The sequence below is a fragment of the Phoenix dactylifera genome, chromosome 12 (assembly GCF_051530095.1).
Source record: "Phoenix dactylifera cultivar Ajwa chromosome 12, Ajwa_hap1_PhDact_Kaust_v1.1, whole genome shotgun sequence".
Lineage (NCBI taxonomy): Eukaryota > Viridiplantae > Streptophyta > Magnoliopsida > Arecales > Arecaceae > Phoenix > Phoenix dactylifera.
The window spans coordinates 15941269-16012977 of record NC_143201.1 but is presented as its reverse complement, the minus strand read 5'-3'; the positions used below and the strand labels follow the sequence as shown (position 1 = coordinate 16012977).

The following is a 71709-nucleotide window of genomic DNA, read 5'->3' as shown; positions in this document are numbered from 1 at the left end:
GGACTCGGAATTTATATTTTATCAAATTCAGTAGACCGGTGCAGCGAACTTGACCAGACATGATGGCCCGGATTTCGTCAGCCTACTTATCACGTGTTGACATATCGGGCGTGCGGGTCGGGTGATTGAACGCCTCCCCTTTTCACCCTCAACCAAGCCTCCCCCCTGGTCCCCCACTCCCACTCCACTCACGCTGTGGTCGACGTCTTCTCGGGCTGAGTTCCCGCCAAAAGGGAGTGAGCGTCTCTCGGATCTCCTAAAGCCATACCATAGATCGAAGCCTTCGATGGAGACCGAAGAGAAGACTACACCAAGGAAACGAGATGAGGCGGCGACGGCGGCGCTCGGCTCTTCCGTTACTCCCATGGGGAGGTCGTCTTCGTCCACCACCCCCGGCCCCGGCGGTTCCAATCCCACTCCCGGCACCCCCTTTACCCGCTTTTCTTCTTCCTCCTCCTCCGACAAGAACTCGGTTCGATTTCGTTTCAACCCTATTTTTTCTTTCATTCTTGGATGATTCTGTTGTTATCCGAATCATCAAAATTTGATTTTTTGGGTTTAAAACCCTAGGTTTTGTTGTCCGATTGGTGGTTGGTTAAAGCGGAAAGTGGAGCCGGTGGGAAAAGATTGGCCGTCAGTGGGTTTACCAGCAGGTAAGCGCTTAATTCCAAGATGGATATATTGGATCCAAGTGCAATATAGCTGTAGAATGATGAGATTTTTGGGGGAAACAAATGGTTAGAGGAGAAAAAAGTACTGGGAGTCGGGTTGCTTTTAAGGTTCTTTAGCAAATCTAGTTTCTACACTAACCATGTAAAGTTCTTCTGTCATTTCTTGCCTGTATATCATTTCTGTTGGTCCGTAAATCTTTTTGGTGCTTGATGTTTTTCTGCTTTATTGGAACCTCTTGGGAAATAATCGATGTTATGATAATGTTTTACCTTGCCAACTCGTTTCTACTGCTTGATTTGCTGTTCCCGACTAGAATAAGAAGGCAAGGAACCACAAAGGTTTGACACCTAGTTTCTAGGTTAGGAAGCAGCCTTCCAAGCACAGATGCTTCAACTTGCAGGACGTGTCCATGCCCTGTACGTATCAGACATGATACTTGTCGGATGCGACGAGGAGGTGCTTTTTCTGAGTATCTTCGTTACAAAAGAATTAAAAGGGTTCTAGATACTGCTCAGATACACATGTTTCTTTTGTTGTTTTGTTTTTTAAAATTAATCTCCTGTTTTTTTAGATTTTTTTTTGGCATCTTCTTCATCTCAATAGGAAGGATCACATATGTGTTGTGAGCTACTAAAACTAGTTGTGATAGGAAAGATGGTCATGGTCTTGTAGTGGCTTGGAATACAAAAGTGCAGGTAAACCCTGTCAATATAGTTCAGAACCTGGAAATCTGAACTTTTATATTCTTAGTGTTTTCAGTCTATGCCAGACAATGTCAAATTGTTGTGTTATATTATTTTTAACAACTTTATTGTTCTTTCACACCAAATGCAGGCAACAAGCAGTGAGAATCTTCAGTTCTGCACCTGTTGTAAAAAGATATGATGCCTACACTCTTGAGACTGAAGATGGGATCACTGTGATAATTCAGGGCATGATAAACAAAATACGCACACGTGATAACGGGTTTCCTCCTGAGGTTCGCGATGTTCTTCTCCCCTTTTTATTTTGATATATTAGTCAGTAAGAACTCAAAAAAAGCAATTGTTCATCCTTTACTTGACTTCCCATTGCCCGATAGTTTTTCTTGTAAAAGGCATTGCACCTCAAAGTTAATTGTATAAGCAACAGTTTCAATATGTACAAGCAAGAAAATATTTAGGTTAAAATGGCTAAAATATTTTCCTGCTTGTTGCTTGTTGACTGTTGAGATATGCAGATATGGATGTTCAGTTCTCACAATATCTTGTCATATGTTTTTTCACCTTTCTTGCTTATTACATTTGCAGGTTTGCAATCGTTTCCTAGTTGGATTTCCTTATAATTGGGATTACTATGCTGATGAGTATCTTAGAAAGAGTTCCACATGTTCAAGTAATTCTTCAAGTTCTGCTGGTTCTGGTGAGCAATCCAAAGATTCAGCTGTTGGTGCAGGTGGTACATCTCCAGTATGTGTAAAGGAGTTTCCAGTTCGCAGGATCTGTGACATCCTGATATCGTCTGGTGACACTCTGTCAAGAAACTTCACTGAAAATCTGAAAAAGTTCTTCAGAGATCCTTCATTGAATCAGATTCTCCAAAAACCATTTTTTGCTGGGGAAAAGTGTAGTGAGCATGAGATGGATAAAAGTGATCAAAAGTATGAAAATGACAAGGGATTTGCTACTGCCATTATCCATGATGCTGAAGGACATGTAACTAGCCATGCTGAAGAAGGGGGTCGTAGAAATGACTTACATGCAGGTAATGTCCTGGAAGAAAATTCTGACTTCAATCATGACATCTCATATGATTCTTTAATGCATGAGAGCAGAGAAACTGATAGCCAGCCAGCGGTAGAGACCACTTGCCAGACAGAAACAGGAACAGCCATGCAGAGGGAAATGCTGTTGACAAAAACAAGAGAAGTGGAGAAGGATAATGATTTGGCAAGCTCTGTTCCAATGGATTGTGACAATGTTGATCACGTGCCAGATTGTATAGAAGGAAAGGAAAGTGTTGAGAGTAGATTAGACTCATGCAATGTGGGGATGAACTGCTTATTAAAAGGTTCACTGCCAAAAGAATCAATTCTTTCAAAACATGAACATGAGGAGGAACCTGGAGATGATGCAGTAAGAAGACAACATCATGTTGAAATTTTAAGAATACCAAATGTAGGTGTTTCAGATGATTTGCTGGTGCCAAAAGACTGTGACCCAAAAAATGCAAATTCATTGAATGTCAAAATGAGCGTGGGTTCAGAAAATTATCTTGTTTCTGATGTCACAAAATCATTGAAGGCTCCAATGACACAGGATGATAGAACAAGCTCTAAGATTTCATCACAGAATGAAGTAATGGTGCATTCTACCGTTTTAGTATTTCAAGGTGATGCAGATTCTCATCATGTTGAAGGGAGAGGGAGGGACCTTAACAACTTGAAGTCACCTAATGTTGGCATTACAAGGATTTCTAAAGATTCTTCATCAAATGAGATAGATAATATGTGCCATAGCATTTTTGAGAAAATTGAGAGGTGTAAATTTCCTGCTGCAAGGGATCCCACTTCTCCGATAGGCTCTGCTGCTGATATGAAAAGCACTAGAGCATCAGAAGTGAAGAAATCTCCAATAAATAAACATTTAACTAAAGTAGTGAAAAAAGCAGGAAGAAAGAAGGAAAGCATTCAGAAAAAAGATCAAAAATGTGCTGAATGCATCAATAGTAAAGTTTGTTTGCATGGAACTGAAGAACTCTCATCAACTGGAAATGTTCAGGATGATGTGCCTTTAATTACTCTTCGCACACGTAATGTACACAGAAATAGTTCTGCTTCATCCGAGGGGAAACCTGTAGAAAGCTCAACTAATGTCAAGGCTAATGCATTAAGTACGAGGATGAAGTCATCAAAGAAAAAAGGGTATGATAACCAGATGGCTGGATGTAGTCCTGAGGTTGAAAAAATTGGGGTCGGTTCTGCACTGATGGACCATAACATTGTAAATGCAGCAAATGATACTAAGCACGCATCTAGGCACAAACATACTCAGGGTGTAATGCACAGACAAGGTGATAGACATACTTATGACTGCATTGGCTTGAATGATGACAATGAAAATGTAACCTTGAAGTTTCCTCTTGAAACTACAGGTCATTTAGATAATTCAGCAAAGGAGCAATCCAGCAGTAATAAAACATTAGCTATGTCTGGAGAAAATATTCTGAAAATAACGAATGATCAAAATGTAAGTCAATGTTATTATGTTATACACTACAATTTTATTTCCCTTCTTTGGTTTCATTTGATTAGGATTACAATATAATTGGCATCTTAACAATCAGAGAAATGCAAAAGCTATCAATCAAAACAGAAATTTTAGATCTTCTGTTGGATGTTGATGTTAAACAGGCAAAAATATCTGAAGTTTTAATAATGGAGCAACCTTCTGGGGAGAAAACATTGCACACTACCAGAAGGAAAACAGCTTGGAGGCCGATTTCATCTGTAAAAGATCTTCACTTTGTTCTCTCTGTAATTTGAATCTATCTGAATATGATTGATGCAAACTCTTTCTGTGACATAAACTCTAAAAATTACTGTTCAATCAGTAGGTTTTTTTTATTCATATTATGATTTTCTAAATGTAAATATTTGTCAGATGGCCCAAACCTTGGAGTTTGCTAAACTTTGATGCAAATCAAATGTCTGGTTCATTTTGTCTAAAATGAAATGTTTTCGGCAAGACATTTCAAGCAGGACTTTATTTTGGATTAATTGATTTGGTCTTGGCACTAATAGTTTAAAATGAAACTCTTGGGTTTCACCTGTAACTTTTGAAACTAAACCTATTTGAAAGAGAGCTTCTGATTTACATAGTATCATGTTCAAATCATTATTGCGGCCCAAATCAGAAGTTCAGGATATTAAAATTATCCGGCTAAGGGTAAATATAAGAAATCTACAAAAGAATAGCAGGATATTTAATATTAGAGAAAAGAACTGAAAACAGACTTCTGCACGAATCTATTTAGTAGTGCACATGGAAACAAACATGAGGTAACCACTTAAAATAATGGCAACACTGCCACCACTTACACCAAAAAATAACACTTTTAATATTTAATACATCAGTTTATCATAAATAACTCATGAATAGTTCACGACCAATTTATTACTTTCATGGACTATTGGATAATCTTAGAGTAATTCTACTATTTGAGAATATTTTGGGGAATCAATTGTTAAATAGAAAATTTTGCATATTCTCATTGCTTGTGCATGTTGAGTTTTGGTATTCGTTATTTTTTCAAGAAAAACTAAGAAAGATATTTCACTCATACAGGATTATGGGGGTGAAGCATAAAAAGTACCAAGACCATAATTTCTTGAAAAACATGATTGAATCATATAAAAATAAATCCACCTCAAAATTGATACTAAATTTTATGTAATTTAAGCAATAATATGGGGGTGCAATAATATTGGGGCCATTGTTTGGCGTAGTGGTAAAGGCTTGGGTGACAAGTGCAATAGCATGGGCTTGAATCTTGAGGCAGCCACTTTATGTAAAAAGTGCCAAAGGTTAAGTTTGTCCCTAGTTCACCCCTCCCAAGACCACAAACATAATTGGTTAATGTGTTTTCTTCCTTTTCAAAGCAATGATTTAATGTGCATATAGACTATTAAAGCCCTAGATGGTGCTTCATAATTTATAAAAAGTTTAAGGTTCGCCATCTCAGTACTAGACCATGTACCGGTATAATTCTATTACAGTGTCGGTACATAGTACGGTATGAGTTGGCGTGACTTATTGAATATCAATACGGTATGATATTGCATACCGGTTCGGTACCAGTATGGTATAGTACTGACTGGTATGGCAAACTTTGGTTTAACTTAATATATGAATATGACATCTTAAGTGTATTGCTCCCACCATTGGACTCTTAAGTAATTCGAGAATTTTGGCGATTGTGGATTTCTTAGAGATGATAATTGGCTCAAGATTTTTCTTAGGGTCATTTTTGGGGAACACTTATTCAGGTTCAAAATAACTGACCTCCTTTGAACTATCAAATAAACATTTTAAGGTATAAACTGGCTTCAATTTGATATGCTTGACAAAGTTATGACCTCGAAACAAAGACAGGTAAATACATTACTCCGGGAATAGCTTTCCCTTGTAAGACAATATAATTTATTAGAAAAATGGCATCAGAATCTTTAGGAATATCTAATTTGGGTGTTGGAAATCAGATGCTCACTGGGTTTCTGTTCCTTGTAGTCTTGTTTGTGTTTTGCATGTTTTTGATATATGTTTTTGAACTTTTACTTGATTATTTTACTATGTCAATATTTTAGTATGTCAAGATTTAAACACTCTTTTTGCATTTTCAGGCATATCAAACTCCAAATACTCGGGGTAAGGCTCGTCAATTATCTATGGCCTCACCTGAATCTCTTAACCTAAAAAGATCTAGATCAGGTGAATGCTTCATTTACTAAAGCTACAACTATTTAAATACTTATTGTCATTAGTTGCGGGCTGTCTCAGCTAACAACTCCAGCCTCTGCTGCTTAACTTAGTGTGAACTATTGCAGGTCGATTGATTGTTCCTCCTCTGGCTAACTGGTGCCAACAGATAATTTATAATGCGGTTTGTGACAATTTTACTAATCCTGATATGTGCATGGCTGCATGCCATCCTTTTCATCAAACTATGCATTTACACACACAGACTTGAATATGCATATAAGTGAAAATTGCTTGCTAGCATCAACAATATGTAATTAAATTTTATTCCCACAGATCTCACTTTATCCACAAATCTTATTCCTTGACTTTATAATCTGTCATCACCATTCACTAGTATGGAAGGTTCATCCTGTTTAAATGCAGCATTTTGTATTGTTCCTGCAACGGTCATCCTTGTTTCTTAGGTCTTTACTCCTCTTTTCGTTGACTTTTGGATCCACATTTGAGTTCCTCCCCAAAAGGCTTCTCATGTTGGTGGATATGTCACCTGTATGATATGTTTTATGGTCTAACCCTTTTGATTCATCTGGTATAGTCATTTCTTCCCTTTAAGTATAACCACACATGCACCTCAACATTCTCCTCTATCCAACTTCCATTTTACGGCTTACATGCTTGGACTTTATTTCTTTCTCATAATTGTTATCTGTAGGAGGCATATAATGATCAAGCACTTCATTTTGACACCTGAACATTGGTAGTCTGCTGAGGGCCAACCGTGTAGTTTCACAATCTGGACACCACTTTCTCATGCATGTCTTTAATGTTCGAATTTATTTTCAACATATCGTTCTTTTTGTTTATTTACACCAACTTATCTATGTTTGGTATTTTATCATCTGATTTCTTTCACTCAACATCAACCACATCATATTCTACTTCTCTCTTGTAATGTATATGCAGTGAAACTGAAGCTGCTGTAGTTCAGAAAGAACATAATATAATTTAGGAAACATCTCTTACTAGATCAGAATGTAGTATTTAAAAAACTTAGAATTTTCCATAAAACCAAAACAATAGATTCAAAAATGAAAATTTAGGAAAAAAGAAGTGAAGGGATGGCTGTTGGTTCTTTTAGTTTCTCTCATTCTGCTTCTTTAGGGAAAATTTAGGGGAAAACAAGGTGGAGATTTCTTTCTATACAATGAACTAAAAGCATATAAACAAGAGGTAAAAAAATTGACATCCTTTACTTTTTAGATTTTCTTCCTTCCTTCCCATTGAATCGTGGTTACATGGTAGACATCAGGCTTGATGATTAAATAACGAAAATCCATCTGGTTTTCAATTTATATTTTCAATTTGGCATCAGTGTTTTGAGTTTTGAACATTCACCTCTGTAAAGTCTCAATTATTCTTATCATTTCAGCAGTCATCTTGACTAAAGAAATATGTTCCTACAAAGTAACTATGCCAGTAAATTAATATAAAAGCCACTTTCTGATGGTCTACACTGGTTAAATAATGATGCTTACCACAATAAGCTCCACAATCCTGCACCTGATTTGCTGAACTGGCAGTTGAGTGCCAGTATTGCCAGCTTAAGTTTGTGCCAGAATCGAGTCTGTATTGGTGATCGGTGACATAGAAAAAGGTTCTGGGATGCAAGACAATTTTAGAGATTGTCTATACTAGGTGTTAGGGCTCCAAAATATGGTTGAATTAGGACTGCAAGGACTTCTGTTACGTGCTCGCTGGAATCTGTAAACAGGACAACCAAACAATAGAATCTGAAATCAGAGGAGGATGTTCAAGAGGAATCTTCTTTAGGCTTCCTTACATATCGGAGGATAATCAAAACCTAAGGTTTCTAGGTCTTAATTGAATAATCCGCTATAAACCGACAACCAGATTTGATCAAATAATGTACACAGATCTCTATAGGTAGCGATCTGATCTGTTGCACAGCACAGAAGTAGAAATAAACAATAGAAGAAGAAGAAGATTAAGATAGATAAGAGAGGAATTAGTAGTAGGAAATAAAGAAAAGAAAGAAGTTTCATCACTTTACATACGAAAATACAATAAAATATTTTTGTCCTCCATCAATCACTTCTGCTACGCAAAATTGCATCCACGTGATCTCTTGAATGGTGCAGGCCGGTTCCGTGCCGGAGACGAAGAAGACGAAGCGAAAAAGAGAGAACACGGGGAAGAGAGGGAGGGAGACCACCTGTGGCCGCCATCAGAGAGCCGCGGAGGGGCGTTGGAGGCCGGTGGGGGGCGGTGGAGCCCACAGCAGACCTTGGATTGAATTATTTCTTTTTTTTTTTTTTATCTTCGCATGGCAAATCCTCAGTTTTAGGCTCTTCTTGCAATTTGACATGGGCTTGCGTCGAAGAAATCTGCTTTGGAATCTCTAAATGATTAGAAGCTGGAGAAGATGAAATTACATCAATGTGATGCATGCCTCGGGATTCCTCAACTGCTTGCAACAAAGCCTTTATTGTGGGAAGATCATTTTTGATGGATGTTATATTGTAATGCACCTGCCTACATGCCTTTCATATTTGATATGTTGATGAAAGGCATCAATCCTGAAACCTAATTGATAACAAGATGAAAGGGTGGGAAGGAAGAAGGGGATACAAAGGAAAGCAAGGGGGAAAATTGTAGGACCCTTTAGCTCTTATAACAAACTGGTGCAGGAAAATTTTAGGGATTGTCTACAATAGATGTGGGACCCAAAACTAGGGTTCAGGACACTTTTGTTACTTGTTGTCCAGAATCTAGAAATAGGACAACCAACAAAATTTGAGATTAAGGGGGCGATGGATATTTAATATGAAGCTTTTTAGGGTTCCTTAGGCATGGATGGGTTAAGCTGAATCGAAACATAAGGTTTCTTAGGTCTTAATTATATAATCCAGTATAAACCTACAACTAGATTTGATAAAATAATGTGTACAGATTTCTATAGTTGAATAGAAATCTACACAAAAATAAATCCCTAATATTCATAAATTTGTAACTTTAAATAGACCCATATTTATAGACTCAGACGGTGAAAAAAAATTGCTTGCTACCCAATAAAGGACTCCTTGACTTTTATTATGACCCTAGGACTTTTGTTATGACCCTAATAAATCTAAAATTCTGCTATATGGAAACTTTCCAAATATAAGTAAAGATTAGATCCTAACGACTTCCTATCCATCCAACCCAATATATAACTAAACTAGGCTCTTGCACATCAATCTTACTCAAAACAGAACCCTAAAACTAACTCTAAAAAATGCTTAAGGAACACATCCGAAAGTACAATAAAATATTCTTTCTCCTCCATTAGGGGCATTTTAGTGTAACATTTCTTATCTTAATTTGAATATGCATTAATTTTTTGACATGTTGATTTAAAATTAAATTTTTGTTGACTACCTTTAAAATATTTCTTATTAAAAGTTTTTTTTCCTTGTAGGATGGTTCAATCGCAGGCATTAGAGGTGCGCATGTGTTGAATTCTCCCAAGATAGGTTTGTTCATGTCAACCAATAGAAAGTTGTTTTATTCCTTGTCTAGATGCTAGTGCAGTGTATTTTATGAATAAACTTGAATAGTGCATTTTTGTTTGGTGAAAGTTTTTTTTCTCATTTATCTATTTTACAGGATTTTCATTAAGTTCTTGTATCAGATAGTTAGCTCTTTATGACTGTATATGTTGGAATTCTGCATAAATCTTTTCTCGTGTGATCTCTGTTCTTTAACACCAAATATCTATCAAAGTTTTCTCTAGACCCTCTTTGGATGCTTGGAGAGATTGTCCATGGAAGCAAATTATATTATGGCTACAAAATCTTTTGAGAAGAAATTATGTGATGGGAGAAAGAATCTTTTTGGAAATAGAAAATGAGATTATCGTGAACTTGTACAATGTAAATCATCTTGCAGAGCGAATGGAGTATCCCAGTTTGTTAGGATTGGATGATCTGGGGAACTTCCCACTGGACTAAAATTCTTCTCTTCCAATTCCCTCTCCTCTTCTCACCTTTCAGTATATACAAGATTATCCTGTGGATGACTTGCCTGAGCTTCCAAACAGGCCCTTAGTCTTTTGTTTTGTGATAAGAAATTTCCAGCTCATATTCTTGGATGATACAAGTTTTATGTCATGATGGTCTTGGTGGCTTATGATATACTGGAATCTACTCTTGTTCAGATAGCTCTAGTTTATTTAAGGGATTTTAAGTTCCTTTTTTATGTAATTATGTTCATGTTGCAGCATAAACTAAAACTACTAAGAAAAGTGTTAAGGTTTCAAATTGAAAATTCACTTGAATCAAATAATATTAGGGTTACAAAAGCTCATTGTATCTTGCGCTTACTAGTTAGGGGCTGATTTGTGTACATGTGCCATATAATGTCAATGCTTGGTACAATATCATAGCAAGATATGCTGGTCATTCTAAAACACACCACTTTATCTTTCTTCTTTTTAACATAGACCAACTGTAATTGTTTCATACTAGTCGACATATATATTATTAGAAATAAATATTCTTAACTAATAAAAGAGATCTATGTTGCTAATTATCTTATATGTCTACGTTAATTGCTATTTAACATGTATACTGCATAGTTATAAATTCTACTTAGGGTACAACACAATTACAGACCAAGTTTAACATTAATAGTTGAAAAACTTTTTGGCTGGTTGCACTACTTTAGCCAATAGACCAATTTTAACTATTTTATACTAGTTCCTAGACATGCTTTAAAGAAATAAAAATATCTTTTTGCAATTCTTTAGAAATTTATAATCATAAGTCATTTTAAAACTTTGTACTATTTTTTTTTAACATGTACGCTACATAAACTTAGGTATCTTGTCATATGAAATAATCTTCATCATGTTGTCCATGCAGCAATAAACGAAATAAGCTCAAAATTTATGTTAATGGCCACCTAGGTTGTAATAACCCAGGACTTCATCCAAAATGACTGGCTAGAAGTTATATTTTGGGTTCCTTGGCATTGTATAAGTATCCAAGGTCTTTCTAGTGCATTGTAAAAGGCTAGTTAGAAGTTATAATTGGGTTCCTTGGCCCTGTATAACCCTAAAATCACTATTTGGACCCTGAATAAGTAATTAGGACCTCAGTTAATGTGCATATAGTCCCATATTAGTTCTGCACCAAGAAGATGGAGGACTTGTACAGGCCAAGGAAACTCTAAATTTAAGTTCTGGCTATGCTTTCTAGGTGAGGACTTAGGCTGTTACAGATGAAATTAGAGTGGACACAGCCCATGGAACATGTGGCCAGCTGACACTGCAGCATGGGCCCCAAAATATGCTTTTTAGATGCTAAGATTGTTTCCAATCATAAGACCTTATAAACTCTGTGATGTCAAAATGTTACAAAAACTCAAAATTCTGGTAAAAACAAGTTATCTTATTCTCACATATGCATCAATAAAATGATTCATTTTCAGGTTTTATTCACACATTACATATTTGTTTGTGTGTAGGTTTGATTGTTCAGTGCATCTCATACATTTTCTACAAAAAGCGTTTGGACCTCCTCCCTCAAAAACTCTGAAAACTGTGATGGAACCTAATCTGGATGCATTGGGTTTTTTTGATGCATAAGCTACTAAAAAATATGTTGAACATGAATATTTGGATTTTTCTCAGGAGGCCATTGACTATCGATGTATTATGAGCTTTTTGATAGGATTAACATATGGATTTTGCTAGAATTATGAACAGGCGAAGTTTGGATATTGTCAATTGTTGCACTAATCAAAGTTCTTAGTCTGTTCTCACAGGAAGTCAGTCAGAGCCTGTGAAGAAGAGAAAGAAGTTTACCTGAGCACTTAATGTTGGAGCTTTTCATCCTTGTGACCTGAAGTGCTGAAGATAATCAATGGTGCAAGTGATCGGCTTACATTTCATGGATTCTAGAAAATACCATGACAAGTTACCTTAAAGTATTTTGCTCTTTTACTGTGTATGCAAAAGATTTCTCTGCTTGAAAGTACTTCGGTGTCTCAGGACTCCTTGCTAGTGGTCACTGGTCCCTGAGATGCATATTGGCTTAAGCCAGAGAGCCTGGAAGTTATTACTTGGTCAAGGGACCCAATGCTAGTACTGAAGCATCTATATGTATATAATAGAAAATTATTCTTTTTTCTTTTTGACTTTTTAGTACCTCAAATCACTGCTAGTGGTCACTTCTTGGACTAATGACATCATCTTTTGAGAGAACCTCTCTCAGGTGACCCCGCTGTTGTGCCCGGCATCCACTCGAGAACCGATGGGGGTGTCGCCGGTGGTCAGCCCTAGTGAATTCGTGCTGCAATATCTTTTAATTCACATATGGGTCAGGTTCGTTCTGATACCTTTTGTAATAATTCAGGATCAATGGCTAACTGAAAGTTATTATTTGGATTATTTGATTCTATATAAGTACTCAAAATCTATCCAGCGAATAAGCGATGTGAGACTAAACATATGTTCATACGAATTCTCATGAGAATCTAAATCAACATGTATATGAGAACTCTTCTTTTTGAATGTTGCATCAGTTGTGGTTCCATGGCTTAGCTTGGATCATGAATAGGTTGGCTCAAGCAACAAAACTCTTGATACTAGTTCCTGCAGTAGAAAATTTTGAAGGCATCTACTTACTTGGGAGATTTAGATTGCTTTTTTTTTTAGTACATAATGATTCATGAAGATCAAACTCAACCTTTGGCGCCTCACAACTATTCTCCTTTTTGGGTGGATATTATATCACTTAAGACTACTCTGGTCGTTTTTTAAATTTTTTTGATGCGATACTTAGGTCCATCTAAGTTAACGATTTAACTAACGTTTTGTTAAGTTATGAATTAAAGCGTTGGATAAAAATAAACCATAGGAGGATAAGTGTATGTTTTTCAAACTATTGGATATAAGTATATTTTATCCTTAATTTCAAAAAATTTTTTGTAATTTATTCATCACTCATGAGTAATTCTAAATTTTTACATGAGGCAAATGGATTCACTAACATTGTAAATATAACTAGATGTAAGTGTATGATTTATAAACTATTGAGTATAAGTATAATAAATGTAAATATCAAGAGAGTTTTTATAATTTACTCTATGAATTTTGTCCCAATCGCTATGGGGCTAGCATCCTATGTACGATCTCAGTTGTTGGTTAAATAAAGAAATGTGAAGTCCAAGAAGTTAATTCTAAAATACATGGTATCAATATCTAGGAATATCATATACAAGATTAAAATATTTTTTTGTCGTAAATTAGAACTCACAAAAGAGCAACATTCCCATGGGAGTTTCAAAATCACCTCTTATTTGGTTAAGATTTTCAAAAGAGAGAGAAAAAAAAGTAACATTTCCATGAGAATAAAATTTTTACGTTTCATGAAAAAAAAAAAAATCTATGGAGCACATGAGAAAGCTATTTTCTCACCGATTGGAAATTAGGATTCCTTTTTTTTCAAAAGCACTCTTAAGCCATCAAAATTCATGGGTAAAGTTTTTTCCTTTATTAAGAGTATAATAGGTATTCCATACAATTTTTTCAGAAAAATAGGTGCTCAACCGAATATAAACAACTTTGAAATGTGCCACTTTTCAATGATCAACCAAACATGCTAAAACTATTTTTTCAGGCACCATATTTTCAAGAATTATTTTTTTCAAAAAAAATATTCTAGTAAGAAAAAGAATCCTGCGTACCAAACGAGTCCTCAAATAAATGTGATTTATTTACAGAAACAAAGACCATAATGCTTCCACGTTATCTTGGTTATTCCCCTCCTCCACCCCGTTGTTCTCCGGTTCTTTCCCATATTTGGAGCGTGTCTGCTAGTAAACCACATCCGCACTTAGACGGTGGCAATTTTGGTTCCAAAACAGAGAGAAGGAACGGCATGGGGACCAAATTCCACACCAGAATGGAGGAGAAGGTGGAGTCAGCTTTGAGGTGTAGAGAGAGATGAGGAGGGAATTGGCAAGTGTCCGGCTGAACGAGAGAGAGAGAGAGGGGCATGAGACGAAAGGAACCGGAAAAAAGACACTCAACCGGCTTAACCGGTGAAGAGACTAAATACCAGCTCCACCCGGGACCGTTGGATCACCCGCCACACAGCTCTCAAAGCAATCCGACTTCCGTCATTCAATTAACCGCACATCTCTCAACGCAGGCAGCTGATGATCCAATGGTAATTTCATATGAAGGAAAGTTAATCATTCAACACCCTTATCCCGCTCTACCTATTTCTTCGAGGCTAAAAAATTAAAAATTGATATTCATAATAACTATTGTTAGAAAAGCAAGGCTTGGTCCCCAGTCCGAAAACTCATCTCCAGTTCTTGTTATTGCTGTGCTACATTGGTCCTCCTTGTTTCTCTTTACCTCTCTTTCTGTAGGATAATTAGAGGAGAAGCATGGAATAGTATAAGGTATATAACTAGGTTGGAAATTCCAAATGCTCAACTTAACCACCAGATGATCCTGCCTCTACTATTTGCTTCCTGTTTTGGGCAGTTTAGAGTTGAAACTTGAAATAAAAAAAAGTTTTGTTATCTATCTTGTGCTATTAGAAGAAGCAAAATCAAAAGGAACCAATAAAGAACAACGGATTTCTTGTTAATCTCTCTCCACAGATTTCCCCCCCCCCCCCAAAAAAAATAATTAGGTTTTTTATTTTCTTAAAAAAATAATTCTAACGACGCTTTAAAGTGTCATTAGAATAAATATTACCGGCGCTTTAAAGCGTCGGCAAAGCTCTTATTTTTTGCCGATGCTTTAGTAAAGTGTCGACAATTTAGTTCTTCACTCTGACATTAGGCAGTATTTTGGTGACGCTTTTAAAAGCGTCAGAAATGCTTATAAGCATTGGTAAAAATCATAGAAAGCGTCACCAAAGCATTTTTTTTCTTGTAGTGACTATGAGGTGTAAGCATGACAATATGACAACTCTTTATTAGAAAATGAGCCGAGCAAACTAAATAAGATCTAGCAGGCAAAAAAGTTTTAGGGAGCTACTTCCCTTGAAAACTGCTTGAGTGCCTCAATTTATCATCATGTAAGTACTCTTTCATTTAAAGCAACTCCCCTCATTTCCATTTTTCTCAATAAACATCATGCTCTTTTGGCTAAGTTACACTTAGTGATTACAAGGATGAACTTATTGTAAAGTTATGCCATTCTTGTATAACTCATTCATTTAATTATTTTCCATTGGATCTATGCATGCCAACTATCATATTGTAGAATAATAGGATAACTCAAAATTAGGATTGTGACATCTTTCTCATGAGAGATCTTCCTATTGGAGTTTTGATAGCCACGAAACTCATAGCACCTACCCAACCAAATTGTAGTTGATGTGGCAACGCATGAACCAACTAATCACTTGGTAGATTCAACTATGCTAATTGCATGCAGCGGTGACATATAAATCATATGTGAATGATACAATTTGCTACAACTTTAGGATGGTGGGTTGGGCATTGATCAAGCTAATTGTTTAGCCCAGCATCTAATCCCAAAATGTGATCATTTGTATGCAAACAATACATGTTTGGTTAAATATACATTAGAGTTCCACACTCTAAAAAAGGAGATATCCACACCATTGATCATGATCGACACAATTAAAAAAATACTTGAAAGCCAAATAATTATAAATTTTCAAGGTCTCCTACCTATGTATTAAGTGGTTCTCAACATGGATAGTGCTAATAGTATTATTATGTTGAAACTCACACCATTGATCATTGATCTGTACATGTAAAACAATAAATTGATTATAGTTATTTAAGTGTTGATGCTTAGATCATAGCAAAATATTATTTCTTTACATAAAAAAACTATTTATTTTGCATCCATTTGATTGTATGGTTCAACTTGTGTGTATGACTTCGGGCAAAGATGATAATATACAATATGATAAAAGATGTGGAAAAAGCATATAAAAAATCATAGTAAAGCCATTCAAAATTGGTACATACTACATAGTACTTCTTAAAGTTAAAAATGAACTAGGATTATCCCAAGTAGCCACCCCTCTCTACCTACCAACAAAAGATCCTAGGTTCAATTATTAGCCGGTGCATCTCTAAAACTTTGGATCTAAATAATTATAGGACGAACAGATATCCCTCCCTTTCTCTCAAAAAAAAGAAGTTAAATAATAATATGGAGATGCTTCAATTCATTTTTTGGCCTAGTCACACCTATAAGTGGTACAATTGAGATTTGCATTTTAACATTGGCTAGGGTATAATGGTAGGGTTATATCTCAAGCAGCTTATGTTGGGTTGAGGGTAATCCTAATCAACCCAATTTTAATACCTTCCATCCCTAACTCAACCCAACCCAGTCTTGAGTTAGGAATTCCTAACCTCGATGCAATCTTAAGCTAAATTTAGGTTGAATTTGGTAAAATATCTTTTTTATAGTCTATACCCAAACTCTTTTCCTGGTTTTGGTGGAAGAAAAGAAACTACACCCTTCCTTTCATGGAAATAGTAGGCTTATTCAGCCGCTTCAAACAGGTTATTTGAGTCGAGTCAAGTTCGGCCACATTCATTAGGTTAAATCAGGTTGAATGATAAATTTAAGATAGGCAAGATATTTAAGTTACCTATATGAAACAACATACATATGTTAATGTTGGGTTTAGGTTGGGCGCAACCATAATCCAACCTAAGTCCAAAATTTTGAGCCCATCCTAACCTAAATATATGAAAACTCCAACTTAACCCTACCTGTTGAGTGGGATTGCCAATCATGTTCAAGTTGTGCCCAATACAATTTGCAACCCGCATGGAGGTAGTGGTGCTAGATGAAGGTATTGATTATATCATAATTAAGCTAAAGGTTTATTGCATTAATTAAGTTAGGTTTCTTTGATCCTTCCCTTTATCAACAAATTTTTCTAGATGTAGGATTCCTCCATAGATTCTCTCTAGAAAACATTGCCTTGAGATCTAGTTTGCTTCATCTTTTTCCCCACCTTCTCATTTTCATCACATGACCCCAACCACCACTAGATCAAATCCCTCTCTCCTGAAAACCCAACCAATTATCTAATTATTAATGCTCCTTCTAGGGCTCCAGTGAGTTGTGGCCAAATTCTACTTACGGCCTTCACAACTCTATAATCCTCTTTGCCTCTTCAATTGGAGTTTGATGAGGAGAACAAAGCTTCCTTGGCTTAGAGATTCACTTGGTGCGAGGGATTATAAAGGCATGATGAGCATAGAGGATAGGAATTGAGAATACTATCTATGGGTTCTATTTTTTGATAAATAGTTGTTGAAGGAATAAAGAATTTCTGGGAAGCTGCAAGAAAGAAGGAAATTCAATCATGGACTTTCTACCATGCAATGGAGAGATTAGATTCCTTAAAAATCTTCTCAAATAATCTTAAAATAATCTTAAAATCAATTATTATAAAATCAAGATTATATCAAAAAAGGCTAACTGAAAGATATTATTTGAGTTCATTGGTCATGTATAAGTTTTAAGATCTATTATTTTGAGACTAAAAAGAATGAATCACACAAAAAAATAATTGAAAGAAACCATTGAACTTTTTAAAGTGAAGAGAGTGTATGTGCAACATGGGTGGAGCTGAGAGGATTAAAAAAATAATTCTCTTTTTCCATCTGAGGGTTATATTAAGAACTGGATGAGCATATATATTTAAGATTAAAATAATGTATATAGCCCTTAGTTTTTTAATTTGGAGGAGGTTCTAATTCAAACCTCAGGATATGTTCCAAAGTGCTTAGTCTCATTTGGAGGAGGATCTGGATTTAAATTGTGAGTGGAGCCTTTCCAAGTGATTGGATATGGGTAAATATAGTAAGAGTCACTTTTCTTCTCTCTATCTCAAAAAAATGAATTTGATATCATAAAAGAATTTTTGAAGCATACAAGAAATAAAATCAGATCATTTTAAATAAGAGGAATTTATACCAGCCATGTCAAAAGATCAACGAGATTGTCCGGCGAATTTAGATCATACAAATCTGGACCGGAGTAGCAGGCGACCGGTCATTCGTTAAGCCAAAAAACAGCATCTATTTTGAAGGCACGCGTCAAGTGAGCCCACTCTCATTTCCCCGGGCAATGCGATCTTTCAACTCCCGCATAGAAATTTCTAGAACATCATCGCAACGACCGTTCATTTTGTCTCCATCAGCTAAAAGGATATCATCCAACGGCGGATCCCTTGCCCGCACGAAAATATTTATGCGGCGTATATTAGGAGGCATCAGCACGGTTTGCCAGGCTTCGGACAGCGGTGACTAAAGGCCCTTTTACCCAAAATTGCCCTTTTTCAGGGTGGCGGCCGACATTAAAAAAAATAAATGCAGCAAACTTACCTAATAAGAACTCAACAATATGACTCGTATTGGCAACCTCTGGGCCCCGCGCGTAATGCACGTACATCTCTAGCTTGTTCACCCTAGGGGTCATATTCGAGTTCTTTTCTGAGTATTAATATAAAGAAAATTGAAATTAAGAATTTTTTGCTTGTCGAAAAATGGAAAAATTTGCGGTTTTGGGAAGCTTCCAATCCCGTCAAAATGGGAGGAGGAGGAGTGGCGTGGGAAGAGTTTATCTTTTTATCGGGTTATCGAATCGCTGCGCCTCCCATTTTCCTCTCCGTTGCCGGCGTTCGGAGACTGCTTGCCGGAAAGAGACTTCCGATTATCGGGCCTCCCTGGCGGTGCTGAGGACCGGCCTCCGGAGATCGGGCGGCGGCGGCGGAGGGGAGAAGAGAGGGGTTGACGATCGTGGGACTGGAGATGGACGGCCAAGGAGGAGGTCCGCAGAGGAGGAGCCTATCAGGGAACGGCGTGTCGGGGAGGAAGAAGAACAACTCCGAGAACGGGAACTTTGATGGAGGGCGGAGGAGTTCCCTGGCCCGCTCTTCGTATGACCCATTCTTTCTTTCTTTTCTCGATTCATAAAGCTATCTTTCTTTCTCTTGCGTGAACTTTCTGCTTCTTTCTTGGTGATTTATTCTTTATATTGATAGTTTTAAATATCAAATGAAATACTTGGCCTAAAAGTCTGTTCTTTTAGGCTCTGGTTATTGGATTACTAAATATTTTGTCGGCTCCCCTGCTCGGGATGTGATGGTTATTATGATATTATCCTTAATAGAAAGGACGGGAGTTGTCTGTCATAATTTTGCTTCCTAGAAGTTTTTTTATGAACTTGTTTATTGGAAATTGGGCCTTGGCTTCGAAATCTGGGTGCTTTTGTTTGGTGACTTAAATTTCTTTTGATGTTTCACAGCTAAGGATGAATGATTAATTCATCAAGATACTGAAAATTAGACAATTTTAGTTGCTGAAAAGAAAAAGGAAAATGATGCAATTTTGTAATTCTCTGCTGCTTAACTGCCCATGAATCCTTGAAAGTAATGTTTTTATGACCTATCTATGTTTTAATTAGTTGTAGGTTGCTATGCTCTAGTATACTCCAAAATAAGTATGATTTAGTTATCTGGGATTAAGGATAATCAGGCTATAGGTTGATTGCATGAAATCCTATTCTGGATTAGTGGAAGAAGCCTTGTCTGAGGAAAAACACATTTTTGGCATAAGGTGTGGGGAAGCTCTTGATTAATTATTTAAGAAATCACATAGTGGTTTAGGTGTTGAGATTCATTTTAAGCTTTGCATAGATGATTTTAATAAGTTGCTCGTAGGGTATAGGAATAAATCCATTTGTTGGTTGGAACGATTCTTGGTTTACTTCTTGTCCATGTTTAACTTAAAGTTCCATTCTAGTTGGACTGGACAACAAGATATATAATAACAAAAGGAAGTTTCTCTGGAATGTGCTGCACAGCTAAAAGGATTGCATCTTTATGAATGTGACTTTAGATCTACTTTTCCTTCTCCAGTACTTTTGCAATATTCAAACTCCACAAATTATGGTCTCTCCGTTCAATAACCTTCTAGGATATGAAAAAAGACAGCTGTCATTAAATGATGTGAATGTTTTCTCTTGTTTTATTCACCGATCAGTGGATGATTTAGCCAGATTTCTTTTAGCACAATAATTGACGAATCCATTATCAGTCCTAGCTTGGGTTGAACCTGCTGTCACAATGTTGGCTTAAGCTGGAAGGGCCTTATGTGCTTGACATTACCTTAAAAAAATTCACCAAGATTTTGTTTAAGACATATTGACATATTCAGGAAGGGGAAGGGGTTTATCATGCCGAGCTTTTTATGAGCTTTTCAGTAGGGAGACCAGGTATTTAGCAACAATAACTAAGTATAGCCTATGTTACTTGCGTGGGTCAAAGGCTGGCATTGTATGGTTAGGTAGCACACTGTATTGACAGTTGGCATGTACTGACATTTCAAGATACATTTATCCACCACAAGATTGAATACTGCAAGGCTGACATACACTTATGTTCTTGTTAGCTAGACCAAAGCTAGTTTAAAGATGTGAATCAAACAAATGAAGATAGTCTCTAACTAAAATATAGAAATCTAGAACATTAATCAACCTGGACATCTATAATATTTAACGTTACAAACTAACTTATGATTCATGGTAGAAACTAGAGGGTAACATTTAATTGTGTGTCCATGTTACAACATATCATAGATGTTGTTAACATACGCCTTTATTATGATAAGCTCAAACCCTGGTAGTAATGCAGATTCTTGTATTCTGTGGGATACATGTAACTTTTGATCTAATGTGGAACAACTATTTTAGGTTATTACAGTGCCCAAGTTGTAGACATAGTTTTCTTTTTCACTTTTCTTCTTGGGGAAAAGCTATGGAATGTCTGAAACTGTGATAAGGTTGTTCAAAGATGGTCAGCTTTACTTGGGCACTTCTTTTACAGGTTTCTAGAAGTGTTGAAACTTTTGGACATTTGGAGACAGAATGACACAACATGACTGGACACTCTATTTTAAAGTGTTCTGCTCATGTCAGGAAAAAGTGTCTGATACTTGGCAGTTATTCCTTTTTTAAATTTTGAGTTACATGCAAGGGACTCTAAATTTCTAGTTTTGGTCACTTTAAGCCAAATGTTCTATGTTTTTAGTACAAGTCACTAAAGTTTTATGGATACTTCAACCAAAGTGTCCTTGTGTTTTCAGCATAAAGCTATCTGGATTATTTGGACACATTAAGCAAAGTGTTCTTACATTTTTAAGAAACATTATCACAGTTATATGAACATTTGTAATTGAAGTGTCATTTTTTTTATTATAAAGTTATCATTGTCAATTAAAACTTGAAGTATCTCAACATCTTTACTAATCTTAAAATAAATAACTTAAAATAACTTGCGCATTCATGGCTACTCTATTAATTTGTTTTCTAAACAGTATATATAACTCTCCTCCCCCTTTTCAGTTTATTTTTCTTGTATAAGCAACAAAAAACACAAACAACACATATAGTTGATGTATAAATAAACTATATATATCAAGGTTCTAAATATTTGTGGGATGGCAGGGCATCCCACCGTCGTGTTGGAGTACCATCACGGGTGCAAGGACAGGAGGAGATGAAAAATGGACCAAGACAGGACTGGACATCCACTGTTCCAACTGTTGGGATGCAGGGTCTCATTCCATGGAAAAACAAGGATGGCCCAGTCCCATGAAATGTAACAGTGCTTGATATTAATGTATAACAAAATTATATTAATATGTACACCATGTTCCCTTGCCAACATGTTTGGAGGCTGTCATGTCTGACATTTTGATGCTTAGAATTTGTGCCAATTATTTAGGTAACACTGATTTGGTTAGGCACAGTTTAAAACAATAAACTACAGTGTTCATACCATCTACTAGTTTGTATCTATGCATATCCTTATTCACTCATTCAAGCCAAAGCATGACAATACTAATTGAAACAAACAATATGAAGGTACACACCTTCATGTTATTTCAGCGACCTACCAGCATGATATGTACACGATATGATGGGGCAGTTGAGGTTAGCAGTATAAGCAACTTTGGTTCTTCTAAATAAAGCTTCCATTTGTACAATTTACTTCGTTAAGCTCCTTGTCAATGCTTTGGACCAATTTTGTGGATATCATGCCTTAACATTTGTTGTAAAATACATGCAGCTTTGGAAAAGATTGATTAGCTACCATGCAAATATGATTTGATCCTCAAATGAGACTGCTACTTGAGGATTTAAATAGTTCAGGCTTGTGAAAATGTACAAATGCACCATATTTAGGTTTATCTGTTTCAATTTAGTGAGAAAATGTGGAAACTTGGATTCTTTTGATGATAAGAGAGCTTTGGGTTGTGTAAGAAGGATTAGATAAATTATGGTTGGGGTGAGGATTATGTAGGTTGCTAGTTTAGTTCTCAAGTCTGAAATAATTCAACTATGTGAAGAAGGAATTTGGTGCTCTAAGCAATGCCTAGGTGCTGATATAGGATTTGAATATCATGCCTTTGTTGATAAAAGCTTGGTTTTCTAATTCTTGAAACCACGTGGCTACACTATATTGTACTTCCTGCAACTTTAAGTTTCTCATTATACTGCCATACTTGTAATATTTACTTTTGATGCCCATTACTATGCGACTTTTGGAAAATCAACATCACATATGGCTGGAAACATAATGCATTATGTCAAAACTACAGTACGACAATTAGATGTGCCACCTACATCTATAACTTGTGGAAACACAGAATATCTATTCACTTTACCCAAGGCCTATTGAATGGATTTTTTTTGCATTTAAATGGCAAGAAAGCGCTTCAATAAGAAAAAAAAAATCCAAAAGGTATTTTACAATGCAATTTTGATGCAATTGTGAAATTATTGATCTTATCGTTCATCCCCAGGAACAGGACTGTGAGTGAAAGAACTGTAAAGAGACTGCGTTTGTCTAAAGCCTTAACAATACCCGAGAACACGACTGTATATGAGGCTTGCCGCAGGATGGCTGCTCGTAGGGTTGACGCTGTGTTGCTGACGGACTCAAATGCTTTGCTTTGTGGGATCCTCACTGACAAGGTTCATTCTCTCTCCTTTCCACACAAAATGTAATAAAGTCTAAGCCAGTTTATTGGAGCCCATGACGATTTTTATATGTTTTTCTTCAATGAAGGATATAACCACAAGAGTCATTGCACGTGAATTAAAGCTTGAGGAAACACCTGTTTCCAAAGTCATGACTCGGAATCCTGTTTTTGTTCTATCAGACACACTGGCTGTGGAAGCCCTGCAGAAGATGGTGCAAGGTTTGTATGGATCCTTTAACCCTAGGTCACACACTACTTTTTCTATATGATGGTTATTAATTGTTCAACCTTGACCTTTCTATTTTTCAGGAAAGTTCAGACATTTGCCTGTCGTGGAAAATGGCGAAGTAATTGCTTTACTTGACATAGCTAAGTGTCTATATGATGCAATTGCACGAATGGAACGGGCAGCTGAGAAGGGAAAAGCCATTGCTGCTGCTGTTGAGGGGGTGGAAAAGCATTGGGGAACATCAATTTCGGGTGTGTAGATAGGAAGTCTCACAGAAATTGATTGTTCTCTCGCGATTATTTTTCATCCAATTTCATTTATATCTGCTTTGTTTCATAGTTCGCTTATTTCTAATAAAATTACTCTATGATCTTTTTGTTATGTTGGCATATTAATTGTCCAAAGACAACTAAGTATGTGGTCTATATTCTCTTTATACTGTAAATTTTAATTTTGCTAGGTGCTAATTCATTTATTGAAACTCTTCGAGAGCGGATGTTCCGGCCATCATTGTCTACCATCATACCAGAAAACTCAAAGTAGGTAATACCATCATTAGGAGATGTCATGCTCACATACAGCTCTAAGTAATTAATTTTGACTGAGGATAGCATTTTGCTAGGGTTGTTATGGTCTCACCAACAGACTCAGTGTTAACTGCAGCAAAGAAGATGCTGGAACTCAAAATGAGTTCAGCAGTGGTGACAGCAGAAAACAAACCTCAGGGGATATTGACGTAAGCTCTCTCAAAGTTTGCAAATATTTTCATTTTGAAGGATTCAATTCCATTTCCCTGTGCCAAATCTATTTTACTCCTCCTTTCTTTACTCTTCTTTTTTTATGTCTCAGTTCTAGAGATATATTGATGCGAGTAATCTCACAAAATCTTTCTCCAGAGTCAACACCTGTTGAGAAGGTATGTGTCTACCATTCTCTTCTGCAAATCCATACATAATGCTTAGCTCAACTTGCAGTGCAATTGCTTGATGTTATGATGATTTGTGCTGAAGTAAGTAATGTAATGATCAGTTAAAAATTGATGCAAGAATTACTTATTTGTTGCTCAAGAAAAAAAAAATAAATAGAAAGAAAAAGGAACGAACAACTTTCTGAGCATTTATAATTACATTTGCTTCCTATGGATCATAGGATCCAGAGTTAAAACCAATTATTAAATTGATTCATATTTGGAAAAATATCATGTAGTATATGACTTAACAATGTGATCACTTGGCTTGGGTTTTGAGATAATGACTTTCTGCTGTTATTGTGCCTTTATTGGTCAGCACAAAAATGTAATGGATCACACGTACTCTACCGAGCAATGACACAGTAATTTATGATATAATGTCTAATGTAAAGGTATTCCTCTGCTTAAATGAGTTAAGATTAAAGAAATTGGGTAATTTATGTAAATCAAGGGTAATGCACTGTACCATATTGTTTATACATGCTTTACTAGTAAACATAAGAGAGCGACAAATGTTGTACTCTTTAGAGAACTTCCAACAATAGATTAATTGTAGAGTAACCCTACCATGCATTGGTAAATCTACCTCATATTCGTATTGCATTATGCCACACTGTAAATGCATAGTTTGTGGCCAATGAACTTAGTTGCAAGTGAAAATTATTTTTCTTTTTATTTGGTTTGTATTTGAATAAACTTCATAATTATCTAAACCCTTCATTGCATGCCCTTCTATCTATGCAACTTACTTTTTAAATAATTTGTTTAATAAGTAAAACATTTTGATCAATTACAAATTAGTTTTAGTTGCAAGAACCAAATGAATATATGGATTTGTGTCTGTAAACATATTAGTTATCGAGTAATTAGCTCAGTGAAAGCAGAATAGATTTTGGCTGCAACTTTTTATATAAAAATCTAAAATCCCTCATTTGATATATAAATTGTGGAAGTGATTTTTTTTACTGCATATAAACATGGCGTGTGATTTTTCTTATTTTTGAGTACGAGATAAAAGCGATATATGTTCATTTATCTTTTCAATAAAACTTTTTCCTCGTTCACAAACTTTTCTTATATTTGGTTGGGGTCATGAGAGAGAGGATGGATGGGGTTCGAAGGACGGATGTTCTCCATCCACTGTTTGGTTCAACAAATCTTAGGAAGGATGGATGAAAAGAAGGGATTGTCCATCCATCATAGCCCAAACTCAAGAAATAAAATATCATGGGCAAGCAGATAAGTTTCTTGAATAGGTCATGAGTAAACTATAAACAAATCATAATATTGATGAACAATCAACTAAGCAGAACTGGAGAAATCATTTTGCCAATTACAAAGGTTCTGCACATTTTTTTCAGCATAACAACCTTTTTACCTCACAAACAAGCTTCCCAAATTGGAAGGACGTAAGGAAGGATGGATGGGGTCTGTGAGGGGTAAGTTTCTATATAGACAAAATTACAGTTCATTCTTTTTGATAAAACTCCAACATTTCTTCACATTTTCTTTTATTTTGTATATATATATATATATACTATTTTACCTATACTGTTAACCCTAAACTACTAAATTTTATTACTAATTATTTTAATTTTAGAAACATAATTTCTATAATTATAACTAAATAATTAGAATTTTCTTCTTTTTTTTATTTATATTCACTATTTTTTAGTTAACTAATTATATAAAATCAATTAACTATTTAAATTGAATTATAAATTAGTTATTTATTTATATAATTAATATATAAATAAATTAATTCATATATAATTAATTTATAAAATCATCTATTAAATTAAAATTAAATATTATATTTTTTTGTATAATTATAAATTTTAAAGATTATAAGTTTATATATTGCACTATTTCTTTATTATAAATAAATATTATAAATTAATAATAATGCTTTTATCCAAGGGTAATTTAGTAAAAATATTGTACAATAATCATCCATCCTTTCATTCCTCCTATACTAAGCAGAGGAAGAAATTATTCCCATCCATCCTTCCATGTTTCACCAAACACACGGGAGGATGGATGAAAGACCTATCCATCCTCTTCCTCATCCACCCTTCCCTATCCATTCTTCCTCCAACCCATCCTTCATAACAAATAGAGGGTTTGAGTTGAATGAAAATCAATTATCTAAGCAAGAAAAAAGGTGCCAAGTACTAACTATGCTAAGGTCTTGAGTGACATTTAGTGATACTAGTTAAAAAGGTGACAATGATACTCTAGAATTTGGGGTTTCTTACTTGATAAGTTCAAAAGAAAAAAAAGTTGAGTTGTATATGTACCATATGATGCAGAATTATAGCTCAAACCACGATGACAACAGGTCTGTATTTAATATTCACAGTTTTTGTCTTAAATCTATGTGAAAGCTATGCTCCATCCTGTTTATTAGGAAACTAATGTCGATACACCTTAGCAAACCTCTTAGTGGGTAACTTTTGTACTCAGGTCATGACTTCAAATCCTGAATGTGGAACAGTCGATACGCCAATTGTTGATGTTCTTCATACCATGCATGATGGGAAATTTTTGCATCTTCCTGTTGTAGATAGAGGTATGCTTAGGGACAAACCTAACCTTTGGCTTTCTTTTCTTTTCTTTCCTTTTTTTTTTTTTTTTGCACAAAGTGGTTGCTCTAGGATGCAAACCTGTTCCATTGCACTTGTTGCTGATGTAGCTTTTGTGAATTGAAACAGATGGATATATAGTTTCAGTGATGGATGTGATTCATATGACTCGTGCTGCAGTAGCCACAGTAAGTCGCTAATGCACTTTAATCAATCGATTTCATGATAATATGATATAATTGTGCCTGGTGTCAGTCATCTACTTTCAATTTCAAACTAGATTTCTATTTTCATTCTTATATTGACAATCAGATGCTGCAAGCTAGCTTTGCATCAAACATTGATCTCATGCTTTCTAAATGCTCTTTTTAGCACGTTATGCAGTCATGCTCTCAGGCATTGTATGGCACTGGTTAGGTATAGCAGTTATCATTTTTAGCAGCAACATGCCATGGATTATGGACTTTCTGGACTCTTTTGGTGATGTTGTGACTTGTGACAGATAGATAATGAAACTTTTTATGCTAAAGATTTTTTGGTATCTGAACTTGGTGTCTTTGCTTCTTACTATCTCCATATTTTGGTTTATAAGTATGCATTGTAAAGTTAACCTCCTTTTTGTTGGTGATTTGTTGTCATTGTTCATGATATCTCAAGGTGGGAAGCAGTGGGGGAGTTGGAAATGAGGCAACCAGTACCATGATGCAAAAGTTTTTGGACTCTGCTATGGCCATAGGACTTTTGGATGATGATGACGATTCTCGGAGGTTTACATAGCATTACTATTATTGTACTCTTTTCTAATGCTTTTCTTTATTCTTCAATATGTATTTTACTGACCATGCTTAGCTTTCATTTCAGTGAAGGATCCATCAAAGTGGCATCTGAAGTAACGGACACAGGGAGGAACACTTTTTATCCAGCTTCAGGTTCTTCTACTATATTTGGCTTTAAGCTTCAAGATAGAAAGGGCAGAATGCACAGGTTTAACTGTGGTATGCTCTCTGGTCAGACATTATGACAAAAAAACGTCTTCCATTTAGAAGTTTCTGACTTGATTTTTACTGTTGTCAATTTCAGAAACACAGAGCTTGACAGACCTTATAACTTGTATTCTCCAGAGGGTTGGTGATGATATTGATAGGAATAATCTTCCCCAAATATCGGTATCTGCTCAATTGTTTCACTAAGCTTGGAAACCATTTAACATTAATTAGTTGGCTTTTTCATTGAATGGGTTCCTTAACATGTTTTCTCTTGTGATGATCTTTTTGAAGTATGAAGATGAGGATCATGACAAGGTCATCCTTGCATCTGACAATGACCTTGCAACAGCTGTTGATCATGCTAGACAAGCCGGTTGGAAGGTATCATAGGACTTAGTTGTTCTTACTCCCCTTGACTATAATTTCTACAATGCTTCTTAGTTGCTAGTTAATTTTCACAAGCAACGGTAGTTTTCCAAAATGTCTTGAAAAATTGTAAATCAAGGTCCACAATCTCAGTACTGGGTATTGTATCGGTACCTTATCAGTTTAGTATGGTACGGTACGGTATGGTACATCTCTGTACTGAAATAGCTCTTTAATTATTTTTCTCAATTTTTATCTTGATATGCCTCAGTATAAGTTGGTACACCTCAGTATGGACTGGTGCGCATCTTAGTACACCTCGGTATGGGGCGGTATGCCTCGACACAAGCGGTATGGGACTTGTACCGATTTGAAATTAAGTTTTATACCGGTTTACTCGTGGTACGGTACATCCTGTACCGGGCAGTACGGCAGACCGTATTATAAATTGTCAATACAATTAACCTAAAACTAAGAAATAATAGTTAATATACTGTTACCGTTCATACTTGAGGACAAAATAATACTCAGACAATTAAGATGGTATGAGCATGTCAAAGAAAGATCCTAGGAGGTCTTGCAAAGGAGAGGTATCTAAATATGCATTACAGAGTTCAGAGAAAAGAAGGTACAGGCCTCATCTAATTTGGATGGAGATTGTGAGAGATCTCGACGACATGATTGACAAAAGAGGATTCACTATTCCAATCTTAAATTGGACAAGGCTTGATGGTTATTGTTACATTGTTATCGATTGATGAATACTAGTAACTCAGTTACATGCAGAGTCAAGATTTGAAGTAAAATTGTGTTCTATCAATTGAGTGATATGTACATAACTTCTCTACCTCGTACTCATGCAGAGTTTAAGGTTGCATTTAGAATTCTCCAGTTCAGGTCGCCGGAAGAGGGGCGGTGAATCAGGAGGCCTTGTCCATGCACAAAGGGATGCATGGGCATCTGCATACAGTTCGGTTGCAGCTGGAGCTGCACTTGTTGCTGGGCTTGGGGTGATGGCTTACTTGAAGAGGTCCGGTTCGTAGAGAGGCCTGGCTTGATTCCACACTCTTTGTATTCATAGGATCGATTCCACATACTCTTTGTATTCATAGAAACTCCAACAGAAATATTAAAAGCACTCATGCAGGCAATGTGTATCATGAGAAATTAATAATAGTCCCATGGTACGCGTTTGTATTTTTTTTTGGCCTGCACGGCATCCTACACTTGTTTGGGAATTTGTGCTGCAACTGTATTAATAATATATTGTGCACTTTCCTGGGTACATCTCAAACTAACATGGGCTAATGCTGCCAGTGACTAGACATGTTTTCTTTTTTCAGTCAAAGAAAAAAAGATTAGACATGATTTGTAATGCAAGTTTTGTCCTTAACAACTGATTCTGTGCATTGAGATACTCCCATAATAACTGCATTTCTTGCATCAGTTTAATGGAGAGAAACCAAACATCTGCAGTTATTAGTTACATGAAGAATTGAAAAAAACTTTGGTCAGAAGGAACCAAATTTATTCATCCCTCCTCAGTTGCATCTATTTCACATGCCAAGCATCTATTCTACTATTAATTAAACCTTTCTACCTCTAATTCATGCAATTCCAATTTTTAATTTCAACGTATCCTTTCCAATAGCGAGTTTCCTTGCACGGTACTTCCCAATTTTGCACCATGCTAATGGAGCCGTGTGGAGCATGCGGCTACAGACCATATGTTTGAGCGTTTAAACTCAACCTCTGACATATACGTTTACTTTTCTGTTTTTACTAATAGAATACATGTATTGCATGTTTCATGCTTTTTTTCCCCACTCGAACGAGTTGAGTTGGCCATGTTCATACTCTGGTTAATAACTGTGGAGGAAATCAAGGTATGCCATCTCGAGATCAAACCTCATACCAACACCATATTTTTATTATATCTGTATAGAGCCTGTTCGGCATACCGATATTCGGTATGTATTATGTATTGGTATGGTAGGGTATGAACTGTACTATCTGGTAGTTCGGTGCAGCATGTTTTGTATTGTTCAGCTCGATATGTATAGTGTATTTTGACTGCAATAGATGTATTTTATTTTTAGATAGAGACTTCGTTGAACTAGATTTTGGAGTCAGCTTGATGGCGAGTGCTGGCCCTTTAGTCTACCAACGTTCTTCACGCTCTAGGGTATAATACTGCTATTGGTGTCCAACAACCATGATAGTTGACCCACAATGGCCTTGTCCTTTGCTTCACGGGACGTCAACGCTGAACATTCCCAAGAATAAAAAATGCTGCCTGGATGGCAAATGGAATCAGCGGTCGGCCCGCTGGGAGAAAATAGACCTGTAGTCTGGATTTCCATTTCATTGTGGCGGTGGAGTCAGCTTTTCGAAATATCCATCCTAGGGGCTGAGTTGAGAGCAGCTTGGTAGGGAATTCAGTATGCCATTCATTTTCTGAAGGCTAATGATATCTTTTTTGAAGATGATTCATCCATCATTGTTGGTGGATTTCGAAACAATATGAAATTGTAATCCTTACTGTGGGATATTTGGATATTAATTAGGAATTGCGCTGCAATCCTTGCATCTCATGTTTACAAGGGATATTTGGATATTAATTAGGAATTGCGCGGATGGATGTTTTTTTTTTTTTTTTTTTTTAGCCGAGCATTCAGCGTAGCACTATATGGATGGTTTTGGCTTCTAATTCTCCTGAGTTTAGAGATACTTTATTTTCTGATTTTTGTTGAATGTATTCGTAATAAACAAGTATGAGCCATCTCCTTGTATTATAATTAAAAAAAAAAACCAAGTTCTGACGATTGTTTTCCAATTTTTTCTTGACGATGTGATTCCCTTTGCTACAGTGATGTACCTAGGAGGTTTGTTAAATGCAACTCCTTTGTATTATACTTCATAAAGTGAATCTCTTCTATTGGACATTGGAAAGTGAAAATGGTGCGTCTTTTAAAAGCTAATGCCGAGCTATTTTTGTGAAGCCACATGGGCAGAGTTTTTTATCTTTCCCTCACCAGAAACAGTCAAACCTCAAGCTTTTAATTATGGGTCATTTCAACAATATAAAATTATCAGCTCCCAAGAGGAATAGAGAAAAGTGGAGGACCGCAAAAAAAAGAATTGGCGTTGCCAATTTGGATTTCTTTTTGATGCAAAAGCAATTTGGACTTCCCCATAACTCTGACAGACATTGTGCCTTAGTCAAGCAAATGTGCAGAAATTAAAAAAAAATACTTGGATCTAGAGGCTCGGAATCCATCCTAAAATTATCCTCTTCATCTAGAAGGTGATTTGGACATGCTCGCCCATCAGAGGAGTGCTAAGTGGTCAGAAGATAAACGTCACACCTTTGTTGTGATGCGGAGGTGGAGACTATTGACCATGCTCTGTTTTAGCATCGGAGGGTAGCGCATGTGTGGAATTTCATTTGTTTCTTTCTGGCATTTTTCCAGTAAACAACAATCATTCAGACCTTTCTCGAATCTCTCCAGAGGAGTTTTAGCAGTGAGTCCTCTAGACTGTAGGGCACTAGGGCCACTTATATTGGCTATCATATCTGGCTTGCTAGGAATGCCTATATTTTTTAGAGCAGCACACTGGCAGCGAGGCTTATCTTAGAAAGAGAGCTGATGCAGGCTACTAAAGTTTTCTTTTCTTCCATAGTTAGAGAGACTGGGATAGCTTGGGATATCTAAAACTCTTTTTCTGCTCCTGTAGCGATCCAGTTGGTTTACATCACCTAGGAGCCCCTACTTCCAAGCTTTCTCAAGGTCAACTTCAACGGTCGTGCAACAGGCGACGGTAGCAGAGATTGAGCTGGGTTCGTGATCCCAAGTTCGGACTCTCGGCCGGTCGTAGCTTGCGAGATGCCAATCTTTAATGTCTCAGTTCCAAGAGCGGAGCTGACAGCGACCTGGGCTGGTATTATCTATACGAGGTAGATTTTGAGGTAGATTTTATTGTTAAAGATTATTTATGAACTACGTACTTTGTAATGCCATTTAGTATTTTATTCATGTATAATTTAAAAAAGTTATATTTTAAAAAAAATATAACTTAAAAAATATAATCTAAGAAATATAACCACGACCTCTCAAATAGATATGTATGATTGGCGTACGATTCTACTAGTGGATATAACGGTTGGCATATGGTCCTATTATAGGATATAATAGTTAGTAATGCCCTCACCAGCGGATATAAGAGTTGGTATACAACCTCGTCAACAGGTATAATAGTTGGCATGTTGTGATATCTAGTTGATTACGGTCCCGTCATGGTATAAGGTGACCTTAGTATTTAGTCTGAGAGTATTATTCTATATCATGATATGGCTGAATGATAAATGGTTTATAAATTTATTTATGCTATGTACTTGAAAGCATATTTATAAAATTTGCATGATCAATGCATATGCAATAGTATGATTGGTTTTATGATTTATTATATTGTTATTATGAAATACTATATTTTGCAATGATATTTATATTAGAGTTTATTATATTATCATATATATATATAATGGTTTAATTTGTAGTAAAAGTTATTCTCTAGATAATGCATTAAAATTATATAAAATTTATGCTTGATCCAATAAAGTAGTATATGTTAGGATCTCATGCATGCCGCATAAAAATTTCAAAAATTTTCAGATCTGCAGCGGAAGGGCATGCGCAGATTCCGTTCATTGCATGAACGTATTTTAAAACCATTTATAGATAGATTAGGATTAAATTCTTTTAAACCATTTAAAAATCAATAAAAAGATCAGATCTTCACCTTGTGCGGGTAGATGGTCTCCGCAAATCTGATTTACGTGGATTTGTTGAAGGTTCGATGGAAGCCGCACACGCGTCCGACCTCTACGGGTATCCACACGAGGCAAAGCACCGATCGAAGCTTTTAGATCTCCCCGGGGTGCTAGCTCCCTTGCAGAGATGGCTATTGATGGCTGATATCCTCCCTATCAATCAACTCTTGAATGCCTAAGGGAGGAGGAAGAAGAAGGATGGTTCAATAGAAGGAGAACAAAAAATCTGCAGCCTTTTCTTTTTCCTTCGCGTTGGAACCAAGGAAGGGGATGAAGTAGACCACGCCAAGAACTTCTTTTCTCTTGCTTTCTTGTAGCTAAAAGGAGGAATGGAAGGAGGTTGCTTGCTGCCAAAAATCCCAAGAAAAATCATGAAAAATTCGGAGCCCCTTTGAACCCCTCTTTTATGGTGTGTGGATAGAGATGAGCTCCTAAATTTTAGGAGCTCATCTTTATCCCTTTGTGAATTCAAAATAGGAGGGGCATGGCCCCTCCTTTTTCCTTCACGCCACGAGCCAAGGGAGGGGCGTAGGCCCCTCCCTCTTCTCCCATTTGGTTAGCCCCCACTTAATCTAATTAAGTGGGGAGGGTTGGGTCCAAGTGCTAGGATTCAATTCTATTCAAAATAAGATTTACACCCATTTCAATTTCCTCTAAATCCTAATCTAATTAGAATTTAATTGAACCATGACTCAATTGAACTCTTCAATCCTAATCAAATTAGGAGTCTTTTAATTAATTAGATTAAAATTAAAATTAATTAGAACTTAAGAAAATCCTAATCTAATTAGGACTTATTAAATTTCAGCCCTAAGGCAATTGGACTTTAGAAATCCTACTCCAAATAGGACTCTAATTTAATTTGAAATCCTAATCCAATTAAGACTCCAAGGATCCTACTCCAAGTAGGACTCGTGATCAAGTCCAATTAATTAAATTAAATTGCAATCCGATTAAAATTATTCCTTCTTCAACTCACTAACTCTTAGCGGGTTAACCAATTATCAATCAAATTGATTATTTATGATTTCTAATCACAATTCAACCATCGGATCGGTCAATACCTCTAATGTGTGTGACCACATAGGTTCTATTCTGACTGGTAGTGAGATATATTGCGATCTCTATCACAATATCATTGAAAACTCCTTTCAATGGGTTGAAACAATTCCAACTCAACTCACCAGGGATCATCGACCATCAAGATGGTCCCTATGAGTCTCACCATCCACCAGTGACACCTAGCAGCATATAGTGGCAACCCAGTAGAATGGAATGATGAACCTTTTGGTGCAGTTATCGTATGATACAGTCCTTCTACCATAGATCCCTACAGAACGGAGGTCATGGATAACTTGTCAAACCCCGTCGTCTGTCATATGTCTAGATTTATTCAACTTGAGTTCGAGAGTGGAAAACTCTTTCTCCACTGTATATACTGCCCTGGCCAAGGTCTTAAAACTCAGTCTTATAAATCACATAGGATCACTCCTCATCTATCAAGGTCAATAGATTCCATGTAGGTGCATACCCTACTCCTACAGTGAACCTACTGCAGCCAATCTACACTACAAGGACTCATATGACTAGAGACCATGTATATGTGTAGTCAAACTGCAATAACCTCACTGTGAGTAGCCGAATCACCGCAGGTCAAAGGACCAGTCACACTACTACAACATCAAGCAAGTCACTGACGAGTGGATAGACATCCAAGTGACTTCTTATCTTGGTCATGCTCAGTACCCTTGTTCTCTAATAAGCACCTGCACTATCACTTCAGTATCTCTATACTGTGAACTCGAGTCTCGTCCATCCATAAGGAAAGCGATCTGTGCACTGATCTTATCGGATCGATCACCGTCCTCGTGATGATCCATTGATCAGGAGTATTTAGAAATTAATCACCAATGATACATGGCTCAAATTCTCAACTCTTGAGATTATGTATTATCAGCTTATTAATTTCTTGAACGATTCATAGACACATAAACAATATGAATGAAAAAGATGCCCATTTATTATTCAATAATAATAATGTCAAGTACAAAACAATGTCCCAGAATTAATAATGTGTCAGCCAGATTGGCTTCTAGGGCATATATCTAACAGTATAAACTTACTTACTAAGCTGCTTAACTTATTCTTCTCTTTGTTTCAGTTTTCTTTTCAAACAAAAAGAGAAATTTGGCAAACAACAACTCACATTAATGGTTTCGGTGAATTATGGGTTACATGGCTTTTGAATATTTAAACTTTGGATTTAAATCCTCTGTAAGTACTGTTTTAATAAAAAAAGAAATTTTTGGACCTCTGTTATTATATACTTTATGATTATGAAATTTGTATAAATCTTTTATTATGGGCAATATCCGTGGCAGGATGACCATGCCCAAGGCCGGCCGAGCATTAGGCGACCAAGACGGTCGCCTAAGGCCTCGGGCCAATGACCAAGGAAGCAAAGGCCCGGGCGAGTGACCAAAAGGATGCCAAGGCCCCATATCAAATGTGAACAGGAGCTGGCTACGAGTCTTCCCCCTTGATGGAAGGGACGTGGAGAGAGTTTCCTGGCCTGCAGAGGGGCAATTTGGGAAGTTGGGGACATTAGTTCTGTTTTGGGTGGAGAGAGAGAGAGAGAGAGAGAGAGGAGGGATTTGGTTGGCTTGATACACGTCTGAAGCCACTCGTATCTTTCATCCCTTCTCTTTTTTGGTTTTGGTCTTGGTTTTCCTTCCCTCACATTACTCCTGATCCAGCTGGGTCATCAGGAAGAAAGATAGGAGGATTGGAGATGGACTTCTTGGAGGGTGTAGATTCCTATAATTTTATCCTCTCAGTTTCTTCTTTCCTTTTGGTTGGTAGAGAGGGAAAAGGAGGGAGGTTGGAGATTGAATGGCCGCTGTGCCGTGATGTTGCAGTTGCTGCTTGGGTACTCCGTTGAAGGGGAGATGGTGGGATGGGACTTTTATTAATTAGATGGAGTGAATTTTCCATAATGCCCCTACTTTCTCTTATGGAGAGGTCCCTTTCGGGACAAATTCATTCCTTTACCTTGACCATGAAGTGCCGTAGGATAACCTTTTCCTATTATGCTCTTGCTTGACATGGTAAACAGTACTGCCATGCATTATCTCATTTATTTAATTAATTTTATGGGTCTTTCTTTAGCATAATTATTTTTCTGTATATTCATTCAAAAATTATATTGAATTGAAAATTTTTTTTATCAGTCTTTATTGCATTCATGTATCTTTGTTGCAATAATATATTTAGTAGCTATCTATTTCGTATCTTTTTCTAAAATATTTTATATTTATTAAAAAAATATTATTAAAAAAAAGGCCTCATTCACTGAATCCGCCTTAGGCCTCCAAATGTATTGGGCCGCCCCTGACCATGCCATATTCCAAATTTGGGACATGACGCATGCACCAAAAAAAGAAAAATAATTCATTCGTAATATTTTCTCTATGAGTAAATTAGGTTTTGGGTGGAATTTTCAAAAAGGAAAAAATCATTCAAAAAAGAATGTTCAAAAAAATCATAATAATTATAGAAATTCATGGAAAAAAAGGAGCCACATGCACAAAAAAAAAATTAGGAAAATTTGAAATAAATTAAGAGAAAAATAATTCATTTGTAATAAAAAAATACGGCGTTCCGAAGTTGTAAGAAAACAAGAAAATCAAAAAAATTCTACTTCTTTTTTTTTTGAAAACTTTAAAAACATAACTTTTGCTTTTTATTTATTTTTCTCATGTACGAAAAATTTTGAACTTTAGTATCACAGTGGTCGAACATAGTAGGATAGTGATAAAAATTCTCCTCTTTATTATTTGTACAATTGAAGTGCCATTCCATGACACATATAGTGGGTATCAAAAGCGTAGTCATAAATTATAATACGTTGCCCGCTGGCCTATGTCCTAAACAAAAAAAATACAAAAATCTTTCTAATATTCATATTTATTATACTTATACCTAATAGTTTATAAAACCTATACTTACACTCAGTTAAACTAACGGTATTAGTAAAACTATTTATCTTATATGAAAAGTCAAAATTATCCTTAAGTAGAGAGGAGAATACATATGTTTTCTTATATCCTTAAGTGGTTGTTATGTCACTTAAGGTCATGTTAATTATTTTATTTTTTTAATATGGTATTTGTATTTTCATTTAAGGTTAACAGTTTGATTATCTTTCTGCTAAGTTATGGATTAAAGTATTGAATAAAAATAAACATGAATAATTGGATTAAAAATTCTATAGGATTTATAGTTTGGACAAGTACAATAAATAAATTTATAGGATTACAAGCTGGGTTAGGCTTATATGTATAAATACTTGAAAGTAGCTTTGGAACCGGCGGACTGAATTTTATAGGAAGAAAAAAAAAATTAATTTTTTTTATAAATATACTTTTGAATATATATAAATTTAAATCTAGCCCATTTCAAACTATCAACCACAAATGTCTACCTGTCAGTGTCCGGGCTTCCTCTCTCTCTCCCGCTCTTGTGCTTGTCCACTTCCGGGAATCTCCCCCTCTTCTTTCCCTCTTTTGCTTCATGTGCTGTTGCTCACCATGCGGCTTTTTGAGGCTTCTTCCAGTCTCGGCAGCTCCCGCGTGGACTATTCTTTTGGACTCCCATCACTTGGTCTCTGCTCGGCTTTCATCTCCTTCCTGGTTTCTTCCCTTCTCGATATCTTTTAGGGCTTCAAAGTTGATACCTCTGCAGTAAGTTCGAGATCGAGCTGCCACTTCGATCAGAACTGTTTCTGTGGACTGATCGCGATGCAGCCAGGTAATCAAAGTGGAGTATTTTGGTTCGTTTTCAATCCGAAAATTTCGATTTCTTGTGTTGAATTCGGGTCCATTTTGGTTCTTTTTTTTACCTCCAATCCGTAATATTTGTTCTTGTTATCCAATTGAATGATTCTGATCCGTGTATTCGGAGAATCTTGTACTTGGAATCGAATTATGTATCAGTTGATTAAGTAAAATGTTAAGTGTAATGCCAACGGTGCACTTTGTTTAATTACCTATTTATTTGATTATTTTTGAGATCATTTTTTGCGATTTTAGTAGGGTTTGGGTTTGTTGTTGATGATTGTAACATGTGATCGGGACTTAATCAACGTATTTCTTTGCCAGTATATCTTAAAAATGATATCTTGTGCATATTTTCTGTTTTTCAGGAAAAATTGAAGCCTCCATAAAATTGAAGCTTGAGGGACTATCTTTCATGCTTGTAGATGTTTCAAGTATCATACATATTTAATTGGATTTGCCTTCTGATTCAGGAATATGATTTCGTTTTTGAGAATTTGTACTTTGTGTGGTGATTATGAAGCTTACATTCTTTTTTGGCTGGAAAACTGATGACTTAGCATTTATGGATGGAAAGATTGGTTACTCAAAGTTTTCTGCATTATGGCATGTGTTGAGACTTAATATTGTCAATAATCTAGATATGTTTCTGACCTATGAGTTTAGAGTGTTGCTTTCTTGGGTTTGCTTCTTCAGTGTTACAAGTTTGCAAATATGATTTGATTTCTTGTTGAGTTCAGGTCAATTCTGGTCACTCTTTGGCCCAAGTGGTGCCAATTGTTCCAGTATGTTTCATAATTCTTTTATGTAGTCAAAGAATCTATAACTTGGAATTGTGTTCAGAATTAGTTAAATGAGGTGTTCAAGAATGACAACAGAAGGGTACATTTTATTTTGTTGTTCTTGGATCTATTTGTGCAATTTTAGAAGGTTTTGGAGGATGATGGTTGAACCATATTAGTGATTTAACCATTGCATTCCTCATCTATTTGAAATATATACAACAGAAATCTAGAGTTCTGCTGTAAATTCAATTTTATCTTAATGTGAACTGCAAAAGAAATGGCGCATCAAAATTTGTTTAGATAGAATTGTTGTTCACTGGTCCTTGTTCATCAAGCTGTTTCCAGAATAAGTTGTTTTGTCTTTGTGTGGTTTCAGGTTTTGATATGAATAAGCTGTGCAAAGAAGCTCAGACACGTTGGTTGAAGCCTGTAGAAGTTCTTTTTATCTTACACAATTATGAGAGTTTCCAACTCTCCAATAAGCCTCCTGATAAGCCACCTAGTAATATACATGCTCTTCTTGGATATTAGATATTCAGCATTGTTGATTGACTTCAATTTAAGTTTTCTGCTGCTTATGTTTGTGATATCTTTTGAATAGGTGGTTCTTTGTTCCTTTTCAATCGAAGGGTGCTACGCAATTTCCGTAATGATGGACATTTGTGGCGGAAAAAGAACAATGGAAGGACCCTTGCAGAAGCACATGAGCGTCTTAAGGTTTGTTTAATTGAATCATTTATATTTGTACTGTCAGCCTATGCTTGTAACATTAGCCTTTCTGAAAGAAGCTACCTTTTCTTTCCACCTCTTTTCTGTTTCTTCCCAACTTTGTGCAAAGTTGTTCTCTTTTCTCTGTCTCCACTCATAAAAGATGGCTTGTGTTTCCTGTCAAATTCCACAAAGAAGTTCTAGTTCTTATGAGCTAAGGCGTGAACTTATATAAATCACATTTTATTCTTCTTCTTCATTAACTCAATGAATCTAGGTTCTTCACTTCCCTTTTTATTCCCAAAAAAAAAAAAAAAAACCACATGCAGTTTCTCTACTTACTGATCATTATTAATGTAGCTCCTCAAGATACCATTTCAGCTCAATTGATTGACCTTATTGATTACCAGCCTGACAAATGCACCTTCTTGGCATGAAGTCAATGATCCAACTCATCACCTTGATGATCATACTTGCTCTTGAAATTGGCATAAATTTTTTTGACAAAGACCTCCAAGAGTGCCCCCTGAAAAATCAAAGGTTGAGAAGTATTTAAAAAAATGATATTGTGCTCAAGTAAGAGAAAAGGAAAATCTACAATTTTGTTCCACTGATTTAATCAAATAACTAGTCAAGATCCTTGAGCAAGGATTTTCTCTGCACCTAAAAAATGAAAATGTATAACAGTTGCTTGGTATGTTTTGATATGCTTTCTGCCCAAAGTAAACGAGGACATGCAGTATGAAATGCAAGTAGTGGGGCTAGCTAGTTTCTGAATTTGCTTTGACATGCGGTTCCACAATTATGAAATTTTCATATTTGAAAGCAAGTACTCAGAAGCTAGGGTAGGGCTCACACAATTTTGGGTTGCCTCAGGCATCAATACTCCTATGCAACATATTTTGGGCCTGATACCACACCCTGACAACTTCTGTCCAAGGTTTGAAATGCCAACTATACCACCCTGTATTGTGGACCGTTCAATGTGCTCTATTGATCCATATCAACATGGTGTGTTCTTTGGGCTGGCTAACCTTGTACATATAGGCATTCATTATTCTACGCATGGAACAGTACATGGCTGGTGTTATGTCCTATACCTCCAAATTTCAACCCTGGCCTCCATCGGTTGTTGGACAGAAATGACTGAGCTCTGCATCAATAGCTGTCATAAATCTTTTTATTTTTCTATTTAATTATAAATTATTTCATATATTTTTAGAATTTCTATTTTTTGGCAGTGGTTAGTATATTGATTGCTAATATCTCCATTACTTAACTGTATTATGCCTCCTAAATATTAGCGAACATTGACTTCTTGGTACTCCATGCACATATTTTAGTCACAGTAAAAGTTACCTGATGTGAAATTAGTTGAAACTGCTATTGTTTATGTATTTCTTGTGAGGTCATCTGGACTGTATATTCCTTTCCATAAAATGATGTTCTCAGCATCAGTTAACATGGCTAGGTTGGGAATGCTGAAGTATTGTCTTGTTATTATGCTCGTGGGGAGCAAAATCCATGTTTTCAGAGGCGTATCTATTGGATGCTGGACCCGTAAGTTTATACATTCCTCATAATTTTTAGAGAATTAGCATACCTTTTAATCACATTTTACTTCAGATTGATCAAATGTACATTTTTTTTCCTTTGATTTTATTATTATATTTATTTGACTACAAAAAGTTACTGGCTTAGCATGTAAGCCTCAGAACATTGTCACTTATTAAATAAGTTTTTCTTCTCTATTTCTGATTATAGTTAATGGAGGGATATCTTATCTTGATTTTCATAGTGGAATTTATTGCCTTTTTATTTATTAATCAGATGTTTGAAACTTCATCTTGATGACCTACCCATGAAGTTCATGAAAAATCTACACATTCATAATGGAGATGTTGTTTCTAGGTGATACTATCAACTAGCTTGACTTTGATAACTGTTAGATGGTAGAAATGCACACAATGTGGAACAGTGGAAGGATACTTGTCCAATTTGGCCATTTTTATAATTTAACTCAACATACATATTTCTTTTTGTTTAATAAGGAAAGGTTGGAGTAGACCACCTAGAGTTTCATCATTAAGGAGTAAAAAATAGTCCAGCTTGATCACTTGATAGGTCTGGATTGAGCCAGGCCCTTTTTGCAGCCCCAGACGAGGTTGGAGTTTAGTTTAGGGATAGACTAAACTTTGAGACTAATTTTGTCTCGTCATATCTGATCCATTTGGCTTCTCTTTTTTGCTGCCTTCTGAGATAAGGTGGTTGAATATTCGTTGTCTGTGTTACAAAGTGGATCTTTTCTTTTTCCTCTCATCTGGAGGCTCTCTTGATTATATAACTGAGTAGTATTGACCATCTTTCTTGGTCATGCATGAGTATAAAAGTGCCTTCTCTCCTGATGATGCCACCAACTGCCACAATGTTTATGCGATGGCATCAAATGTCGAGTTTGTTGATGATATTTAAACAGGTCTCTTTTATATTTGTTAGTAAGTGATATTGTTAGAAAAAACTTTAAGCTTCTGATACAAGCAAATGTTATAATTGCCTTTTTCCAAGTAAGCTTCGAAAGTAAGTATTTAGTTGAGCATTATATTATACCAATGATAAGTCTTGTGTGCTAAAGCTGTTTGTTGATCTATGTTTTTAGGAATTTACCGTTGTGGTGGTTTATATTGGATATGTCAGTTTTTTTATAGACACTCATATCATTAGAAGATTGCGATGAGTAGCATTATTACATGCCTAGCTCCTAGTGTTACAATCAGTAAGTATTTTGTGCGTGCCTAAGTACACTTTTCTTCTTCTGTGCAGGGCATATGGGCACATTGTTTTTGTCCATTATAGAGAAGTGGCAGAGGTCTGTGCCTGATTCTCCCAAAAGGGGGCAAATTCTATATATACCTTTTCTCTTTATTCATTCCATCCATAATTCTCCCCCAAAAGGGGAGGCAGAAGATGAAAGAGTGCTGAAAAAAAAGTGAACAAAAATTGAAAAAAAAAGACTGTAATTTATGAGGAATTCATTAGTTTTCCTGAACACAACCAACCAAAATTTTGGAGAAAATAATCAATAAGAAAACCAAAAAAATATTCTATATCGGATACATAAAAAAGTATCCTGCAGCACCAGTGTTTACACACCTTTACATTTATATGCTGAAAAATTGCTTTATGCTTTGTAATCTTCAAATGGTCATCCATATTTTCAGAATTGTGCTAACTACACATAGGCATACACAAGGCTATCCATATGTCCATACATCTATATATGCATGCCACTGCATGCACACATACATAATATATTTATGACACATACGCACTGCCCTACTTGCTTGGTTTAATTTATGATGTTTCTTTAAATTCCTTTTATTAAATCTATATTGCTTGAATTTATTTTCAGATGTCAAAAAATGCATGAACCTGGACCTCATAGATCAACTATTGAATAGCTATACATGGCTGCTGCCTTTATGCATATTGCTAATGTATATTTTTATTCTAAATGGGATAAGCAGGATTGTAAATTAAATTTTGTTCTTGTGGAAGTGCAATATAGGTTCTCCTTACAAGGGCTGAACAATTCATGCATGTTCAATACATCAAAGAAAGATTGTTAAGACATGAATCTTCAGCATCTCGTCTGAAAAAAGTTGTTAACTTTTCAGAGAATTAGAATATAGACCAATACATGGAGGAAAGTTCACAATATGAACAACCTGATTCTCAAATGTTTACACTACAGCTCAAGACTAACCATCAAAACTTGACTGACAACCATAGATTCTGGAAATCAAAATTCACAAGCAGTGTAAAAAGAGAGAGACTGGCCTTCTTTCTTGGGGATGCTGCTTTATGTCAAAAGTGGCAGGACCTTCAGCAGGCAAAGATAATGGCATAGCCGGTGGGAGATAGGAGAAAATTGCCTTCCGGATGTGTTGGATTTTCTAGACTCTGTTGGAGTTTAGGATCATTTGCACCCCGTGCCCAAATTTCTTGGTCTGTCACTAGACATAGATGGGATTTGGGAAATCCAGTAGGCGACCCCCTTCCTGAAAATGTTCGTTCCTTTTGGTGACTGGACATTTAGTTATTTGAATATGGGTTCACTGCTTTTAACTTGATTGCAGATTAACTTCTCAATCAATATACATGCCTAAATTATTGGTTATGACTTAGTGAAACCATTTATTGGAATCGGATCACCGCCCCGTTTCCCAAGTGGCAAAGGGTGATACCATCCGAGCTAGCAGTTGAAAGATTAAATTTCATGAGTCGACACCCCCCTTGTTTCTGTACCAGAATAGCTATTTCTGATTTAAATAATGTAAGTGGAAGAATTGATGGAAAAGAATGTGTCAAAACAACTAAAGAAGAATAAGCACAAATGAAGGCATGTTTTCAAACACCACAATTACTATTCACACAGCCTCACTAAACCAGATCAGGTGTTATGATTACTCTTTAAAGTTACTATTCATACAGCCTCTTATTGAACATTTTCATAAATCTAGGTTAATAAGTAAACGATTCTATCTCTCAAATCAAACAGGGAGAAAATAGGAGTTCAGATATAGGACTCCTTATTTATTAGAGCATAGATGCCCTTTGGTTGCAAAAGTCAAGATACATGAAAAGGTGTGGAAACATTTGGTTAGTAATTGCAAATTTAAATCATTGGTAGCTCTGAGCTTAATAATTTGAACTTCTCTGGAGTAACAGCATGCCTTATAACATGATGAGGTAATTATGCACCTTGACTTAACAAATAATATTGTTCCTGCTGATGGATTGCCTTCTCAAAATTATTATTACAAACGTGGTTTAATTATTTCCTCACCTTAAACAAAATCCTAGCTCAGCCAGTGGGAAAAGGGACATCTTATCTTTAGCTTTACTTTTTTAGATAAGAGTACATGATATACATATGCCATGGTAATTCATTGATTTCACACTTAGGGAGTTTCTAGTACCAACCCATAAGGTTTGTATGTGGTGGAGCTTCTAGGAAGTCAGAGGTAATAACTGCAATGGAAGGCAAAGGATGATTGTCTCAGAAAGTGGTGAGGTAAGAAGCTGGATGGAGAACCAATGGATTAAAGACTTGAGGAAGAGTGCACTACTCACATATTTGCTGGCTAGTAAATGACAAAGATGCCTCTATGTAAAAATAATTCTTATTTCTATCTCAAATTTGATTAAAAGTAATACCATGATATAATGGCTTTGTCCTCTCTAAGATGCGATTCTCCAGTCTAACTACAATCTCTATTCTCCGTATGCTTGCCCTTTTCTTCTTTCCTTTGTGATGCAAGTGGTGGATTCATGTTTAATCATTGTGACACATGGAAGGTATATTAATTATGTATTATTTTTCGTTTTTCTTGCTCTCCATTCCTTCCAGGGAAGATATGTTCCTGAACCAATTTTCAGCTTCTCAACTGAATCTCCTTCAACTTTCAATCAGAGCAACAGCATTACTGATGCTCAAGCACAAGGCTTCCCCACTCAAATTAATGAATTAAATGAACAATGCCAGAGCTCATGCAGTCCGGTATCAGTGGAAGAAGTTAATTCTGAGTTTGTTACAGGAAAAAATGAGAAGCCCCATTTGATTAAAATGGATAGATCAGAAACTTATAACCAGCCATTGCTGCCAGAGGTCAATCATGCATTACGGAAGCTTGAAGAGCAGTTAAGTTTGGATGATGATGATGATGGTGGTGTTGGTGGTTACATCTATTCCGAGGAGGACTTCTCACAGGAAACACTTGACAGTCTATTTGATCAATTGAAACATGAGGCAAATGGTCATGTGGAAGAGGGTGAACGGCAAGATGGCTCTAGCACCCTCCAGATGGTGAAGAGTCCAGGTATGTCATGCTTCCCTTTTTGTAAGTAACATAGGTCAATGACTTTTGCTTGGTCTAGTTAGGTTTGGTCAAATTTTTCTTTGACTATTTTTGATAATTAACAAGCTTGATTACAAAATAACTTAGCAAGAGCAGTTTTGAATTCTTTTCACTGTAAATGCACCATCTTATCTGGATTTTGCTAATTCAAGTGTCAATATCCAAGGAAGAGCTAATGTTCTACAAATCACCTTATAATATAGTAAACACAATAGTATTTTAATTATTGAAATAACTCAATAAGCAAAAACCGCCAAAAAATGAGGCCACTGATATCGAAGCAAGCCATGATACTGTTAAGATCCATGAGCTAATTGCCCCTTCATCTGTCTTTGATAGCCATACAAGTTATTACTTACTACCACTAAATTTCTCCTGTGGACTACCATATAGCTAATTTATGGAACATCATTTGTTTCCATGCTAATTTACCTTGAAGTAATTCCCAGTATCTTAACATTAATGGTTCATCCATTTACCTTGCACTGCAGAATTTTCAGGGTGGTCTCATGGATCTCATTCCATGCTCAATTCTACCTCTAAGCTAAACTCTTGTGAAGCTGCCTCTGGATTGCTGACTCTTGGAAATGATAATAACATTCATGGGCTGGAGATGATGCTCTTAACTGAAAATAGTATATATTCTTCTTCTGCCTTCTCAGGGATGGGGTTGGACCAGAGTCAATGCGAAACTCCTCTTGGAACGGGTTCTCGTTTGCCAATATCACAAAAACCATGGTTTAGCATATGTGAAATCTCTCCAGAATGGGCATTTTCTTTTGAAAGAACAAAGGTACGCCCCCTAAAAGTTATAGAATTTTTGATGCTCTATTCTTTTCTGTCAACATTTTATTGTCTATTTTAGTGCTTGGCAATGCATGACAATTTGTAAAGTTATACACAATGATGTACGAAAAATTGTAGAATTTCACAGGGGTGTGAATGTTAGATTTGATAAAGTTTCTGCAGATATAATAAGAAAATGTAGCAATATCATTTTTAAGTATTACACAGAGTGCTTTTTTATGTATATATATGTAAAAGAAGAGTTGCATTGAAGATTTTTCCACATAAGATTATAGCACATGGTGGGAGTCCTTTTGGTTGGGCTAATACATGCCAAAGTATCTCACTTCTTACACGGTAAAATTAGATGTGGAATGAAGGTGCTTAACTTGATTATCAATTGGGGGGCATGAATTTCATTTTCGTAAGAGATGATCAACAAGTCGAGATATTCATAAGAGAATGGTTGGATCGTCCTAGTGACAACAGAATGCCTTTTTCCCTTCAAAGTAACATGCATTAGGACTCAATCTGGTGTTAGATCATTCTGATAAGGTCTCACATACTCTTCTGCAGCAACCTTGGTTGGAAGAGCAAGAGGTAATTTGCAACTCTGACCATCATGTTCTGAGGTCAAAAGACCTTGTTGAGGTTGTTGAAAATTGAAGAAACTATTGCAAAGGATACTGAACAATAAAAAATTTAACATTTGCTCGATGAGTCCAGTCAGGGATTAAGGACAGCAAAGAGTTAACCTAAATGCCTCAGTGATAGAAGTTATTAAACAATATGGTCTATAAGAGGAAGAAATTTCATTTGCTCTGGATTCTTGAATTTTCCATACTCCACCCCCCACATACACTAAAAAGGAAAGAAAAAGAAACTCAAAACAATAAAACCCATAGGTAAAGATCTACAAGTTTGTTGGACATTTGAAAGGTTTGCTGCAGAAGATTTCTTGTTCTTTTTCTGAGGATAATGGTGGGACACTAACCCCACCATTAACCTTCTATGATGCACCCTTTCATTAGCTTAATGAAAAGTCAGTTAGACCATGTGCATAAATTTTCTCAAAAGAAAAAAAAATATGGGACCCAGATTGTCCTCCCTAGTGGACTAGTGGTTGAGTCACTGTCCTATAGCCCAATTTCCAAAATTAAACAAATTTCCATACCTCCTGGCAAATGGATTGGTGAAATCGCTGGGCTATAACTCAATTTGTGGTCTTCCATAAAAGAGTGAAGTTACCTAAAGGTTCTATAAATTATGAGCTTGCATAGGTGGAAAGAACTATTTTAGAGCTCGGGGATTTAGAAAATTGCAATAATTGTTTGGAATATTATGCTCCTAGATTATCTGCTCTCAAAGAATATAGTGATACTTACTTTCCAGATCAACCAAAGCACTTATTGTTTGTTGAGTTTTGTAACGAAACAATAAAGAAAGTGGTTGAGGGCATGTAGAGAGTGAAGAATGTAGGTTTATGAACTACATAAGTTGGTGCATGTCAATTCATAAGCGCCAAGTTTATTCTCTTATGAAGAGATGTTCATATGTTCTATTTGCAGTTGATAAAAGTGCAAGGCATCCCATGTTATGTGCTTCATCAGTCGATATTAAATTACAAATATTATATTTAGGGATTAATGTGATTTATTAGATAGTCATTATCTGTATTCGTGGTGCAAGTTAGTTGTTTAGGATGTGTTATTGCGTACAGGGGGTTACTAAAGGGCACTTTTTGCTGGAAATTTCTTTTTGTTGATGTGAATGTCTCAATGGTATGGAGAATTTCAGATCAAGGGTGTTCTTTTAGAGAACTAGGAGGATTGATCCTTCTCAGAGAGGATCATATGAGGTTGCTTCCCCTTGAAGAGAACCATTTTTATCTTTTCTCTATCTCTTTGAATTAGTCACATACTATCAAAAACAGCACTCGTCAACAAATTGTATCATATGAGCATCTTTTTTGTAGATCGAACTATTAGATCTGCACAAAGCCAAAAAGTTGAAAAATCAATAGACAAGAGTTTCAAACCATGAATAGAATTAATGCTTTTTAGGATGGTCAAACATAGGTTAAAAAGGGAAACTCATTTAGATCCCTCTACTGTTACATATCAGCTTGAATTATGTTTATCAAAGTAATATGCAATATTATAAACCAATATGTCGCAAAACAAGCTGATCCAGGCGGTGCAGAAGTACTTCTTGAATGGTGCCAATAACCTGATGGCATAGTTCTTATCTCTTGATCAGCCAGGGTATATACTGGAATTTTATATCTTGAAGGAACCTTATATTCAATGTGAATTCTTGAACCAACACTAAACACTGCAAGACGTTTTCTTTTGTTAATTTTTTGGTTTTCCAGTTTTAGCCTAAAGAGTCTAATGTCAGTTTTGACATTTAGCTCTATTGTCATTAACTTTTGTCGTTGATTTTTTGGACTATTCTAGATCCAGTTTTGAATACCTTTATCAACAATCATGTCTTGGTTTTAATTTTAGTTGTAAAAGGTTGATAAGGAAGTACTGATGTCAATGGGATTCAGTTTAGCAGTATGTATGGGCTCTGTTGGAATCCATATGTTGTGAAGTTCTTTTCTTCTTTCTTTATTCTTGCATAATCCCTTATTTTCCTTATTCAGCGAAGTGGCTTCATTCTTTTCTTTATGTGTCTCCTTGGAGAAGCGGTGTACTGATGTCTCCTTGGATGACGACCTATGTGATAATCACTTCGTCCTGTGATTAGAGGCTTTAGCTTTTTTTCCATGGTGATGATTACTTGCATGAAGATGATGTTTCGTTCAACCCTGGGGAACAATACATGCCTTAAATGGCGATTCCACCAAGCTTGTCTTCTTTTTCTTACTTCGTGAGTTATCTTTTTAGTTACTTCATATCATTAACTTTGGAGTATGCAACCATTACCAAGACTTGTCATCTCCTCTCCTTTACCATCACTACTCTCGTATTTATGTTCTTGTTCTTTCAACTCAGATGCTCAAATCACTACATAATAGTGCAGGAAGAATTCCAGCAAACTGCCATATTACTGAACTCTTCCATCAAGGCTTCATTTAATCCGTAGTTGTATACTTCTACCTTAAAATTTCTCATAAGGAAACCTCTTTATAGTTCGTAGAACGAGAATTGTGGTTCAGCATTCTCTAGTCATAATCTAAGGAGAGAAAAGAAGGAATGGAACTCTTTTCTGGTTATCAATCAATCAGAGAATATATAAAAAATGGTTACTCTCTGGGTCACTGGTTACAAGATCTTGATTCTCATAGGTGCCATGTTCAAAGGCACCTAAACACTCTTAGGGGCTGTTTGGTTGTCTGAGTTTTTCGAAAATAGATAACTATAAAACAGGATTTCTGTATAATATGTTTTATGAAAACAAGGACTTTTTTTCATAAAACTCATTTTTCAGGTTATATGACTTGTCAGCTTTGGCAAAATGGGTTTTATGGAAAGCAACCAAAGAACCATTATTATAAAACTCATTCATTTTTTATTGACTTATTTTAGTAATCAAGCAAATAGCCTTTCAAGATACAATCTAAAGACTTTAGGACTTCCTCAACCTTACTGTTATAGAAAGTAGTTTATGCAGCCACAAATACCCAGCCGCATATGCACCCGCATAGCGCCACATGCTATATTTACTTATTAGGTTAGTATGTCATGTTCTACTATAACTTAGAATGTGCACTCAAAATTCTCAAAAATGTATGAATTTGCAAACTTAATTCTTATTATTTTTTTATTTATTTTTAATTTTTTAACCATATGCATGATGTATTTTATTTATTTTTAAATATTTAAAAGTATAAACGACATATGCAGCTGAATATGTGCCTGCAACTATATATACACTATGCAATGGCCTAACCGCATGCATGCCACTTCCACTTGGAACTTTGGTCAATCCAGTCGACACAAAATATAGGTCTTTGTTGTCCATAAGACCATAACCATGAAAGGATTCCAAAAGACTACTAAATATTCCCCTTGAGCCTCTATAACTAGACCGTATCTCTTTCCTTGCAATGACTCTAGTCCAACTAGATCTTCAGGCATAAACGAATTGCCTCTATGGCACGTCAAATGAGTAGACCTAAAATTTGATTGCTATTAGAACCTTTACAAAAATTTCAATGAATATCCTAGGAATATCCTCATTATAATTGAAACTTTGACCAAACAAGAATTAAAATTTCATGCTAATCTAGATTCTAAAGTTAATATTTCCACCATTCTGCCACTTTTGGCCGTTCTTGATGGGTCAAACCAAGGTTCGCCGTCTCGGTACTGGATCCCGTATCGGTGCCACACTAGCACAGTGTCGGTATGGTATGGTACTGAGTTTTTTTTGCGTACTGAGTGTCGGTATACTACCCATACCGGGTATTGTTATTGAACCAATATAGTACGGTACGTTCCGCACCTTCTAGTTTAAGCCGGTACAGCATACCATGGGTCAAACAATGTTGAGACTGCTCGAGAGAGCTCACCTCGAATTTCAACTTCATCAGCATCTGTATTTACTTTTTGAACCTTACAACTTGATAATGCACATGATATGTATTATGTGATCGTGACCTTGACAGCAAATTGGGTTCAACAAGATCTCATAAATTTTTTAGCTCCATTCTAGGCGAAGATGAGCCTCTCATCATATAACCTTTGATGGTTGTCAGTTTGGCACTAATGCCAGATTAAAAAATCTTCACTTTTCTGGAATAATTAATAATCATACCTTAAAATAATGTTGGTTTTTTTTGAAAAAAGCAAGTGTATATTAAACAGATGTGCAACTACCTTCTCTGCAGATAGATAGGTAAAGAGATTTTCTTCGTCCTCCTTGATTTATGCAACCCAATTTGTTGTCATATCTTTATGGATATGAGTGATGTATCATTCATTTCCCTCATCAAGTATAGTATAGTGGTCTAAATTTTTTCTATGTTATTTTCTCTCATTTCATTAAGCAAAATCATTGAGCTTCTTCGAACACAATTTGGAGAACAATGTCCAACCACCCCAAACATGAAGCTACTTTAATGTTATTCTAAGTGAAAAAAAAGGTAGTATGCTTCCTTTTACGCTAAAAAGGACACTTACATGAGCAGACATTGCAGTAAATTCTCCTATCCAACTTAAATAAACAATTTTTCACAGGAAGAACACTTAACTGTGATTTATTGAAACTCCTTGTGGACTTAACATGATTATCTAGTTCATTTGTGCAAACATCAGTCAGGAATTATCACTGACCCTGTTTTATCAGTTTTAATACTCAACTCTGTGCATGCTGACAAGAAAGCACTAGCAGTTCCATAAGGCTGCATACAGACACTCCTTTCTAAAGAGTGAGGGAGAAGCACACGCCAACACTTTATCCTCTTCACACCCTCCTTGAGCATCATAAAAGATATAGATCTTTAACGCAATTATGGATAAATAATCCGCCGGAATGGAATGGTACCATTGATATGTACCTTCCAGTGTGAAACCAGCACCAATATAGGTGCCAAGAAGCCGAAACCATCCATACTGATATCTACCGGCCATATTTATTTATATCAGTGCGTAGCCAACAATACTGTACTGACCTCATCGGTCAGCACCAATAGTGCTTCATTCTTTTCTGATATTTCAGTTCCAGTATTTACCATCGGTACTGATACTATACTGATTCTATATTATCCCAGTGAAACATCATGAGGTTTGATATCAGTATTTAAAACATTGGACACAATCTTCTCTAGCATGGAACAAACTCATGTGTTGCACAATCACAAAAGGAAACAGTGATAACAAAATTCATTCTATATCAGACTTCATCAAATCTACAAAAGAAATGTAAATAATAACTGAAGAGAGAGAAGAGAGAAAACATTAGGTGCTGTGTTGGATTAATTTCATAGGCTATTAGATTACTATGTTGTAGCTATAGGTCTCAAGCAATGCAAAAGATGTAACCATGTTGCACATTAGAGGAACTGATGGATCCACCATGGCCTTGTTGCTCGGGAGAGTTCTGTTAATGCAGCAGCGACTTCAAGGGACAGTATTGAATTAAAAAACTGAGGAAAAAGCAGAGATAAAAAAAAAAAAACTAAGAAAGAAATGAAAAGATGAAAATAATCTTGAACGCTAAATCTTGCATCCTTTCTTTGTTTCTTAAAAGCATTATGGTGACTCCCACTTAAGAGCAAAAAAAAAAAAACTTTATAGAGGGGATCCACGACTAATAAGGATTATATTGTGCTAATTAGCTTCAAGGCTACCTACTTCAGGCCCAACTACAAGCCAGAAATAAACATGCTGTTGGTGCAGCATGAACTAAAATGTAAGGAATCTCCATCAAATTTCAATTGCCTTTTTTTTCAACAAGTATTTTGACTTTTGGAGTCTTCTTGTTGCAGTCTTTGCGATCAGCAACTACATGTTGGAAAGTTTGTGAGATTTACCAGGTTTACTCTTTCTTATTGGAGAAAAATAACAGCTTTTCAGATGATGTGGGGATTGACGAAAGGAGTACAGGAGTAAATGTTAAATTGGATTAATGGAAGAAAGCCTTAAGGGATTAGGGATTAAAAATCAACAGGAAAAAAATAGAGTATGCGAGATGTAATTTTAGTGAAAATGGAAATGGAAAGAAGACCTTGATCCAGATTGATGGACGGGAGACCATAGAGTGATAAATTTTGTTGTTTAGATATATGATGCAAAAGAGTGGAGAAAAAAAATGAAAACAAGTTTCAGAATTAGGGCCCATTGGATGGAGTGGCATGGCGCTTCCAGTGTCTCATGTGATCGGCATATACCCAGTCACTTTAAAAAATAATAAAAGGTGCGCTGTCCTGTATGGTTCAGAATGTTAAGCGATAAAGTGGGTCTAGAAATACACAAGTTGAATGTAGCAGAAATGGTAATTCAAGACGATTATGTAGTAAAATTAGCAATATTAGAGTGAGGAATGGTTATATTATAAGAGTTGCAGGAGTTGACAAGTTAAGGACAAAGTGATGAAAAGTTGATTGAGATGATATAGGCATGTGCAATGAAGTTCCGATGGGCTCCAATAAGGACGTTTACTTTGCTCATTTTTGAAGCAAGGGAAAACCTATTGGTGACATAGATGGGACCACTTCTAGTTATGTTGAGAAGATTGAGATAACATTAGAGGTAGCAAAGAGTAGGAATGCTTATGAATAGGAATTCTTAATGTTGACACAAGTAGTTGGGAGAAGGCTTGGTGGTTATGACTTATGATAATGATTATTAAATAAAAAGAACCATGATAACATTCCTTTTTGTTTCTTTACAACCATATTTTTAATTTTCCTATACATCTTTAGCAACACTATCATTCTTTTTAATGCTATACAGAACAAGTAATGTGTCAAGCTGCCTTAAAACTAAACGCAGAAGCGTACAGTGCAGGTTCTCATTGCTGGACACTTTCTTTGCATTCCTCCTGTGCACTCGTTGGCCATATTATTTGGGGACACTGAAGTTCCTCTAGAAATTGTTCAGGAAGGTGTCTTCCGTTGTCTGGCTCCCAAACATGATGCTGGAAAAGTCAAATTGTGCATTACATCTGGAAATGGGGAACCCTGCAGTGATGTACGAGAATTTGAATTTCGTGCAAACCCGGGCACCTCAAGTTTTTGTAGAACTTCAAAGCAACCATATGCAGTCAAGAGCACCGACGAATTGTTGTTGCTAGCCAGATTTGTACAGATACTTTTATGCGAACATGACAGTGCATCTATTCCTCGAGGTGATGTTGAAACATATATTGATCCTTCCGGAAAATTGAAAAGAAATGATAATCGGTTAGGGGAAATTGTTGAAGCTCTCCTAGCTGGTAGAGAGATTTCAACAAACACAATGGATTGGATCTTGCAAGATCTATTAAAAGATAAGTTGCAGCAGTGGTTATTGTCTAAACATTTGGGAACTGCTGACCAAACCTGTGTGTTGTCCAAGCAAGAGCAATGCATTATACACATGATTTCTGGCTTGGGATATGAGTGGGCCTTAAACCCAATTCTTATTTCTGGCACTGGCATAAATTTCCGTGATACAAATGGATGGACTGCACTTCATTGGGCTGCACGTTTTGGAAGGTAACTGAAATTTCACACGCTTCACATTCTGTTATTAATCATCCTTAGTGGAAAACTAAAAGTTACATATTCCAAAGGTGGAGCCCTTGGGCATATAACAAAGTTGTATAAATTTGATGTAGAATTTGATTTCGCTGCCTATGCTGCAAAAAATTTTCATGTGACTCTTTGAAACATTGATTGTCACAGGGAGAAAATGGTTGCTGCACTTCTTGCCGCAGGTGCTTCAGCTGGTGCTGTGACGGATCCCACTCCACAAGATCCAGCAGGCAAAACACCAGGTTCTCTTGCTGCAGCCAATGGCCACAAAGGCCTTGCTGGATATCTTTCAGAAGCTGCACTAACCAACCATCTTTTTTCTCTCACAACGGGAAAAAGTGAGATTTCCAAAACCTGTGGTTTTGTGGAGGCAGATGGAGGCATTGAGAGCATATCGCAGAGAAGTGCCCACTTACAAGGTGGTACAGAAGATCAACTTTCACTTAAAGATTCCTTAGCAGCTGTCAGAAATGCAACTCAAGCTGCAGCACGAATACAATCTGCCTTCCGTGCTTACTCTTTCAGGAAGAAACATCAAAATGATGATGAAGACAAGGATGGATTGTCTCCAGAAGATATAAATGGAGTGTCTCTGGCTTTTCGTGGTCTTTGCAATCCAAACTTTCATAAAGCAGCTCTATCAATTCAAAAGAACTATCTTTGTTGGAAGAGACGTAGAGAATTTGTCACCTTACGTAAACATGTCGTAAAGATACAGGTAATCAAAGTTCCATGTTCATTTTTTAATTGTGATACACGTCTATATCGAAATTTAATTGATTGCGTGCCTATTTGTGTACATATTGTAAAGATCCAAGTAATCAAGCTGCCATGTTCTTTTTTTCAATTGTAAAATACATCTCTGGGAAAATTTAATTGATGTGTACGTGTGAAAAGGTGAAAAGATCGAAGATTTTTATGGATAAAGGATTTATTTGATCCACCTTTCGCCTTTATACATTATCCTAAGGTTGAAAAGGTTGAAAGAAATTTATGAATAATATAATCAGTCAATAAAATTAAAGTGTTTTGGAGTGGCTCATAGATCAAGTACTGGATCTTTGAGAAATAGTTGCTAGTCCCAACAGGAACTCTGGACATTATGTTTTGACAACTTATTACTAGAACAATGCTGTACTTTCTTATCATCTCTCCTGAAAACTAACTTAGACTGCTCTAGTACATCCATAGTTGTATGATAGACACAAATGTTAGCTATCCAATTAGCAAATAATAATATACTGCTGACCTTCAAACAAGGTCGTATGTGGTGCAATAGCTGATATTTAGTGTAAAAATGTCATATGACAATTATCTACAAACAAGATCTGAAACATTATTGAACTCATGTAGTTTGTAGTGATGTGGATTTTATGCTTATAGATGTATATTATTTCGAAGTGAATAAATATATTTTTCACTTTTTTCTTTTTTCTTTCTCTTAAATATTTTGACAGGCTCATGTAAGAGCTCATCAGGCAAGAAAGAAGTACGAGCTCCTTTTGAGAGCAGTTGGTATCCTAGACAAGATAATGTTGCGGTGGTATAGGAAGGGAGTTGGATTACGAAGGTTTCGAGGTGAACCAGAATCAATCAATGAAGAGGAAGAAAATGACGTGCTTAAGGTTTTCCGTAAGCAAAAAGTGGATGCTCCTCTTGATGAAGCTGTCTCAAGGGTTCTATCAATGGTGGGCTGCCCTGAAGCACAGCAACAATACCGCCGAATGCTTGAAAGTTACGGGCAAGCTAAGGTAATAACTTGTAACATTGATACAAAACTGTATATCATGCAATAACCTGGGCATCTGGGCCTCAACATTTTGTGGTCCAAAAAAGAAAAAAATCATTGTTTGATCATTTAACTGTGGTAACAGTAATTGTTGGGACGCTTGTTTCCTTGCCAAACCACCCAGGGCCTGTTTTCTAGTCTGGCCTTCAGTAAATCAAGTTAAGGTTTTCTTAGAAGTGTTTGGATTCTTATGAAAACTTAAGTGTTCCTTACAACATGGAATGGAAAATATTAACCTAGTTGGGGTTTTAGATTTTATGGTTTCTCTTCTTCCTCTATTGTTACAATTCCTTTTGAGGAACCAAAGACTTCATCCTAAAACTTTTCAAATTAAATTTTTCATGAGCATTGAATAAGAAAAAGCAAAGGAACATGATTCTGAAAGTTAAAATCCTTAAATCTAGGAAGCACGCATACTTAAAATCATATGCTGCGTGGTATCCTTATCAGATGTCAATAATTGTTGAATACTTCTTGAATGTGTTTAATACTTATGTTAAGCATCTTATTTTTCAAAATTAAAGAAACACTCCGGATGTTTTCCAAGTACACTTATAGATACTTCCATGATACCTCCAAAATTGAAAGGCCAAAATTGAAAGGAATGGTCAATTTTGCAGTCTATGATATTAATTTTAAAATATGAAGTATGCATTATGATCTATGGAATAATGTCTGTTATTTTAATAGCTTACTATGGTTTATGGTTTTCTGTTTTTTAATATTTGTACATGTATTTATGTATATGCCTGCATGCTTGTACTTATGTATAAATACATACTTAACACACGCACATGCATATTCCTTGACGTGTCCTAACCATATCATATTCTACTTTTTTAAGACTTGTCATATTGTATATCTATGCTGTGTTATATCTGTATCCCATAACCATACCTGTGTTCGTAACTTCAAATTTGACCAAACTTTGTTTTTTAAGAAGTAATTGTAAGTCCCTTATTCTTCCTCTTCTCAGGCAGCGTTGAGCAAAGTAGAAACGGCAACATCCAGTGTCTCTGATGATTGGGAGTGACTAAAACTTGAAGACTACTTGAATCAGTTAGGATAGGAATAGCAAGCTTTTAGAAGTAAAAATCGTCAACTCGACCATTTTATTTTTAATTAGCTATTGTTTGTTTGCATTAGTCTATCTACTGGTTGATGAGCAGTCACTATAGGAAGAAATGGTAATCCCAACTATTATTTGCCGACGCTAAGAAGAAGCGTCGGTAAGTTGTCTACCGAGCCAAAATTTGCCGACGCATCTTATTGGCATCGGTAGATTACGATGATTAAAAGCATCGGTAATGGAGGACACGGTTTTCTCAATGCTTTTTCATAAGCATCATTGGAAGCTAAGAATTAGCCAATGCATATAAGCGTCGGGGATATTAGATGACGCGATTAAGCGTCGTCGGAATCCAATAACAAGATGACGCTTATAAATATCGTTAGAAGCCATATATTCTCCAAATCCCTACCTGAAGCTCATTCTTCATAGTGTGACCTTCTCCTCTAGGCCGTCAGAAGCCTCACCACCGGTCTCCTCTCCTCCTTTGCCTCTCCGTCGGCCACAATCTCCTCCGGTGAGGAGCTTCTTCTCATCCTCCTCCTCCTCCTCCTCCTCCCCACCTGTAGCAATCGGTAGTCCGCGGTCTTCTTTGAAATTTCGGTGGATTGTCCTCCTTTGCCGACGACGCTGTTGTCACCCCACGAATCTTATGTAACCTAGTTGCTTTATGTTAATGCCACATTTGTCGGGCCATCTTTCTCTTTGCGGCAGAGGGTCACTGCTGTCATGCTACTATTTTTATATCAGAATTCAAACGAGATGTTTGTCACCCAGTTGCTCCCTAAAGACGCCTTGGTTAACCACCAAGGTGGTAGCCCAGTTGGAACGGGGCGTTTGCTTCCAACCAAGTGGTTCCAGGTTCGAAACGCGCGGGCGTCGATTAAATTCGGGGACCGGATGCCCCACGCCTGGACACGGGGTCTGGAAGCGCTACTGGTCGGCTGGTAGCCTGGGTGGTGCCAGGTGTGACGTACTCACACGGAGGGTCGGGTCGGATAAAACTGAGCCGGCCCACGGGTGGGGAGGGTATGAGTAAAATAAGTCGGTGTGCCCAACACACGACTCGGTCTACCCGCATCGAACATTCTCCTGGCGGGGTGGGGGCCCAGTGGTCGGGGCTGCTACGCGGGGGTGGGGCTTGTCCCTTCCTCCCCCCTTCCCCTTTTTTTCAGCAAAAAAAAAAAAAAAAGACGCCTTGGTTGGATTAATTAGTTTTCTTGAGTGACTTTAAAAAAATGTTAAACAATTTTTTTTGGACTAACTGTGGTTATTTAATTTTGTTTATCTTGTTTAGATAAGTTGTAATTCAATCAGTATTCTAGTAGAATAGGAAAAAATTAGATAAATAAGTCGAGATCCAACAAAAAATATTTGGACAGAGTTTAGAATTTCATTAAATTTGTTTTTGAGAAATCTAATATGAACAGAAAGATTTTATGTCTATGTCGAAAAGGTATAAAATGTTCTTCTCTCGCTCCAAAAATTGTTGAAGAACATTTGGTGTAAAATGATTTTCTAAAGGGTTATATTGAATGGATATTTCATGGAGAATCTATGTTGCTGTCTCTATGTAACCAACCTTTTTATATAGAACACACTTCTAGTTTTGGATCCAATAACACGAAAAAATATCCTATAGGAGAAGATAATATAAGGGGCTTACTCAGAGATGCTCTTGGATATAGTATTAGAAATTTAACAGATTTCAGTGGAGGACAAGAAGTAGCTGAAATAGGTGATGAGCATATACATTTACTGATTCTATGCATGTTAAAGAACCTATATATTCATCTAATGATGACACAACATGGTATCATAACTTGGTAAAACATTGTGATCAAGAACTATATCTGGGTTGTAAGAATTTTTTGAAAAATTTTTTTGTGCATTTATTTCATTTGAAATATTTGAATTGATGGTCTAGCATGTTTTTCACTATTCTACTTCAATTATTAAAGGATGCATTTCCGAAAGGTGTTATGAGCCTTATAAGTCTTGTTAAAACTCTTTGACTTCTTTAATTCAAATTGACATTTTAATCTTTATATTAAACTATGTATCATATATCATGTATGAGACATCATATATCATGTATGATATAATACATATCATGAATCATATAATGTGTATCATGAATCGTGTATCTTTTACTGTCTATCATGTATCATGGATGATGTATCATATACCGTATACTTTTTGTTGTAGATGGAAGAACATGGGAGAGAGTCTGATGATGTGGAGTTCTACAGAATGACTCACACCTACCGAGATAGCAACTTTGTCTGGAAGGAGTCGAGAGAGATAGTTGTATGTATTAATAATCGATTTGTGCAACGATTTATAGTTTCATTTTATCAAACACTAATGTATGACTTTTTTTTCTAAAATATAGGACATGGCTACATCCTTTATTACAGAGCGTATTGGAGAGTCATCATCATCTGGTGAGACTAGTCGCGTCGAAGCTCAAGTGTTCGCCGAATTGATGGGACCGGAGCGCAATGGTCGAATGAGGAGTTATGGTGTTAGAGTTACCCCCATTCAGTTGTCTGCGATAAACAGATATACCCAAAATGCCAGACATAGTAGTGGCAGTGCAGAGGTTTATAGTCTAAAGACAGTGATGGAAGAGATGAGGCAGAGCCATCAGACAGAGATGGAGGAAATGAGGCAGAGCCATCAAACAGAGGTACAATCTTTGAGAGCTCAGCTGGACCAGATTGCATCTTTATTACATTGGTTTGTCCCTTCTCAGGTAAATAACTACATCTATTTGAATATTTTATATAATTATTATGTATTTTTGTATGAGCTTAATGATTTATAATACTTTGTGAATTTCGTATTCTTAACTTCTAAAGTTTCTATCTTTTTCTTGTAGGTTTTCGATACTTCCAATACTCGTAGAGATGATAATGATGATGCCATCGATCCTCAATAACTCTTAGACTATTTTTTTAAGAGTTTTATATTTTTTATATTTTTTCGAAGCACATTGTAGATGTAAATTGATAATATAAATGTAATCATATTTGACAATATGAATATTTTCTATTTCTATTGATATTACATGTGTTATTATATGACTTATGTTGTGTATGCGTTTAGTGTATATATTTGTATATAGAGTTTTAAATTTTTTTAAATATTTTTTATAAAAAAATTACCTCTTACAACGCTTTAAAACGTCGTTAAAACATACATTAGCGATGCTTATCTGTGTCGTTAATTAGAGACGCAAATAAGTGTCGCTAATATATGACGCTTCATCACCGATGCTTTTAACATCGTCGATTAGCGACGCTTATAAGCGTCGGCATCTATTATAGCTCACGACGCTAACTAAAAGCTCATAAAGTTGGTTTTCAACGGTAGCATAGCCAACTCTTTTGCAACGCTTTAGAAAGTGACATGAATAAAATTGCCAACGCTTTTTCGCGTCAATGTATGCATTAAAAAGCATCAGCAATACCTGATTTTTCTGTAGTGGGTGTAAGTAAATATCAAGATTCCCTGAAAACTGCAAGTTAATGGAGACTGATCACTTCTCTATCAGTTTGCATGAGAGAAGACATTGCCTCAAGTCAAACTATCAGCCACTGCGTTTTCGGAGAACCCAAAGAGGTGATAATTACATATGCCTCAAGTTGGTGCAACTATGAACCCTATATTTGCTTGGTGTAAAATAATGTTTAGTATCTTATATCTAATGTAAATGTTGGTCGGTCATGAAATGGGACATTAGTTGTTAGATGTTCTGTAGCAGTAGCTGCCTGTATATATGTTCTCATTGTCCATGAGCTACATCCTTTGCTTTTGACATTAGTAATGCTGGGGTGCCATGATGCACTGGTGAGTTCTTGGAAGCAATTTATCTTGGTTCCTCAGCTGCTCAATCGTAACATTGAAGCAACGTATTGAAAATTTTGTTATCATAGAAAGCAAAGAGAAAAATGGACGGTCGCAGGCTTATAATCTGCTGCTTGTGTATAGAAGTTATTATGTATTAATTTTTAATGGAAGCTTGAATTGGCAGAAATGGTGGCAAGGGTAGGAAAGAGGAAGAGGAAAAGGAAAAGAATCCTGTTGTTCTACTAAATTTCGAAATGCACACTTGAGATCTTTTTTTCAGAAACAGAGTATCAAAATAATACATGGTTAACTAGCATGGCTAGAACAAATTAATACAGCATACACCAACAGATGATGAAGTGAAGGAGAATGGATTGTAGATTGGTAATTTGGAGCAAAAGAGGCTGCATGACCCGGTTGTGTGAGAAATTATCACAATCGAAGTCGTGGGGTGTGGCAGCCCAGACCGATTTACTTAGCTAATGGGCTGGCCGAGAAGAATAGGCCCATTAGCCAGAGCTCTCCCTATTGCAGCAAGGGAAGGAAAAGAAGGCTTTGTCTTCCTCCTCCGAATACGGCAAGAGTCAAGGACTCACAGGGCAATCTGAGTTTCTCTAGGACTTTGAGACTTCGCCTATTTAACTTTTCTCCTCCTCATTGGATTTCCTCTACTAGAATCGTCAAGAATAGCCGCTGATTCCAAGCAAATCTTCCTGGGCTTTCTTTCTCGTTTCCTCGTCGGAAAGAGCCATCGGAGGCTTGCCCGAACCTGGTATGAGTTTTTCATCTCCTCCTCTTTCTTCCTTAGTGTTTTGGCCTTCGTTCCCTTGGTTAGAGCCGACAAATTGCCAAAATACCTTTCGACACAAAGGAGCTCTGCTTCAGCTCCCTTCTTCCAAATGCCACCATCACTGGCATTCATTGCTGAGGGCCTTAAAACTTCCCTGCATCGGCCCCTAGTCGGAGCTAAACCTCCCGGTCGCCGACGAGCAGGTAGGGACCCGCGATCGACTGAGCCATGACCCCATGTTCCTGTTTTTGGGTTGATAGTCCCCGACCGCAGCTGCCGCCGCCAATGACTGCCCTCTGCTGGCCACCATCGCCACTTGGCCTGACCACCATGATCACGGCAACCACCGGTCGCCTCCTTCTTCCTCTATTTTACCAAGGAAGAAAGAAAAGAAGAAGAAAAGAAAGAAAAAGAGGAGGAGAGAGAACCATCCCTCCCTCTCTCCCTCTCTCTCTCATTTTCTCTCCCTTCTTTCTACTTCTCTCTCCAATGACTGCCCTCTGCTGGCCACCATCGCCACTTGGCCTGACCACCATGATCACGGCAACCACCGGTCGCCTCCTTCTTCCTCTATTTTACCAAGGAAGAAAGAAAAGAAGAAGAAAAGAAAGAAAAAGAGGAGGAGAGAGAACCATCCCTCCCTCTCTCTCTCTCTCTCATTTTCTCTCCCTTCTTTCTACTTCTCTCTCCACTTTCTCTCTCTATATTCTCTCTAGAATGTCTAAGAGACCCAGTATCGAGTCCTATTGACCTGATCTACGAACTCGAGTTGACTCTTGTAAAGGGCCCTGATCCGCTCTAGTGCTCGGATCGTCTACTAGACCGATCACTCCAATCTTGTTGAATGTATCTGAAACTCCATTGAGAACCATGTTGATTAACCCTGGCTCTGATGAAGTCCATGCCCTATGATTTATTGATCGAATTGCTCAGGCCTGACCCACCCAGAACCGTCAAACACTGTCACCCGACCAACCGTCTTTTTTCTTATTTATTTTAATTCGAATAGAAATTGATCTCGCTTTTAACTAAATTGCCTAGTGAAGTTTGACGTCCTAAGACAAAAGAGATAAGTAAATCTTATACTCCTTAGTGATTTTCGAAATTGTAAGTAAATCTTATAATTCTTAATAGTTTTCGAACTTGTGAGTAGATCTTGCACTTCTCATGATCATGTCTTCCGTGCATAAAATCTGCTTGTGAAAATATCATGCTTTTTGTAAGATTATGAATCATCATATGTGTTATGAAAATAATGCTCTATTATGAAAAATAGTTTTACGAATGTTTTAATGAAAATAGCTTTGTAATTAAATATGAATCTGATCATGCCATTTAATATTTTTCATCTATTTATACGTATTATTTACGAAAAAGATATAAATTTTCTAAAGGCTCTCAGATAGCTATGTATGATCTCTTACATTGAAAAAATCGACATCCGGAGCTAACACCCATACGAACATTGGCCTCGCTAACGAGTATAAAGTTGGCATACGAACATGAATCTATATCGATTACGAACACTGGCCCTATCACGGGCATAAAGTGACAATAGCACGAATATCTATGAGCAATATTTTGAACTATGATATGACTAAATGGCAGAAAAATAATTTATGCATTTATTTGTAAAATAAATTTGAAACTGTGAAATATAGATGATTTGTTCATGCATGATTTATTTTATGATTTGTTTTAATATACTGTCCTATGAAATGCTTATTTTGAAATATCTATTATTTTTTTAAAATAATACATTGACGTGAAAAACTTGTGCTTGATCTCGTAAGGTAGTGAAAGGTTTACTTACTGAGTTGTGTCGCTCATATACCTCTCTTTTTATTTTTCTCTCTCCAAGCTAATAAGATCGATAGGAATGAAGGATAGTCCAGGCTTGGAGTTTGCGCTTGCAAGCTTGGCGATCTATATGGCAGAGCAGAATTTTAGTTCTTCAGTTAATTATGAAATTGCAGTTAGTACTTTTCTGAGTAGTAAAGATTATGGGTTTGGTATTTATATTTGGATTTAGACGCTTCAAACCAATTTTGATTTTTATTTAATGAATAATGAAATTGGATTTTTATTTATTTTAGCATAACTTAATTCTGCATCCTCCCGATGACTATGGTATACTAGAAAGTCTTTATTGAACAAAACTACTATTTTCGGTTCAGAAATTCTACTAATCGTAATTTTCGGTCCCTGACCGCGATTTCTATTTTTTAAAATGTCGAAGATGCCCCCATGATCCCACCAAAATGGTTGAAATGCGGAAGGCCGAGATCATAATTGAAATGCAGATTGCCGAGATTACGATATCTTAGCTGATTGTGATTCAGAGAATTTCTGATCGATAGAGTTTTTTTATAGATACTTATTTCGATAATTGAAGGATTGCAACTCTCTTTTTCTCTATTTGCCATTGCCAAGATCCTGATATCCTAGCTAATCGTGATTCAGAGAATTTCTGGTCAATAGAGATTTATAATGGATACTTATTTCGATAATTAAAGTACCGTAATTCTCTTCTTCTCTGTTTTCTATTGTCGAGATCTTGATATCTTGGATTCTCTCTCTATTTGCCATTGCCGAGATTTTGATATTCTGGGTTCTCTTCTTCTTTGTTTTCCATTGCTGAGATCCTAATATCCTGGCTGATTGTGATTTAGAGAATTTTTGGTCAATAGAGATTTCTTATGAATACTTATTTCGACAATTGAAGGATTGCAATTCTCTTCTTCTCTGTTTGTCATTGTCGAGATCTTGATATCCTAGATTCTCCTCTCTGCTTGCCATTCCCGAGATCCTAATATCCTGGTTGATTGTGATTCAGAAAATTTCTAGTCAATAGAGATTTCTTATGGATACTTATTTCGACAATTGAAGGACTGCAATTCTCTTCTTCTCTGTTTGCCATTGTCGAGATCCTGATATCCTGGCTGATTGCGATTCAGAGAATTTCTGATCAATAGTGATTTCTTATGGATACATATTTTGATAATTGAAGGACTGCAATTCTCTTCTTCTCTGTTTGCCATTGCCGAGATCCTGATATTCTGGCTGATTGCGATTCAGAGAATTTCTATCGATAAAGATTTCTAATGGTACTTATTTTGATAATTGAAAGACTACAATTCTCCTCTTCTGAGGCCTCTCAGGCGATCTGCTCGATAGACCTTTGACAGCTCAGGACATCTGAGGCTCTACATCTGCTCATAAAGCGCCCCACATGGTATTTTTCACCTGGGAGCCCTCACCCCTGAGTTTCCTTAAGGTCAACTTCGATGGATGCATCCTGCAGGACAGTAGGAGGGGAGGTGCAGGCTTCATTGTTAAGGGCCCGGACTCTAGAGTGATCACAGCTGGGGGCTGCCACTTGTTTGACACCTTGGTGCCAATGGCAGAGTTGAGAGAGGCCTTATTTGGATTGAGTTATGTACGGCGTGCTTTGCAGGAGAGAAAGATCTTCTTGGAGGGTGACTCTGCGATGGTCATTGGGTAGATCTTGCAGGCTTCAGGTGGGGTCGGTGATTACCACCTGCTGCTGAGAGACAGCCGGGCCATGGTTCGTAATGAGATGGTGATTCAGCCGAAGCATGTGTTTAGAGAGGCTAATGGGGCTACGGATTGGATGGCTTCTTTTGTTGCCAACCACTCAGAGGACCACCTATAGGTGGGAAAGGCGGAGTTGCCTGGTGCTCTTCGTGATGTATTGCTTTTTGATTTTCTTGACTATATCCGTACACGTTATGTATGATACTTCCGTTCCAAACAAAAAAAAAAAAAGAAACGTTACATTCACTTTTTGTCATAAGGGCACATTTAGGAGTTTTTAGACAATTTTATCCTTGGATCTAGGTATGAGATGATGATAGATTAAATAAATATGTATCAAATATTCAAATTTATGAATTGAATGTTAAGTAAATATATTTTTTTACATTCAATATATATTCATCAGCCATTCTATACTTGGGCTACCAAAATATCATCTAAAGATCCTTATATATGTATCCTTAAGGGGAACAAATCCAATCTTTTCCTGCAACACTAATAATTAAATGAACCTTTATACAAAATTCATGAGAAGGCAAGAAAATGCATCCCATTTATGTTTTAACTCCAACAGCTTTTTTTGGCTATGCGAACATAATTAGGCTATAAACATGCATACATGCATGGAGCGTAATTTTCATTATCCCCTTTTACACCCACTTAATATATAGATAAAAGACCATCAAAATAATTTTTCTATTTTTAATACTTTGTAATGATCAACAATCAATAGCAAATATCATTAATTTGGAAGGTTCATCATTAATTCTAAAGCTCCTATGTCTTTTACAAAAATTTAATATTTATTGTAACCATTTACAAATGACTATATATATATATATATACATACATACATATATATACATGTAAAGGTACTTGAATGCAAGTGAGAGGAAGATTGCATCTCCCATAACCTCGATGAGGGGCATGTGAGGGTTCTTATGTCTTTTGTCATTGCCAGGGATAATAGATGTGAATTAAAAGGGACTTTTAAGGAGAGAGTCCAATTAGCTAGGTCTTATTTTATGGGATCGGATTGCAGAGATGGGAGAGGTGATTAGGACATGTGATTTTTAACATGAGGAAAGATTGAGGAGATAATCATTTTATTCTTTTAATGAAAACAGGGTTATTGAGACAGGAAGAGATTGATGATAATCATCAAGTATTGTTTGATCAAAGATTGTACTTTATATAGTAGAGATAGATAATGATCAATTATGTAATTTTCAATTTGGATGCCCTTCATCAATTTTAGAGTCAATAGGATTAAATACTCTCTTTCCTTGAAGGCATCATAGTCCATCCCAAAATAAACAAATAAAAAGCATGAGGGGAGACAAATTACCTCCAAGTTTAGTTTCTTAGTATTTCTTCTAGACATTAATCTTCTGGATCTTATCACGTGGGAGAAGAAAAAAGAAATAATTAATTAAGATTTCATTTGCCATCACTTTATTTGCCTATTTTCAGAATAGAAAAATAGAATTCTGTTTATTTGAGGAACAGTAGAAGATGCATTTAGTCCCGCATTAATTATTTGTTGGAAAGATTTTTAGTACTTATAAAGAGCCACAGAACCCAAATAATATCTTTTAACTAGTCTTTTAAATAACTTCTAGCTGGACATTATAGCTGAGAATCTCGGTTGTTATAAATTGTATTAGAGCAGATCCAACCATGATTTATGTATGATTAGGAGACACTATAACCCAAGTCCTTTTGAAATTTCCCACAAGTCAATTGTGGTATTTGTGATTGGAGTTGACTGAATTTGAATTCTTAATCTAGTGAGAGTAGATGAAGATTCATGTAGGAATTTGAACCCTTAACTTGATGCGGACAAAGATTTAAACCAATAGAGTAGCTAAGGATCATACAAGCATGTGTTTGGTCACTCATCAATTATGTGCAGAAAGATCTTCGATATTTATACGGAATCAAGCAATCCAAAAAATACTTTATAGCTAGTTTTTTAAAATAACTTCTTGCCAACTTTTTTTATGAGATCCTCGATTGTTGCAAAACTATTTCCATTTTTCTAATTTTTTATAAATAAAATTATGTTGGACATAGTTAATTATTTTTAAGAAATATAAACATGATATTGTTGGAGAAGATAATGATAATGGCGATGAAGGTGTGGAGACACCGTTGATATTGGTGTCAAGAGAGGCAAGAATATAATTAGAGTGGTGAACATGACTGAGGTGTTGATGGTAACAAGGCATCAATGTAAAAAATAAAAATAATAGCACTAAACATGCTTTGTCTCGATTTCTGTCATTTTTATTTTAAAATAGAAAATAAGAAATGAAAGCAATGCCAAACATGCCAAACAAGCCCTAAATACTAGAACAAAAATCAAGAATTAATAAGCAGAAACTAGGTAAATGACATTTCAGTGCCTTCTGAAGAATGTAAATATCTAATTCCAATCTAGTGCAATATTGCTCAGGATCTGAAACAGATAACAGGATGATCAACATCACCAGATACATATATAGGTTTCAACTTCAGAAGTTATCTATGGATGCAGCTAATTTACAAAACCTTTGCTGACAGCAACAATCTACATTTGCAATGGGAACAGAATGTAACACATTGTGAGCAGAAAGGATGCAGAGACCAAAAATACAGTTCAGATAACCGAAAAAATTGTGCTAAAATGGAGCATTTCATGATTTGGATTCTTCATTCATAACAAAGCCGAATCTAGTTGCAACCAAATGGCAAGCAACAGCATGCAACTCCTTCAATTAAGTTAAAAAATTAAAACAATATATATGTATAAAGAAGGAATATTAATCTCAAGCTGGCAAAAGCAACAGCCCGCAACCACTACAATCAACATGAAAATTAAAACGAACAATACATGATAAAAAAAAATGATCAGTCAACATCCAGTAAATCTTGAAACTGGTTCAACATGCTTCCTTGCCAAGCCATTCAAATAAAGGAAAGCAATCCATCAAACAAAAGAACAATCTTCTTTTGATAGGAACCTCACAAACCCAGAATAGATGTTATAGTGTTTCTGGTATTCCAACCACAACTACCTTCCCAGCTGTTTGGAAGAATACTCAGGCATAGTTCAACCGGAAGATGTCATTCAACACAAAGAAGCTTCCTTGTGGTGTTGGCATCAAATGGAACATCTATAAAAGACATACAAACAGCAGTCAATGGTATAGAGCCATTTCTTAATAAGCAACCAAGAACACAAGAAACAAAAAAGTCACAAGCAATCAACAAAAGAAATAACATAAGCATCTGAACGGCCCAAATCACAACCTACAATTGCTAACGGCCCACCATTTGGTAACCCAAAAATTTCATAAATGCATACAACTATGAAATCAGTGTGATTCTCCAGTGATTCATTTAAAGGTATCAAGTTAAGAACAAGATCCTCTTTTCAAGCCCAGGTCACCAAATTCGCTGATTTCTAAAGAGACTCCGAAAAATGTTGCAGCAACCACTCATCTTCATTAGCATCACTTTCCAGAACTCTAGGGTCAGGTCCCCCTGGTTGCAAGAGAAACTGCGAGGAAAACTTACTTTCCCTGGAGAAATCTAGTAGTATTCCATGTGTTTGTTTCAACAGAAAATTGACGAAGCGAAAAGCTTGTTGCTAAGTTTCCTAAAACGTTTTGTGGAAAAGTCTTATTTTTCCGTTCCTTCTCCATAGATTCCCTTGCAACCAAACAGACCCTAAATGGTTCAATCTGAGTTATAGATAGAAAAAGATTAATAAAAAGAAAAATAAAGAAAAAGATGGTCAAATTTGTGCTTGACCTAACTACATTATCTGCACCAGCACTCAGTAACTTTCTTTCATAGAATGTCTTCATCAATTCTTTTATCCTTCTTGATTCGTTTTGATTTGTGGTATCGTAAGGGCATGTTTTGATACCCCATGTTATGATCTCTCTGGACGATAATGTAAATTTCTTATGCACTTTTGTCAAAGGTGCTCCCGGTGCTCACCTAGGCGTTTGTGAGGCGAGGCAACCCTAGAGTACCTCACTAGTCCCCAGGAAGATGGGTTTTGTGAGACAATAACTAGGCAAGCACCTGGACCAAACTGCTAAAGCATGAAGCATTCAGGTTAGTGCCTCTCTAATTCTAGGGCTATCCTTAAATCCCTTTTATGTCCTTTCTCTTAAGGCCGTGTTTACTTTGAGGGCCATTTTGGTCTAACGATGCAAATATAGATGGACCATCAGTGAAGGCTAGGGTCTACCGAACCGGGCCAAAATGCCCGGTTCCGGCAGTACCGAGCCGACTTAGCGCTAAATCGAGTCAGTTCGGCTATTCTATTCGATTCCGTCCAAAACCGCGAATGGATTGGCTAGAGCCGGTCCTTTACTAGCCGGAACCGACCGGTTCAGTACTGACTCAGTGCGAACCGGCCAGTTCGCACCAAGTCAACCCGATTTTGAACCAAGTTGGGTATGGCACTAAAGGCATCAGGAAGGCTCGAGAAGGCCTTCCTGACGCAATTTGAAAGCGGCTTCACCGCTTTTCCTTTCCAAAAAATCTACAAACAATAAGATTTATTTATTTTAAAGCAATAAGATGCATCATCTAAGTTAAACCGAGATCATATAAACATCAAAAAAATATCAAAAAAAATATCAAAAAACATCAAAAAAATATTAAATTAGAGTTAAATTCAAAGAAAAAGTTCCAAAAGAGTGATTTTCGCTCTCCCACTAGTGCTCTAGATTTATGACTTAAGTATCGGAGGGTCCAACTGGAAACCTTCCCGCAAGTGGACTTCTTTGCAAGTTGACCTCGGCTACAATCTGTGCAAGTTTATCTCGGTCTCATCCTACCTCGGAGCACTTCAGTTCTTGCCAACCTTAGCTCAGAATCTAGCGGCAACAAACATAAAAGCCGCATATCAGAAAATCAAAAGAAATGGCATTTATAGAACCAAGAAGCACCGAAACAAAGAAACCGCGTATCACAAAGTTAACAACCACTCTGTCACTCTGATTGACCGTCAAACTCACTAAATGTCACCAAAATCCAAACTTTAACATAGCAAAACCCTAGATCAGATCGGAGGACTTAACCACTATAGACAAATAAACAAATCGCAATCAAAAACAGAAAAGAAATCAAAGAAAATTTAGATCTATTAGCACGAGAAAAGTAACAACTAGGAATCAACAAAAACAAAATCCCAAATCAACAAATCAAGAAAGCGTTGGATGAAGTGAAAAAGGGAGGCAAAGGGAAAAAGATCGAGACCTGGCTGAACTTGAGGGGGTGCTGCTCGCCAGCGAGCTGGAGAGAGCCGCTGACAAAGACAAGCATGCCGCCGGCGGGTCCGGAGGGCTGGCAGTCGACCGTGGAGATGTTGTGCATGCACTGCTGAAAGGGGAGGGAGGCGAGCTTGGCGGCGATGGCCTGGGCGCCCTGGGTCTTGGCCCCCTCGAAGGTCAGCATCGACCCCTCTTGGTAAAGGTTCACGAGACCCGCCCTGTTCGAGTCGAATGTCCGGTAGTAGTGCTCCACAAACGCCTTCGCCACCGCGTCTGGATCCATTTCCGCTGCCTACCTGCCTGCCGCCGCCGCCGCCGCCGCCGCCCAAGATCAGAAACTCGTATTCTACTCTGCCGCCGCGAGGCCCTCTCGATCGCTTGCTTCGTCTTTTCTGTCGTTGCCCTCCATGGAAGGATTATTCTATTTTTTTATTTATAAGAAATGTGACGTAGTTTATTTAGCAAAAAGCTCTCCTCAACGAGTATTGGAAAGTTTTTAAATCATTACAATGATTTTTTTTTGGAAAAATAAATTAAAATATTTTTTATTAATGTGACAATTTAAGTTGGTGTTTTTTATATTATATTATTTTTTGAAGATGTCATGTCCAAATAAAATAGTGTGCGGGGTAAAAAATAAATAATCTATTCTTTTTTCAAAAACAAAAATGTTAGAGACCGCATAATGCTTGCTCTCAAACCATCTGCTTAAACAACATGCAACTGTACATTCATCTTTATGTTATTAAAGTTAAAATATAAAAATAATTTATAACTTAACAATACTTTATAATAATGATTTTAATAGTGCAACATAATAAGATCACAATAACATTATATTACATTATATTTATCATATTAATAGTGCAACATAATTTATAACTTAACAATACTTTGTAATAACGATTTTTTTTGCTTGCTTTGGAGCTAACTGTATTAGGGGCTCATAAAACTTCAGCCATGTTTTCATTACTATTC

The 71709-nt window shown here is 36.4% G+C and overlaps 4 protein-coding genes across 14 annotated transcripts; 3 read left to right on the top strand and 1 right to left on the bottom strand.

Moving 5' to 3' along the window:
- The first annotated feature begins 119 nt into the window (after window positions 1-119).
- Window positions 120-12582, top strand: LOC103719120 (uncharacterized). 8 transcript variants are annotated; one of them, XR_015971979.2, is made up of 11 exons: window positions 120-472; window positions 571-653; window positions 1507-1651; window positions 1962-3723; window positions 3805-3899; window positions 4064-4159; window positions 6053-6140; window positions 6257-6312; window positions 8291-8671; window positions 9610-9664; window positions 11958-12326. XR_015971979.2 is itself a non-coding variant. In XM_008808200.5 (10 exons), the coding sequence occupies exons 1-10, from the start codon at window positions 287-289 to the stop codon at window positions 11999-12001; spliced, it is 2610 nt and encodes an 869-aa protein (XP_008806422.1). In that variant the 5' UTR covers window positions 121-286; the 3' UTR covers window positions 12002-12582. The 8 variants fall into 8 exon arrangements, 5 of the variants coding, with proteins under 5 accessions (XP_008806422.1, XP_038973759.1, XP_088564744.1 ...); XR_015971980.2 differs by having other exon boundaries at window positions 121-472; window positions 11658-12326; XM_008808200.5 differs by lacking the exon at window positions 8291-8671 and having other exon boundaries at window positions 121-472; window positions 11958-12582.
- A 6155-nt stretch (window positions 12583-18737) lies between these two features.
- LOC103719119 (CBS domain-containing protein CBSCBSPB5-like) lies at window positions 18738-29628 on the top strand. 2 transcript variants are annotated; one of them, XM_008808196.6, is made up of 14 exons: window positions 18738-19099; window positions 23028-23199; window positions 23294-23426; window positions 23517-23687; window positions 23897-23975; window positions 24059-24172; window positions 24286-24352; window positions 26873-26978; window positions 27121-27179; window positions 27649-27758; window positions 27853-27986; window positions 28072-28157; window positions 28269-28358; window positions 29207-29628. In XM_008808196.6, exons 1-14 carry the CDS (start codon window positions 18972-18974, stop codon window positions 29384-29386), a joined length of 1629 nt encoding a protein of 542 aa, XP_008806418.3. In that variant the 5' UTR covers window positions 18738-18971; the 3' UTR covers window positions 29387-29628. The 2 variants fall into 2 exon arrangements, with proteins under 2 accessions (XP_008806418.3, XP_008806419.3); XM_008808197.6 differs by having other exon boundaries at window positions 18752-19099; window positions 23034-23199.
- An 8005-nt stretch (window positions 29629-37633) lies between these two features.
- On the top strand, window positions 37634-60334 carry LOC103719118 (calmodulin-binding transcription activator 4-like). 3 transcript variants are annotated; one of them, XR_015971978.1, is made up of 14 exons: window positions 37639-37983; window positions 39171-39296; window positions 39396-39511; window positions 40974-41062; window positions 42323-42368; window positions 44913-45381; window positions 45912-46213; window positions 53667-54355; window positions 54545-55112; window positions 55852-56145; window positions 57160-57271; window positions 59461-59562; window positions 59648-60010; window positions 60137-60334. XR_015971978.1 is itself a non-coding variant. In XM_008808195.5 (13 exons), exons 1-13 carry the CDS (start codon window positions 37974-37976, stop codon window positions 60194-60196), a joined length of 3234 nt encoding a protein of 1077 aa, XP_008806417.3. In that variant the 5' UTR covers window positions 37634-37973; the 3' UTR covers window positions 60197-60334. The 3 variants fall into 3 exon arrangements, 2 of the variants coding, with proteins under 2 accessions (XP_008806417.3, XP_026665061.3); XM_008808195.5 differs by lacking the exon at window positions 57160-57271 and having other exon boundaries at window positions 37634-37983; XM_026809260.3 differs by lacking the exon at window positions 57160-57271 and having other exon boundaries at window positions 46083-46213.
- Window positions 60335-68308: 7974 nt separating this feature from the next.
- LOC103719117 (nuclear transport factor 2B-like) lies at window positions 68309-71153 on the bottom strand. The gene is made up of 2 exons (XM_008808194.4): window positions 70718-71153; window positions 68309-68613 (listed from the first exon to the last, which is right to left on the bottom strand). Exons 1-2 carry the CDS (start codon window positions 71012-71014, stop codon window positions 68539-68541), a joined length of 372 nt encoding a protein of 123 aa, XP_008806416.1. The 5' UTR covers window positions 71015-71153; the 3' UTR covers window positions 68309-68538.
- Between the last annotated feature and the right edge of the window lie 556 nt (window positions 71154-71709).

Bases quoted from the DNA above. Each gene is read 5' to 3' on its own strand.
- LOC103719119 (XM_008808196.6), top strand. From the start codon at position 18,972: ATGGACGGCCAAGGAGGAGGTCCGCAGAGGAGGAGCCTATCAGGGAAC. The intron at 27,987-28,071 runs GTATGCTCTCTG...TGTCAATTTCAG, and splicing joins AATGCACAGGTTTAACTGTG to AAACACAGAGCTTGACAGAC. The intron at 28,158-28,268 runs GTATCTGCTCAA...ATCTTTTTGAAG, and splicing joins ATAATCTTCCCCAAATATCG to TATGAAGATGAGGATCATGA.
- LOC103719117 (XM_008808194.4), bottom strand. From the start codon at position 71,014: ATGGATCCAGACGCGGTGGCGAAGGCGTTTGTGGAGCACTACTACCGG. The intron at 68,614-70,717 runs GTCTCGATCTTT...TGTCTTTTATAG, and splicing joins ACCCCCTCAAGTTCAGCCAG to ATGTTCCATTTGATGCCAAC.
- LOC103719118 (XM_008808195.5), top strand. The intron at 56,146-59,460 runs GTAATAACTTGT...TTTTTGTTGTAG, and splicing joins AAAGTTACGGGCAAGCTAAG to ATGGAAGAACATGGGAGAGA. The intron at 60,011-60,136 runs GTAAATAACTAC...TTTTTCTTGTAG, and splicing joins ATTGGTTTGTCCCTTCTCAG to GTTTTCGATACTTCCAATAC.
- LOC103719120 (XM_039117831.3), top strand. From the start codon at position 287: ATGGAGACCGAAGAGAAGACTACACCAAGGAAACGAGATGAGGCGGCG. The intron at 654-1,506 runs GTAAGCGCTTAA...CACCAAATGCAG, and splicing joins GTCAGTGGGTTTACCAGCAG to GCAACAAGCAGTGAGAATCT. The intron at 3,900-4,063 runs GTAAGTCAATGT...GATGTTAAACAG, and splicing joins AAATAACGAATGATCAAAAT to GCAAAAATATCTGAAGTTTT.